The 70,505-nt window shown below is 33.6% G+C and overlaps 3 protein-coding genes across 5 annotated transcripts; all 3 read left to right on the top strand.

Annotated features, from left to right (window-relative positions):
- The first annotated feature begins 12,043 nt into the window (after positions 1 to 12,043).
- Positions 12,044 to 35,285, top strand: LOC110104905 (protein RER1B-like). Its single transcript, XM_020834187.2, has 3 exons — positions 12,044 to 12,562; positions 29,489 to 29,669; positions 34,942 to 35,285. The coding sequence occupies exons 1-3, from the start codon at positions 12,213 to 12,215 to the stop codon at positions 34,990 to 34,992; spliced, it is 582 nt and encodes a 193-aa protein (XP_020689846.1). The 5' UTR covers positions 12,044 to 12,212; the 3' UTR covers positions 34,993 to 35,285.
- A 1,550-nt stretch (positions 35,286 to 36,835) lies between these two features.
- LOC110104911 (anaphase-promoting complex subunit 10) lies at positions 36,836 to 48,873 on the top strand. Of its 3 annotated transcripts, XR_003703298.1 has the most exons (7): positions 36,838 to 37,251; positions 37,340 to 37,400; positions 37,486 to 37,578; positions 37,873 to 37,943; positions 41,874 to 41,978; positions 42,126 to 42,345; positions 48,482 to 48,873. XR_003703298.1 is itself a non-coding variant. In XM_020834198.2 (6 exons), the coding sequence occupies exons 1-6, from the start codon at positions 37,073 to 37,075 to the stop codon at positions 42,193 to 42,195; spliced, it is 579 nt and encodes a 192-aa protein (XP_020689857.1). In that variant the 5' UTR covers positions 36,838 to 37,072; the 3' UTR covers positions 42,196 to 42,438. The 3 variants fall into 3 exon arrangements, 2 of the variants coding, with proteins under 2 accessions (XP_020689859.1, XP_020689857.1); XM_020834198.2 differs by lacking the exon at positions 48,482 to 48,873 and having other exon boundaries at positions 42,126 to 42,438; XM_020834200.2 differs by lacking the exons at positions 41,874 to 41,978; positions 48,482 to 48,873 and having other exon boundaries at positions 36,836 to 37,251; positions 42,126 to 42,451.
- A 6,177-nt stretch (positions 48,874 to 55,050) lies between these two features.
- On the top strand, positions 55,051 to 56,909 carry LOC110104912 (protein RADIALIS-like 3). The gene is made up of 2 exons (XM_020834201.2): positions 55,051 to 55,375; positions 56,557 to 56,909. Exons 1-2 carry the CDS (start codon positions 55,116 to 55,118, stop codon positions 56,579 to 56,581), a joined length of 285 nt encoding a protein of 94 aa, XP_020689860.1. The 5' UTR covers positions 55,051 to 55,115; the 3' UTR covers positions 56,582 to 56,909.
- The last annotated feature ends 13,596 nt before the right edge of the window (positions 56,910 to 70,505 follow it).

Genomic DNA, 70,505 nt, shown 5'->3' with positions numbered 1-70,505 from the left:
ATGCTTTTAGTCAATCGAGCAGCTCGATAAGACCAAATCCAAAGATAGACCAAGATCTCTGAATTCGTGATATCATCAAACATTCAAGATGATGACAATAATGGTCCATGATCAAAGGGATCAATATCGACCATCCATCATCCAATCACTCCTGTTGATCTTTGCTCCTAAGTTTTATGGTTGTATGCTAGTCATATGTAGCATTGCTGATTCCTTTTATGCCTATATAAAGGCTATAGATTGTTAGTAGGAAATCATGGTTTGAAGAATAAGATTTCCATCGTTTGGCTGCCACGCCTCTTCCTTCCTCTCTCGCTCCTGCCTCGCTTTCTCACTTAAAGAAGAGGAAGTGCTCCTTCACTCTCTCTGCAAGAAGTTGGATCTATGATACCATTAGATTCAAGTGACGGCCACTGGAGCGAGTCCATGCGTCGGAGGCGTCCGAAAGGCTGAGGCAGCAGCTCTGCGCGCTGGAGTTTTATGCCGGACTCGCGACAGGAGAGACACAAATAGCTACAAGAACAGCTACAACCATCAATAACCTGGAAGAAGGATCACAAATCTGCACCTTGGTCCTAGTTTTATCAAAACAATGAAATCAACAGTTCTTAACAACAACCAAGAAACATACAGTCCGGGTAAACCAGGGGACGTAGCCACAAAACTCCGAGAGGCCCAGCAGGTATCACTGCAACCGCAAATCAGGTCAGCTAAGGATCCAGATCTTAGCGCACAAGCAGCTTCAACAGGCAAACGCTCTGCTTTCATAGACGAAGCCAATCAAGAGGAGAAACAAGAAGGGTAACCTTCTTCAACGTAGAAATCTCAAGATTTCACTCCTCAAATTCTTCTCTCTTCCACAAGAAGCCCAGAACCAGCGTTAACAAAGACCTATGTCTCTCTCGCTCTCGGACACCCAATAGTTCTTCTCCGGTCTCACAAACTCACGCCCTGCACTGCCGCGTCCGTTTCCAAAGCCTGCGTGTCTTCGCCAGTACATCCATCCGCGGCACTGATCCAAAGAATTCAGGTTCACTCCACCATCGGTATCTCCAGGACTCCCTAGAAAGCCACAGCTCCCCGTCATAAGAATCTGAATCATATGTAATCTTTCGCCTCACTGACTATTGCTGCACTTTATCCAGTTCCGCAATCAGCAAACGCTTGTGCTGCTTGAATTCAGCCTAAGTACTAACGAGCCTTCCCGTCAGGCTCCATCCGCCTTACGGCTGCAGATCCTAATCTGAGTAGAACTCACTCAAAAAAGCAAGCCTGTGGTCGCTTGAACAAAGCTACCAAAGTGAGGCATCAAGCACTTCACCAGCTCTCATGAAGCTGACGGAGCTACATGAGGATTGGAAGTCCTAAATTTTGTGGGTGGAGATCGTTTGTTTTAATAACTGTTAATTATACATTCGATCAAAAAATAATACTGAGCGCCAAGTTTTCTAATCCTCGTACTTTATTTAACAAACGCCATAAAAAAATTTCCCTTTGGACCCCCATTCCATCCCACAAAATTTGGTCAGAATCTCTTCATTAGTTTTATTATACTGCAAAGGACAAAATCCACGTCCAAGCTGTGTGAACACAATTTCTTGCACTTGTTATAGCTTTCGGTCTGTGCATGGCAGGCGAGACTTGGTTGCTGCTCACAAGCAACTGCTTGAATGTGGCAGATGCTATCATTTGTGTATTTGGTAATAATATGGCAATTAAGAATCTGGTTCAATAATTTTTTATTAGGAGATTTAGGATCCGTCTTAATAGATTACTATATAGCTTTAACAAAAGTTGGTTGTAATTCAAACTACCGTGAAGGAAATTAGTTTAAGTCAAATCAGTTGTGAGAAAGGAGTTTTTTTCGTACAAAATTTATCTGAAAACAGCTGTCCAAAAGCGAAAACTCTATGTATTTAAGTGATTGTGTTGTATAACTTGAAAATAATTTATATTTAATTAAACATTTTATATAAAAATAAAATATTTAAATATATTATTAGTTGAACCGGCCGGTTCTTAAAAAACGGTCCGGTTCAACCGCCGGTTCAAACCGGTTTTTTCCGGTTCGTTGCTAGCCCGGTTCTTAGGGAGGACCGAACCGGCCATAAGACCGGTTCACGGTTGAACCGGTCGAACCGGCCGGTCCGGTCCGGTTTTCAAAACAATGAACTTGATATGCTTTTAGTCAAATCGAGCAGCTCGATAAGACAAATCCAACGAGCTCAAGATCTCTGAATTCTGATATCATCAAGACATTCAAATGATCAATAAACGGTCCATGATCAAAGGGTTCAATATCGACCATCCATTCAAATCACCCACATCTTGACATTGATCATGCCCATATTTACAAGTCATGTTACTATGAAAAACTATAAACAACCCTCATTCTTCTCATGGAAGGGAGGAGAACCGCCGACCACCGCCGGAGTTCTTCCCGATCACCTCTGGACTTCCGCTTATTTGTCGGCCACAGCAGGACTTCCGATCATTCATCAACCACCGCAGGAGTTCTTCCCGACCTCCACCAGACTTTTGCCTATTCGTCGACCGCCATACTTTTGTCTGTTCGTCGACCACAGTCGGACTTCCACTCGTTCGTCAACCACCACCGAACTTTCGCCCTTTTGTCAACCACCACCAGGGTTATTCCCAATCGCCGTTGGACTTTCACCCATTCGTCAACCACCTACGGTCCTTCTGACATTCGTCACTCACCAACTACGACTCACCGACTACGGTCCTCTAGACCTCCGTTGCCCACCAACTTTGATTTTTTCAATCACCATCGCCAAATATGGTCCTTCTTACCACAATCGCCCAACTACGATCCTCTTTGATTTTTGTTATCTATCGACTACAATCCTTCATACCTACATCGCTCGCTAACTACTATCCTTCCGACCTCTGTCCCCAGACTACGGTCCTTCAAACCTATGTTGCCATCTTTCTGATCATTGTTGTCTGTCAACTACGGTCCTTCTGACTTTTGTCGTTAGACTACAATCTTCTAACCTCCGTTGCTAGACAACAGCCTTTCTGACCACTGTTGCTCGTCGATTACGGTGCTTCTGACTTTGTTGCTAGACTACGGTCCTTGCAACCTCCATCGCTAAATAGCGATCTTTCTTACCATTGTCTCCCACGGACTACGGTCCTTCCAACTACCATCATTCAATTATAGTCCTTCCGACTTGCATCACTTGCCGACTATGGTCCTGCCAACCAAACGAATATGTCAATACAGATTCTTTTAATTCCCATCAGGTAATGCACTCTATATGATGTATATTTGCTACATCAAGCTAATGCCTTCCCCCAATGAACGGCCTCATTTGTAATCGACTACAAACAACAGTGGATTCATTCAAACTTGGCCAAACCCTGTAGTTTTTCCTTCTATTCAGGGGTTTCCACGAAAAAACTATAGCGTCTCTTATGAACGCTACATCTCACTTATATAGCTATTCGTGTGTTGGATCTTCGTACAAAATTAGGATGTTAAACTTTATATTTCTCTACCGCTGCGAATATTTCAAGAATCAACAATTATGATTCTCATGTTTTATTCCCATGAGAACCTCCACAATTTCGGCCACTGAGATGACATTAAGCATCTTGCCTTAATTAATGATGCTCGCTAAACTCAAAGCCACCCCTAATCCTGCCCCACATATATTGCCAATTCTTTTAAGCTACAAGTTCGAAGTCTTTAATAATATGTATAATTACATTCGATCATAAAAATAATACTGAGCCAAGTTTTCTAATCCTTGTACTTTATTATTATTATTATTATTATTAGGAACTGTCCGCTGCCGCTCCCAACTTTGTCGAGTGCGCTTGGCGGTCCGTAAACTCCGGCCGACCTAATGGGCCACCCATGCCACAAACTCATAGCCGGCGCTTTGGAGCCCCCACTTAAGGGCCGACTGTCGCTCGAGGGAATCGAACTCGGGATGGGGAGTTCCCAACCGAGCACGCCCATCAACCGAGCTCAACATCGGTGGGTCTGGGTCTCGTACTTTATTTAACAAACCCATAAAAAAAATCCTTTGGGCCCCCAATCTCCACCCACAAAATTAGGTCAGAATCTCTTCATTAGTTTTATTATACTGCAAAGGACAGAAAATTCCAGCCAAGCTGTGTATCACATTTCTTGTACTTGTAATAGCTTTCGGTCTGTGGATGGCGACGGCAGAACTTGGTTGATGTTCAAAAGCAACTGCTTTGATGTGGCAGAAGCTACATTTGTGTTGTTTTGGTATATAATATGGCAATTAAGAATCTGTTTCAATAATTTTTTATTAGGAGATTTAGGATCCGTTTAAAGATTACTATATAGATTTTACAAAAGTTGTTGGAAAACTACCTTGAAGAAATTAGTTTATTGAAATCTGTTGTAGAAAGGAGTTTTTTCGTACAAAATTTATTGAAAACAGTCGTCAAATAAAATTTATGATTGTTATCTGAAAATCAAAGCAATAAAAAAGTTGTCCCAAATAGAGTTTTTTGTTGTACAGAAATTTTAACTTTTGTAGTAGAAAGCTGTTTTAAGAAGTAGTAAAAAAGTCATCCCAAGGCTTCGTCTGGAACAGTTTTTTATTGCTTATTGAACCAGCTTTTTAGTTAAAAAATTTTAATTTTTGTACTAAAAAGTTGCTTTAAGAAGCAGTAAAAAGACCGTCCTAAATGAAGTCTTAATTTAGATAGGAAAGTAGGGTGAATAAAAAGAAGGAAGAGGTGAAGATTGAGGAAGTTGACATGGTGGAGGATGTCGTTACAAGAGAGGAGGAAGGACGCAAACGTAGATAATAGCTTGCAAAATAGTTGTTAGTTAGATTGAGAAGATAATGACAGGGAGGCAATTGAAAGAAGCAACACTAATCTTTTCATCGCAGGCCCATTCAAATCTGGAACTTCGTCCCGTCCAAATGTCTGCGAATGATCTGAAGATATTAAGTATCCCTTCTGCGAGCTCTCCGCCATGAGAGTTTCACGCATGTCATGCAGGAATATAGATTTTAGTTTCATTTGGAATTATTTTTTTATTAATTTTTAAAATAGTTTTTTAATAATTTTATTTAATTTTTTAAAACTAATTTAAGAAGCAGTAAGAAACTGTCTTAAATGGGCTTAACTTGGGATCTAAAAAGCTGTTTTAAGAAGCAATAAAAAAGCTGTCCCAAATGAAGTCGAAGTCTTTTGTTTCAACAGCTTTTTAAAACATCTTTTTATATAAATATTTATATTAAAAAATAAATTTAAAAAATAATAAGAAAGTTACTTCAAATAAAATAGATTTTTTAGGGGGGAGGAAACGTCAGAGGAGGTAACTTTTATTAAGTCCGGTGTAAGGACGTAGAGGAAGGTCCGGTCGGAGGCAAAATCCTGCGAAAAAACTCGGTATTTGCTCGGTATTGCTAGGTATCATTTGATAATAATGAGGAATACCGCTCTATGAAGACCAATACGAGTTATACCGAGCAATACCGAGTTGTACTGAGTTTTTTTGACCTTCATTAGAAGTCTAAATCTATTAATTTTATTTATTAATTTTCATATTAATAAATAATTAAACTTTAGTTATATATAATTAATAATTTATTTGATTTTATATAATAAGTTATACATATATGATTATTATTGTGCATAAGTGGCTAATAATTTTTAATTAAAATCTTGATAATTCATCTAATATTATTTATATTTATGGAATATTAGAAGATTCATGGGGACAATAAAGAACAAGTGTTTAACATCTTAGTTTTGAACGAATACTCAACATACGATAGATAAAAGAGATGATAATCGACACTAGAATTTGTTACTTAAAATGAAAAACACGGGGCCTAACGCAATTAAAATTATTATATAGTGTATGCCATAAATTATAAATGACACCCTTCTTTATAATTGGAGGAGTTGATAAAATATAAAAAGAAAATTCAAAATTAAAGTCTGAAGAGCAATGTAAATATGTAATATGAGAGTTGTCTTCAAGAAATTATTTATTGTTTGATTTGGTATTATCCTTTAAGGTGGTGAGACGATAGAGGTATAGACCAAAAAGTCCAGCATGAATCTTGGTGCTAACATGTTAGAATTTGTATTTACGACATGTATCAGCCTTATGGCGTGCGTCAGCGCTATTGTCAAAGGTAGATGAAGACGTCAATAGATATTGGGAGTAATAATAGTGAACAGACTGAAACAGGGGGTGTCAGTGTTAGGGGATCTTAATCAAATAATCGTGGTCAGAGAATTAGAGTAGATAATAATGCTTAGAGGATAATAATTGGGTAACAACAATTAGAAGATCATTAAGTTGGGCTTCTAGCTTAATAAAATTATGACATGACAAATAAACAAGTACTAATTATAAAATAAAATTGAGATTGATTAGTAATCCTATAAGATTATTAATATTAAATTATAACTTGGGCTTCAAGCTTAACATTAAAATCTTATGATGACATAATAACTTAATAATTATGAAATAAATATGTTCAGTGATTCGAATTTTCATTCATGATTTTAAGTTTAGTTAAATCAATTATAATGATTTGAATTAATTATATTAGTAAATTATTAAAACAAAGTTGATTATCAATAAAAAACTAAAATTGACAATTTATTATTCATCATATTCATGTATTATTATGTTCTATTTAATATGACAATTATTTTCTATAAAATAAAATTTGATACAACTCCCAAATTCATAAAATTTTAAAATTAAATCATTAACATATGAACTCCAAATTTAAAATGCTTCAACCCGATCTGATATAACCCGATATCACATATGTCATACTATATCCGATTGTGGCAAGACTGACCTCAATATCTGGTTAAAAAAATTATTAAAACAAAGCTTTCAATTTATATACTACACATAGCTACTATTGAATGCAATATAAAGCGGAAGACTAATAAATCTTAAATATGATTTTTCTACATATGTTATAAAAAAATACATATACAATTTGAGGTTTATTGACAATAGCATTTGATAACATAGAAAATAACAAAAATAAAAAATGACTGTTAAAAAATAAAACTAACTAAGCATACCTACAACATATATCAAAGTTTGCTATCAAAACTACTTACCTCGCTCCTTACTCCTTCCTTGGCCTGAAAATAAAAGTAAAAGTAGGAATGAGCTGATATGCTATCACATGCTAAAATAAAAATCAATAACTAAAACTAAAAGAACTAAAAATACTATGCTATAAGAATAAATTTAAGTATTGTACAAAAAGTTAAAATTGAAATATATATTGATATTGAATGCATTTAACTAACTAATGAATTGTACTTAAACTAAAATATAAATAAATGTCTTATACAAATTTTCATAATAAGCAATAGACTCCAACATCATAACAAATCTCATATCAGAATCCCACCTTGATTGTCCATTGGCTTTGACATAACATCACAAGTCATATCAAAATTTCACCTCGGCAGCCCCATCGACTCTAGTATAGCACTATAGCACAATCCCACCTTTGTTGCTCACTAGCACAGACATAATAGAATTTTACTTTGATCGCCTACTAATGCGGGCATACAGAACCCCACCTTGAGCGCCCAATGGTGCTGGCTTACAAAATCTCACAATAGCCGCCCACTGGCACCGGCATAACATCACATCACATTTCCTTTACATTTTTAGATGCATTTTATTAATTAAAGAATAATTAGTCAAAAATTAGAATTTGCCAAAATACATCAACGGTGGGCAACAAAAATACAATTGTGCAAAATTTTATAATTTCAAAATATAATCAAATTATCAGAGATTGTGTAAAAGCATTATTGTAAAGCTTTAATTGAATTAAAATATTATTTTTAGATATTAAAATAAATTTTTAAATATGAAAAAATAACTGATTTTTCATAATCACCCAGCGAAAAATTCCCAAAATAAACTCAAAATGCTCATAATTTCAACATCTATAACATATAAAATAAATTACGTTGTAAAAATTTCCTAAAATAAAGTTATCATCATTTTTCGATAATATAAATACAAAATTTGATATTTTTTTTAAATATTAAATTATTGAAAATCGAAATAGGCAAAGCAAACCTCAATCCCTAACTTTTCTTCTTCTCTCTTCTTTCTTCTCTCATTTTTTCAAATCCTTTCTCTGTTAAACGGATTAGGAAGAAAACAAATTGAATTTAATCTACTATGTAAGTGACCTAAGATATTTATGATAAAATAATAAATGGATATATTGATTATTATCCCAATTGCTCATTTGTTTAGCGAAAATTTCATATAATTCTTTTATATCTTTAAATTCGAAGATCCTCCAAAAATTATTAAAAAATATTCAAAAGTTATCTGAGCAGATCTAGATTTATCAGGTGAAATTGTTTGCAAAACAGACATCTAATGATCTCAAAAAGCCTATTTGTGCTAATATATGTTAATTTCTTAAGCAATTGTATCAACGCCAAAACTTATGAAAAAATTAGTAAAACTAAAACACAAGTATATATATGTTATTATGAAGATGGTATGTGATTTAGATTTATAATGACTTATGAAATAGTTTTTAACTGTTACAACTAAAAATATCTTTTTATTTTTAATTTTTTAAATTTTTGTGACATAACACTTATAGTTGAATCAAGTGGCTCGTTGAGACAAATCTAACGAGCTCAATATCACTCGATTTTGATAGTATTAAAACATTTAAATAATGTAAAAATGCTTCATAGTCAAAGGAATTGATATGTATTATATGATGCAGTGTTTTGGATTCTAAATTACCAAAATGCTTGTCCCTAAAGCTTATAAATAGAATCTCATTTTTCAGATGAGAGGAGGAAGAAAAGAGAGAATTAGAGAGCTATCTTGTATTCTCAAGCTATTGCCGCCGAAAACCACCACCATCTATTTCTACCGATAACCACCATCATTGTCGATGATCTCTATCAGTAATCATCACCATCTCCATAATTATATGATAAGATTTAATCTTATTATTGGGTATAGTTGTATGACTATGGACACTTGCTTTCTATAATCCCTATTGAAGAAATTAAGCATTATTTTTTGCAATTAATTGTATATCTATAGACACTTAATTTTTGTTAAGTCCCATAGGAGAACAGAAACATCATATTCTCAATCAGTCCTCATCTTTTTCAATCATGAGAGATGAATGATTATTGTATCTTCTGATATATAGTTAAATTTTCATACGGGACATACTCCATAGTTTTTTTTTTCTTTTCCAAGTTTTTCACGTAAAAAAAAGTATAATATTACTATTTTTATCACGTAAAACACACATTCTAGAGATCAGGACTGTGGCCGGACGGTTGACAGAAGCAATTCCTCCCTTCTCACCGTGCTCAAATCCCTTAAACGTCCAAAACACACACACACACACTTTCTATCGGCTCAAAATTTATAACATGTAACAAAATTATTTTTATTTTTCTTGTTGGTTTATGTTTAACATTGGCTCTAACTTATTTCTCAAATCTTTGATTGAATCATATGTCCATTTTCTCAGCACTGGTTGGTTGGAAGTGAAGTGGATTTAACATATTCCTTTTGTAGTGGTTTTCAAAATATAAGAGGTTGGTTGGACGAAAAAGGAAAGAATCCTAAAATATTATAGTTTAATATTAGGTTTTTTCCTCAAAAAAATTTAAATTTATTTGAGAACTAGTTTGAAATAATTAAAGAGACCCAATGAAGACGAATTTAAACTCTTTTAGGTGCACACTGGCTTTTCCTTAAAGTGTGGATAGCTTTTAAGATCTTATGGGATTATAATATTATGAAGCATATATTCTTTTGTCAGGCTCTTCACATTTATTTTTGTTAGCTGGAATGTATTGGTTATTTTGTTCAGTTGGAAAGGTATTTTTTGTGATATTTCTTTGTTATGGAGCTATTGTGAACCTTTTGCTCGGCTAAATGTGGCACAATTTATTCAACATATTACTTATCATTAGCAATAATGTTACATCTTGTAATATTTGTGGCTGTAGAGATTAATATAATTTAGCGTCCTACGAAGATCAGGCACACAAACAGATAAACAGTTGGGATGTAGCGTTCATAAGAGCCACCAAGATTTTTACTTGAAAGCTTCTGAATAGAATGGAAAACTACGAGGCCTTGCCCAGTTAAAATGAATCTACTAGTGTTTTGTAGTCGATTACAAATGAGGACCTTACTAGGGAGGAAGACCTTAGCTCGTTGTAGAAAATATAAATCATATAGAGTGCATTACATGGTGAGAGTTGGACGAATCATCATTGACATGTTTGTTTGGTCGACAAGATCATAGTTGACGAGCGATGAAGATTAGAAGGACCGTAATCAAGTTACAGAGGTTGGAAAGAACATAGTCAGATGTTGAAGGTCGGAGAGACCGTAGTCTAAAGACGGTAGTCGGAGAGACCATAACTGAAGGGTGATGGAGGTCAAAAGGACTGTAGTTGGTGACGGTGGTCAAAAGAACTGTAGTCGGGTGACGGTTGTCGAAAGAACGCAATCGGTTTGCGATGGAGGTAAAAAAGGACCGTTGTTTAACAATGAAGGTTGGAAGGACTGTAGTCGAGCGATGGTGGTCGGAAGGATCATAGTCGGAGGGCTACGAAAGGTGACAGTGATCGAAAGAAACGTAGTCAAAGGGCTACGAAGGTCGAGCCACTCAATTCAACTATAAGCACATCACATTTGAAAATCATTTGGTCATCCAATTTATGATTTGAATCTTTTCAAATGTGCCTTGAGTCTTCAATTTGGATCCAGTTCGACTATAAGTTTGTTGAATCGGAGTTCGGATGGTCCCAGATTTAATTTTATAAGTTTCCGACTTATTTTTACCTAAGATTAATGCCCAATCATAATTAATTTTTGATTATATATCTACTATAATTTTTATTTTCAGATAAGAATTTGATGGAAAATTACTGGGGTATATGTTTTGCCTCTTTGGAATGGGGCAATGATCAATCAGATAAAATGAGGTTGCAATCAAGTGGAATTTTTGACTCATTCGAGTTGATTGATCGAATTGCATGGTATTTTTGTCACCTTGAACATGGCAATCACATTCATTAGATGAAAATATTATTTTAGTGAATGGTTATGAGTAGGTGTGTAAAAGAATTGAGTTAAGCCGAGTAGTGAGATTATTGAGCTCGAGCTCGAAACGAGCTTAGAAAATGAGCTCAAACTCAAATTGCCCTTTAACTCAACTGTTTCTGCGTACGAACTCACTCGGTCCCCTAACTAAAATGTACGGAAGCTCGAGCTCGAAACGAGCTTAGAAAATGAACTCAAACTCAAATTGCCCTTTAACTCAGCTCGAGAGCTCAACTTGAGTCCGTGAGAGTCCCCTTGAGAAGCACAAAGGGCAACCCGACGAAATCATTGCAGGAGAAGCACAAAGAAGCTTGAGTCGAGGGTCATCAACTCGTTGGAGAAGAAGCCTAAAAAGGAAAAAAAAATTGAATTTTTTTAGTGATATGGAATGCTTTTTTTATTTTTTTGGGGAGAGAAGGCAACAGTGATTAATGATATTAAATGCACCTTAATAACTTTTTTGGTGAAAACTATGCATTTTTAGTTTTTTTAAATACAAATAATCCAATAAAAGAAATAAATTTACTTTTAATTATATAAATTAATAAATAAGATTATTTTGTATCACTAAATATTTTCTTAATCAGACAAGCTCGTGAGTTGAGTCTTATCAAACTCGAACACTAGAGCTTGATACTGGATAAACTTTACTCGTAAGTTTGTTAGCAAGTAAAATTCAAGTTGATTAGACTCACTTAAACCCCTGATCTCCATTTTTTTAAATATTTTTGTTCAGTTTTTATTTTACGTTTTTATATTACTTTTACCCTATCTTTAATATATATTATTATCTTTATAATCACTGATTATTAGTAAAAATATTGGGCTGCAATTCCCTCAATTAAAAAAACAAAGCTGTTTATGCGTACGAACTCACTCAGTCCCCTAACTAAAATGTACGGAATTCGAACCCTGGTGCTCCTTTGGCTTGGTCTGAATCTGAAGCAGACAAAAGCCATTGTTTCTCACTCCAATTCTTTCGTGCATCTCAGGATCGGATACGACTGTCGGAACACCCGAGATATAGGTCTTCCATTGTATTGTTTTCATTAGATCCAGAGCTTCAGCTGTGATTATGGAGGGAGCATCGGGCGATGCTTCCGGTGCTTACATTGCCCTTGCTAGATGGAAGAATGATTTCTCTCGGGCTTTCCAGTACTATCTCGATCGTTCCACTCCGCATCGAGTTGAAAGATGGCTGGGGACTCTCGCTGTTGCTTTGATCTATTTATTGCGGGTTTATTTGATTCAGGGATTCTACATCGTCACCTACGGGCTCGGGATCTATTTGCTGAATCTTCTGATCGGGTTCCTGTCTCCGATTGCAGATCCCGAGGTTGAGGGCTTGGATGGAGCATCTCTTCCCACCAGGGGTTCAGATGAGTTCAAGCCCTTCATTAGACGTCTTCCAGAGTTTAAGTTCTGGTATCTTTATTCCTTTAGCCATCTTTAAGTGCTGTATGCTCCACGGACGTTTATTTTGCATTAACCAATGCTGTAGGTTGACAATCTTTCTATCTGCTACATAATAGGGCAGATTCTTGCATGCTTATTTTTATCTTCTGATATTCTTAAATGACTTGATAGAGTGGGGTGGATGGAAAAAGGATTGATGTGGGCGTACATCCCTAGGTTTAAAAACCTGGAAAATCTAAATATCACCGATTCCTAAAATTTATATTTGTACTGATCTATATAGTGAAATCATCATCTCCATCAAGTGAGTTTATTGCTTTGAACGTTCACAAAGAGAAATGGCAACAAACCTATGCATCTGAAGCCTGGGCTCAAACCGCTTAAAATCTTATTTTATTTTTTTTGTATTTAAATAGCATGTTTTCCCATTCATCTTTTATTGGAATGTTCACTATTTCATATCATTTATGTTGGATCTTCTTGCATTGATGTATATTCTTCAGTACCTCTGTATTTGTACAAGTGCTATATATTTCTCAAGAAGTTTGATTTTGGGAGAGAGACAGTGAATTGTGATCATCTTTTGGAATACCCAATATTTCCATCAATATAATAAGTAGAGTTGTTTGATTATTTATAAATATTGGCATGAATATTCAGGTTGGGGTCAAAATATGTTCGATCCTTGGTTAGCCTCCGTTGATCAATGGGGAGACAAGGAGGTTTTGGCTTGCATCTTGGATTTTTATGGGTTTGGGGGTCTAAATACATAATGTCAGATCCATGGTTAACTTCAATCTGTCAGTATGGAGACAAGGAGGTGATGAACCTTACCCCTTAGTCCCCCTAGACTTGGGCTAAGTGATGGAGACAAATCTTAAATCTTTATAGTTTCAACGCTTTCTTCTCCACCAACTCACCACGCTCATGATGTTTTGACAAGTTTACCTCCACGAACATCATGCACTTTATGGTTAGGACACCTTCACTCCCACCATGTGCTTCATGGTTGTGACACCTCTACTTCCATCAACTCTTCAAGTTGGCACCTCCACCTTTCACCAACTCTCCAAGTTCTTATGGTTTGAACTCTCCATGCTTATGGCTATCACACCAGACCTTTCTCTAACTCTCAATGCTTATAGAGCTGTATAAGTGAAGGACATGTTTCCAATAACGGGTTTGAGGGAGAAGAAATGAAGAGAGAAGGGTATTCTAGAAGTTTAGGGTTTGAAGGAGAAAGAATGTGATGGAAGAAGGAGAATATAGTGAATCATCAAAAGAAAAATTTGGAAAATCGTATAAAAATTGGAAGAATTCAATTTCACTATTTCTTCCACCAAAATGAGGTTCAATTGATTGATTTTGGAAGAGAGGAGAGAAATGAAGATGATAGAGAAAGTATCAGAGTTTTCAAGAAAATTTCAAAAAATTAAAAAATTTGGGAGAAGTAGACTCACCCTTCATCCAATCAAAATGAGCTTTAATTGGCTACCTTTTGGCTGGTGATTACATATTTTTGAATGTTATATATTTTGTTCATTGAAATTCCTATGTCATTTTGAGCCAAGTTCATTATAATCGTGCTTGGCCAATCTATATCATTAATACATGTTTTATGTAAAATTTCTCTCTCTTATCAGTAGATTTGATGGGCCATGATGTTTGTGTCAAATTAGTCAATATTGTCTGGGGGAAAATTCCATGTGTAAATCTTGCTATTTGAACCAGCATAACATATGCTGACATAATTTGTGCGAAATGTTTAAATTGTTGGACCATTGGATATGCTTTAATTTGTGTGATACAATGTTTTTCTTTTTAGAAAGATTGCCAATTTGAAATTATAAGAGTATTCATATTGAGATAAGAAAATATTGCAAAAAAAAAATAATTTCAGTTGGATAAGGATTTATGAAGATTTTGTGAAAGAGAAGAGTATTTGTTATGTGGAAACATTGGGAGTTGATCGAAGATGGCTATAAATTAGGTTCTTCTACTAGTAAGACTTGATGATTAGTTTTTTTGATGGTATGAATATAAGAAAGAATAAAGATGTCATAGTTGAATCCTATTACCTGATTCCTTTGGCTAGTCTCCTTTTTATTGTTGTAGCTTGCCCATTTTCAAGTAACGCATATGCACTAGAAGAAATAAGGTTGAAAGTCCGCTGATTTTGTTAGCAGTTGGGAATAAATGCAAAGATGATAATATTTTGAGAATGATAATCTCAAGATGTGACCATGAAAAGCTTTTGCACTCCATAATTAATAGGAGTTTTTAAAATTTCATTCTACAACAACAACAACGTCAAGCCTTTATCCCACATGTGGTGACGACTATATTAATCCGTTTTCTCTAATGTGTCATATTATGAGTCAAATTCTCATATCATTTCTAATATTTTCTAACCAAGTCCTTTTAGGCATACCTCCACCTTTCTTAACATAAGCTAAATATGTTACATCTACTCTCCTAACTGGGCCATCGGAAAGCCGACGTTTTATGTGACCAAACCATCTAAGATGAGTCTCTTTAATCTTATTTGCCATTGGAGCTACTGAGCTACTCCAACCTGTTCACGTACATGCTCGTTTCGTATTATGTCTCCAAGACGCATCCATCTGGCATCCTCATCTCTGCAACGTTTAACTTAATTTTATGCTTCTCTTTTAATGGCCAACATTCTACGCCATAAATCATTGTATGTCTCACTATCATTTTATAGAATTTTCCCTTAAGTTTGAGGGGAACTTTTTTATCACACAACAAGTTGATGCATTCCTCCACTTCAACCATCCAACTTGAATTTTACTACTAACATCTCCATTTATTTCACCATCAATATAAAAAATAGACCCGAGATATCTAAAATTTGTACTCTTATTTTTATGACTTGATTGCCCAAAGTTACAATCCCCCCACCAGATCTATTACTACTAAAATTATACTCCATGTATTCGGTTTTAAATCCACTCAAACGAAAACCTTTAGACTCTAAGGTTGACCACCATAATTCAAGTTTACCTTCAACTCCCTCTCTAGTCTCATTATCCTTAAATTATTTTTGTCTTGATTTCTAGTCATATGATTTGTATATTTGAGTATGATGACACATACAAGCTAGCTATGTGCTTGATGATAAAGATGATGAAAGTTGAGCTTTGAATGGTATTGTATGTAGTGGTAAAGTACTTTAGAATGTTGTCTCTCCTAAAGAGACATTGAGATCATGGGAAGACATGCTTTCATTTGATGATTTTAGGCAATTCTTTGAAGCATGAGGAATCAACTCCATCTACTTGTTAGAAGTTTGTGAACTCATGATGATGCTAAATTTTCTGTCTTACATTCTTTATTGGCATCCCAAACTCATTTAGTTGAGTGTGTATTCAACCAGTGTTTGCTGGCATGGTTGCTATGAAAAAGTTTTGGTTAGAAACGCCTTTTTAGAATTAGCTTGAATTCACATCTATTGATGTTAGTCAGACAATGCTATTTTAATTAAACATGTTTCCATAGTGGAGGGTAGACGAATATGTGGAGAAAATTTTTGACTGCAAATTTTGATTCCTGATAATGAACTTTATAAGTGGAGAAGAATGATGATGATGAATGTGGTAAAATGATTTTAATGCTCACAAAGAAAGCTATATGGAAGGTTGCGATGTAGATGAGTGGTGAGGTTCTTTATGTAACTTTATTTTTGATACTTTAGGTCATGAATGTCTTTCTTAGGGTACTCTCATGTCATCGTTCTTGATAATAAATCTTGATTAAAAACTTATTGTTATTGTCGACTTAAAAATATTTATTTAATTATCCATATTTTTTCTTGACTTTATTTTAGCAAATAATAAGATAGATGGAATTTTCCCTCTTATGTTACTAGAGTAAATATCATCACTCCTCTGCTTTGCTTGTATCCTTAACAATGAAATATATCATGTTAAAATTTGATAGGCGAAATTAGCTGAAGAAATTGAAACTGAGTATAAAGCTTTAAATTAATTCTCTGAACTTGATGCTATTCCAATGTAACTAAGGAGGTACCTATTTTGGGGCTTCATGAACCCATTTCAAGTCACTGAGATAATTTATGGCCTGATGAACTATTCTAAATGCAACTAATCAATTCAATAAGCTTTATGCTAAATTATCATTCCTAAGCGAGGGTTGACTTTCTCATTATGGGTTGATGAACCCATTTTATTGTTAATCATTTGTTGGTCCCATAATTTTTTTTTTATAATCAAGTTTAATTTTATTAAGCATTATGACTAGCGATGTAAATGAGTTGAGTCAAATTCTTTCTTAATTGAGTCAAACCCCATTGAATTTATACTTAGCTTGAACTTGAGTTCATCTTGAGCTCATTTGTAGAGCTCGAGTGGAAAATGTGGCTTGAGCTCGATTTGAATGCTTAAGCTCGATAAAAAACTCAAGCTTGACTCATTTTTGTTGCTCAATTTCTTATTTTGAATATGAACAATAAATAATTAATTTGGCTAACATAAATGCTGATGCGTTGATTGATATTAATTGAGTCGACTAGGCAATTCAGGCTAAGGTCAAGCTCATATAATATATGAACTTGAATTTACGCTCGAATTCGAACTCGTAACTCGTTATGCTCGACTTGGGGGCTTGTTAGTGAGTTGATTTTGAGTTGGCATGGTTCACTTACACACCTAATTGTGACATATGACAGATTTATGATTTGATAATTAAGTCAAACTCTATGGAGCATTATCTCACATTTTATGTTTTTTTAGACACTTTGTGAACGGAGCATTAATTACGCTCTTAGGTATCTAAATTTTCTATTATAGTCGTACTACTTACACTATGTTCATGTAAGGCGAGCCACTTGTAGTTATAGCATAGCAGCAACAACAACAATATCAAGCCTTTATCCTACTATGTGGGGTCGACTACATGAATTCTTTTTCTCAATTGTGTCCTATTAAGAGTCAAATTATCATTTAAATCTAATAAAGAAAGGTCGTTCATAATATTTTCTAACCAAGTCTTTTTAGGTCTACCTCTACCTTTCTTAACATAAGCCAAATATTAATACGTCTACTCTCCTAACTAGGCCATCAGAAGGCTGTTGTCTTATGTGACCAAACCATCTAAGGCGACTCTCTAATCTTTTCTCCCATTGGAGCTACTCCAACATTTTCATGTATATGCTCATTCGTATTTCGTCTCTAGGATTAAATCCACTCATCCACCAGAGCATCCTTATCTTGCATTACTTAAACTAAATATTATGCTTCTTTTCTAATGGACAAAATTCTATGTCATAAAGCATTGCAGGTCTCACCATTATAGAATTTTCCCTTGAGTTTGAGAGGCACTTTTTTTGTCACAAAACAAGCCCGATGCATTCTACCACTTCAACTATTCAACTTGAATTCTACTACTAATATCCCCATATATTTCACCATCAGTCTAAACAATAGACTCAATATATCTAAAACATATGATTTAGTTCCTTCCATGTTCGATATGAGGGTATGATGCTGACTGTAAAATAACTAAAAACAGAGGTACATATGGCCTAGGAATTTCCAAAGATGTTGATTCAAAATAGGTGATATTGTGGAGGCTGGATATTTGGAATATATAGTGTCTGTGAAAATCAGTATAAAATTCAATAATGGTATTTAGGGAAGTTCATTACTACAGGATATATCGTGCAACTTAGAATAGTTAAAATCTATCAAGATTGTAGCATTGTAGCAAAGATTTTAATGTATTCGAGTAAATTGTGATGTGGCTTGTTTTGTGGCCACATGTTTGATTTGTCAAAAGATAAATACAAATTAAAAGTAGAATAAATGTCTATGACTCCAAGAAAAAAATTAAGAATTGTAAGCACATACATATAGTAATTAAATCTCATGTTGTTTTACAAGTTAGAGCACATGGATTAATTTACTCCTCTTATCAGTTGTCCACTAGAGAGCTTAGCTCAAGTGTATCTAAATGACGTTGTTAGTACTACTTTTGATCATGAATAAAAATTGCAAGATTCATGTACAAGTGTTGGTATTATCCACTAGTGGGACTAGATTGGACTTTGTTTCTACCTTTTGTCATAGTTGATGCATCAATAGAGGGAGCTAGTTTAACCTTGAAAGATCTAAGATTTTGTATTTGATTTTAAGCAGAGGGATGGGCATCTTTAGTTGAATTACATACAAAGAAAATTACCTTGCTAGCATAAAAAACAATACCCTATGAAATCTTTATGGGGAAAACTTTCAGTATCCAAATATAATGACAGCTCTTGATGATTGAAATTGCTAGTTGCTTGGTTATTGAGAAAAGTTTAGGAAATTGGTTATTTATTTTTGAAAATACTCCCTATAGAAGGAATGTATAGATTTAGGTTATGAGTAGAGGAAGTCCTAAAGTAAATTGGATAGAAAAGTATAGTTTTTTCTTCCACTTGAGCTTATTGAAATCTATAATTAGCTAAAAAATAGTAGGCATTAAGTAAATGCAGTAATTCACATATGGAAAGTTTTTCTACAAACTAAGAGATAAAATAAGGGATATGAAGATTAAAAATAGTAATGAGTAGTTGAGTACAAGTACTCTCATTTATTTCAATCTTGGTGTAGGGAGTTGCTTGTTTTGGTGTATTAGGGGTGTGAAATAAAAGAAATGGATGAATTTTAAATTTTTTAGGTGTTTGCTGTGAATTAAAATACATTTGAAGTATTTTTGTGAGGAATTTGGATACCCAAAAGGTTCTTTTTCGATGAATCCCAAAGTCACCTAAAATGGCAAATTTTTAATATGATGTCATTTCGACCCCCCAACGACCTATCTGGTGAGACATTGTTCTAGTCAACAACATCAACCCCTATCCCTATCCCATGAAGTGTTGTCCTCATTCGTCGATTATCCTACAATCTCATCTCATGAGTTGTTTCCCTCACTTATTTGAATGGTCCTACGTCCCCATGCCATGAGGTGATGCACCCTAGGCATGACCTTGCTCCCTTGCACCCTGGCCTTGACATTGCTCCTGTGCACCCTGGCCATGTCCTTGCTCTTAGGTGTGACTATCCTACTTAATTGATTTTGATAAAAATATTTTGGAATGAGTCTTAGTAGGAAATATGTCTCTCCAGATTATCCCCCTTAGTTACACTCCAGGTTGACTGTAGGGGAGTCAAAATGGGATGTGACTATTAACAATTTGTTTGGGGTGGCTGTAGATTTTTGTAAAGTATCTGTAGAGCTGTTGTGGGAAAAATAATTTTTTTTTGAAAGTTGCTGCAGGTATTATAAATACCTCGCTTTGAAAAAGTTGGATTGTAGTCTTTGTGTAAATTCTACACTCTAACAGATCTGGTTGTTTCTTGTCGCATAACTTTTTGAAAAGCAACAAGAACATAGTGGCCAAACATAAATGTGTGCCGATCTAAAAAGAAAACATTGAAAAATATGCCCAAATAGGGCCTAAGTGTGTCAAATAATATTAGGGCAATTTTCTAGTCCCATTTATCTTATCCTTGTGCATGAAAATGCAATCCTCATCATCAGTGAAGGGGCAATCAAGTTTGTTGTGGCATTTTTTTTCTCTAAGATCTCATTAGCCTTGATGTTATTCCCTATTTCATCCATAGCTTTCATGTTCATTCTTGAGCTCTCCATCTCCATCATCTCTATCTTGCCATCTCCTTTATCATCGCACATGCATCAAGGAAAAGTTCTTTTAAGATAGTAGGCTTACTATATGGTTTGTGATCTTAGCTCATGAAGGTAGCATGCTTAGCATCAAAAAGGATATGTATCGATGATGAATAAAAAGAGCTTCTTATCAAGGGAAGGTGGCAGTTAATGCAACAATTTTTAAAGGAGATTAGGAGAATTAGAAGTCTTGCGGTGAGGATCATTGCTTCCATCTTAGGGGTCTCGATGATGAACAAGAGGAGTTTATTGGCAAGGGAAGGTGGGAGGTTATGCAATAAACATCAAAGAGGGATCTAGATTTAGAGGCCTTATAGTAACGATCAAAGGATGGTCGTTACATTTCTCATTCACTTCCCCCTCCCCCCTTTTGCTTTCACAAGGTTGTTCTTGAAGATTTTACTTTTAAGTTGTTTGGTTTTCAAAATATCAAATGTCTATAAGCAGTAAGTGTGTGGGCTCCGAAAATTCGCCCCCTTTTCTTTTTATTCGGCGAGGGAGCTTTAACTGAATAAGTTCCGGGGTAAATTTTGGGAAGGCAGATGGGTTTGTAGATAAGACACTACCCAAAGATTTCACCCTCATTTTGCGAGGACTTTATGATCTGAGTTCTGGTTTCCTATAGGCGCAAGCCCCTATAGTTAATTACCCCTCCCGATCACGAGAGAGAACTTTCGATTAAGGCTAGTCGTCAATCAGATACGTGTTATCTGGCATATAATAACAGCATGGATTTGGATGTTGGAAAATTGAAGGTTTTTTATATTTGAAATAGAAATTTCACCATCTAGCACTTAAAGCGGATGGTGGGGGAATGGATGATAGACCCGATCAAGATCCCATGGTTCCGTCGTCCCGGGCCATCGTGGTCCCTGGTCTACTTAGTCAGAGGAGGTAGTCGACCCAACCTGATAGAAGGATTCTTGTCGGCAGCCATGTGTTGCTTCGTCCAAGGGGACCTTGTAGACCTGGGGTGAATGTTTGTCTAAGGGGACAAATTTGAATCCACATTAACTAACAGAGGGCTTTGTGCCCTATCGATCATATCCTATTGATTCATATCTCAAAGATTTGATGCCAATAAGAAACGTATTGACTCTGGCTATAACCGATATTTCGTGGTGCCATTTGGCGGCAAAACCACTCGGTTCAGAGGGGCATGGGTCGTAATCGTTTATCCTGCGGTGCCATTTGGCGGCAAAATCGCTGGTTAGAGGACACGTACCACGTCTTTATTGACAGGAGATTGTTTGAGAATGAATCCTAGTGATATTTTCGACTAGGCATTTTGCTCTTTGTGACATGAAGTAAATTTTGATTTATTCATCTCGACAAACTGTTGTGGAGGGTGGATGGATTTTGCTTTGAGTGATTGATAGTGTTGTTTCAATTTTAAATATTTTGGGGTTTTGGGATTTGTTGAGTTTTGGACTTTGTGGAGTTTTGAGTGGACTTGTGGGAGGCATTTTAAAAATATTTGTAAACCCATCCGGTTGAGATCTGCATTCAACACGACCATCATTGGAGTGTTTTTGGGGTCATTTGAAAATATTGGCATTGAAAGCTTGAACCTTGTCGACCATATCAACTTACCGATAGGGATCGGGTTTCGTAGGCTTTATGCCTTTGTCAGTGAATTCTCTTGATTATAGGCCTTGAAGGCTTGATATGAATGTATTAAAATAAATACACCGGTCCCCACAATCGTGTATTTATTTGAAGGTTCGAACCTTGTCGACTCCTATTGATCCGTATAGAAGGATTGAGTTCGAACTTGAATTTACTTGTCGACCCGCGCAACATCCCTAGACGTCACGTGTGTACCAATAACATGCTTGTCGGGTCCCATGCGGGTGTTTGGGGGCATTTTATAATTATTGACTGAACCTTATCGACTCCTATTTACTTGCTTAGGAGGATCAGGTTCATATTTATTGACCCGTGCATCATCCCTAGACGCCACGTGTGTATCAATAACATGCTTGCCGGGGACCATGCGGGTTTCATGATTGCCTTGACCCCTTTTAGTGTACCTATGTGTATATAAACTACTGTGCACGTGCGGAGGTACTTTGAAAGTATTTGTAGACGCCTTCTGTCCGCTTGCATAGAAGTTGCGGATCCGGTGGCATGACGTAACAGCTTTTGAATTGACTTATTCGCTGCTTTATACAGGCAGACTGTCGTGCACTATTTGTTTTCTGTAGGTAGATCGTAGTGCATTAACTAATCTCCTGCCTTTATTTATAGGTGTTTGCATTTGCTGCAATTCTCTTGCATTTTGCTTGTGATCTTTGATCTTCTCTAGTGAGTGATATGTTGCACATTCATGGTTATCCTTATCAATTCTATTGCTTGTAAGCTTGGGTATACTTGTTTGCATCTCGATGTTGACTGTAGGGCGTCACTGTATTCGTCACTGACCTTCTCACGACACTAGTTCGTGGGTAGCTCATTATATGCATCACGAACATGTTGACTAACATATTCATCACAGGCATCATGTCCCCTTTTTGCTAAGTGGATTGTCATACTTCTCCAATAAGTGGATCGTCATACTTATCGTAGATATATCATTCTTGTTCTTTTAATCATAAGCGAGTTGTAGGTGTACCGTCGTTTACATCATATGTGCATTACAAGTCTTCTACACATGTTTGTAGGCAAGTCTTGTGATGTCATTTATCAGCATTTATAAGCTTCTTGTAGAATATCGTTATACTCATTGCATTTACATATGTTGCATTTGTGTGTTTACTTGCAAATAGCATGTAGTGCGTAAGATGGGTTTCCTACAATCATGTAGACATTTGCTTTTTGCTGCTTATCATATGCTCTCACTTGTGGGGAGCCAATATACTTGATTGATGTTGGACAATTGTTGGAGGCTATCATATTTACCATGTGTTATCTCTCATACTCGCAGATATTCAATGAATTTACTTGTGAGATGATATTGTATTTGCAAGTTCTTCATCATCTCTAACAATGGCTCTATTCATTAGGAGCTTGTTTCATTAACACAATTAGGCTCCTTTACATAAACTTGTGGACCTACTGATGTGGGCACTAGAAATTGTCATGTTATTCATGTGCCCTTACAAGTTCTTTATGGTGTCAATGAAACATATTGTCATACTGCAAATCCTCTTGCTCATGAGTTTTATGTCCGCTCATTCTCATTGGTTTTCAGTATGCGCAGGGAACTGATGAATTCACTTGTATATCACTTATACATGAAGACCCCCTACAACGAGTTCTCTGTTTTGGATGACTTGGATTCATTACTTAATGTTTATATTTTGGATTGCATTTGAATTTTATTTCTTGCTGCTTGCTCATCCAGATTCAAATTCGCAAGTCTCATTGAACTCAAGTTCTCTGTGGTCCAAGATTGATTCAAGTCCTTTGTAGTTCAATTCCGATTCAAGTTCCAAAATGAATTCAATCTTGAATTCCAAGGTCTAGCACATGTTTGAGTAGAAATACAGTTCAAGCCCAAGATGAGCTTCTTCCATTCATTCGAGTCCACTATTGTTCGGATTATGTTCAGTTGAGTTCAAATGTTCAAGTTCAAGCTCAAGTAGGTTGAGTCCTTGTTGAAGTTCACATTCAAGTTCACTTTTATTTTTTCAGGTAGCAAATCCAAGTCCCTTTCACTTGGTTCAAACCAAGTTCATAAGTCTCAAGTGATCTCATTCAATTCAAGTTCATTTTAAAGTTCTAGTTAAGATTGTATAATTTGAGTTCACTAACGTCATTTTGGTCCAATCAAGTTCAAGTCCGAAGCCATTGTTGTTCTTTGAGCTCAATCAAGTCCAGGTACAGTCTCGTTTTCACCCAATATTTTGGCATCCTCCCGACGTCTCCCCCGTTTAGGGGAAAATTACGAGAAACTGGGCCTTCCCACCACGCGCAATAATGACGTGTATGGTAGGTGTCCTCGGACGAGGACACTGCGGTTGTGATCTTTCCTCCCACCACGCGTAATAAAGGCGTGTATGGGGTCTTTGACGGTACCTGTTTTAAAAGACAGTTTGCTTTCCCCCTGCTCGGAGGTACTTATGAATGACCCGCTTTGTCGTAGGGTTGCACCGGGGTCCCATCCCACCACGTGCAATAAAGACGTGTATAGGCAGTTTTCTGGTGCACCACGAACTCCGAAATGGGGCTTTAGATGATTACCCACCTCGTCGTAGGCGTCGCACTGGGGTCCCATCCCACCACGCGCAATAAATGCGTGTATGGGCGGTTTTCCAGTGTGCTGCCAACTTCGAGAGCGAGAATCTGAGTTTAGGAAAATTCGTACCTTCGCGGGGTTGTCGGTGTTAGCATGTGGATCGAGGAAAGGGAGAGGCACACTTTTTTCTTTGTTTAAATTAATTAAAAATAATTAATTATAATTAAATTCAATCATAACTAATTATAACTAATATTATTTAATTATGATTAAAAATATTTAAAAAATATTTAATCTAACTAATTATATGCAATTACTAATAATTATTAATTAATTAATAAAAATAAATAATCATTCATAATTAAAATAAATTAATTATAAATGATTATGAATATTATTAATTAATGATAATTAAAGTAATTGAATATAATTGATTAATTATATTTAAATATAATTAATTAATATTAGAATAATTATTTATAATTAAATTAAGTTAATTATAACTAATATTATTTTTAATTAATTTAAAATTATTATAATTAAATAATAATAATAATTTTAATAATAATAATAAATAAACAAAATCCCCCCTTCCCCCTTCTCTGGTTTACGGGATTTGGGCGAATGGGCGTGAAAGGGAGAGAGTTACCTTCATAGCTAGTGAGCTCCTGTGTTGCTTGCGATCAAAATGGTGTAACTTCCGATCTAAAGGAAGGGAAAGCTGTCGGAGGAGGTAAAGGTTTGGGCGCCTCTCTCTCTCTCTCTCTTTGTGTACGTGGACCAACCGAAGCTGGAGAGGGTTCCCGGCTAGGGTGTGGATGTTTTGGTTTGAGGAGATGGAAAGGTTGGTTGGATTCGGCAAGGTAGGTTGGCTGTAGGCTTTGGTGGAAGGATCAAGTGGAGGTCGGCTTCGGCTTAGAGGAAGAGGCGAGTTCGGTCGCTCAATGGGTGGAGGAGTTTCAGCTGGAATGCGAGTGTGGGAGAGCTGGGAGGAAGGGAGTTCAAGATTTTTACGTATGTGGAAGCAGTGAGAGAAGTCTCCATTCCTTCGCTATTTAACGACCTCTGCGGACGCTCGATCGAGGCGAGAGATCGTGCAGAATGACGTTTCGGCGCCGAATAACAGAGTCGGGTACTATAGCAGTTGGCGCGTTCAGCTGATTTTGCATAAGATTTCGGATTAGGTATGTTAAAATGCTTCTTTATTTTTGTTTTAACTCAATGAGGTCAACAAAGTGTTTTAACTTTTAAGGCTTCTTTTTTCCATCTTTATTTATAGAAGGTAAACTAATGACAATTGAGAGCTTTTAGCATATTTATTGGTAATATGGGGCATTCAAATTTTATGCCTCCTCTTATATATATATATATATATATATATTGTGTTTTTGAAGTTTTCCATGAAGGCGTGTAATTGATAAAGTAACAACGGATGGCAGGATAATAGTCAAGTATTTATCACACATATTTATGTTATTTAGATTTTTCAAGCATTAATGCTTATCTGTGCTTCATAAGGTTCAGGGCGTGACAATTTTGGTGCATGTGCTTGGAGGTACATTATTAGTGGATGGAATTGCTGGAGATGGCCATGCAATGACTTTTTTATTTCAAGTGAGGTAGATATGTTCTTAGTTAAGACGTGCTCCTCATTTAGGAAGGAGCGGAAGGAAATTTGTTTTATGTTGATGATCATTTCTTTTGTAGAAATTGAGGTACATTATTAGTGGATGGAATTGCTGGAGATGGCCATGCAATGACTTTTTTTATTTCAAGTGAGGTAGATTTGTTCTTAGTTAAGATGTGCTCCTAATTTAGGAAGGAGCGGAAGGAAATTTGTTTTATGTTGATGATCATTTCTTTTGTAGAAAATTGAATTACTTTTATTACATTCAATGACATGCAAATATTTTGTTGATCCTTCATGATGTTGGTGGTGCCAACTTATTGAGCGCTAAAAAAATGCAAGCAATTTCCTTGTGGCTCATCAATGCCTTAGCACAAACCAGACCAGAAAATACTTATGGCTATGGCCTTCTAAGCATCCTATAATTAATTTTTTTTTTACAAAATTTTCTCCCCCGTTGGGATACATGTCGGACATAGCGGGGACACATATCGGACACGTGATTAGTGTGTTAGATTAAAAAATAAATTTAATTATAACGGGCACACGTGTCCTGATATTTAATAATTAGATTTATATAAATTATAAAATCTTTAATGTATATCTGGTATTCACCCGTATAGAGACCTAATTTTCATTTTCACGGCTTGCACTCGTGTTCCTTTACGGCGCGACCGGCGAGTGAGAAAAGCTCTCTATACATCGCCTTTGTCATGTCTACGCGCAACCGAGGGCAAACCAAGCACATTTTCTTCGTCATCCCCGTTCCTTTGTATTCGACCAACCTCCATTCGTTATTTCTGCCGCAGGCGAGCCAATTGAGCACGATTTCAAGCCTAGTAAGTTCGTTTGAAGCAATTTTCTCTTCTCTTCATTTCTCAATGATTCAGTGGATTTGTGAACCACTTTTTGATATCAATCCCTGTAGTTTGTATTATTGCCTCTGGCGATCTTTCTATTACCATTATTAGCTGCTTTCAACCCTTGTTATTTGAATCAGGTGGTCTAGCTTCCTTGTTATCATGCTTTGATTGTTTTCTTTCCAATGTTATCAGGCTCTAATTACTAGTGCTAATTTTTCTATAATTTTTCTGTTTTTTCTTTTGCTGTGATCAATGTATAAGAAATTTCAAGGGGTTTTGTAACTATAAATATGGGGTTTAGGCATCTCCAAAATACATGAGTCATGAATAAATTTCAAGGGGATTTGTAATTACAAATATGGGGTTTAGGCATCTACAAAATGCATGAGTTGATCCTTGAATAAAAATTTAGCTGGTGGCTCTTTTCCTTCTAAGGATTCAATTTCTTGGTTAAATGAGAGATTTGAAGGTTATGGAGATGTTATCTTCTTGTATAAGAGGAAGATTTGTTTATTTAGGAGATGGACATCAAATTTTTGTTTGATTTTATTTCCTTTGTGCTTTTGATTTCATTTTACATGATGAATAGTTGAAGATTAAGCGCTTGTAACTTGAAATTTTGTATGATTTCCTGCATTTCATATTTAGTATTCATTGAAAACTTCGGTCCTTAAGATGTCTTACTTCACTTAAATAGATTTACTATATGTTGTACATTCATAACATTTTTTTTTTGTATTTGAAATCCTAGACTTAAGTGTTAAGCATTATATTACATAAAGGCATGAAGCAATAGTTTCAAATTAGGGAAGTTTTTGTTTGGTGTATTTTAAATGTCTTACATAGAACTTGCAAAGTTCTTTGGATATTTAGAGGATTTTAGTGATAAAAAATCTTTGGTTGATAGATGGAGGATGGATTCAAAGATGTGGTGGTTGATTCATAGAGCTATAGCACCGTTCTTCAAACAATAGCAATAAAACTTCTTGGTTAAGTTTCATCCTCCTCTTATTGTGAGAGAAATTGAAGCACATATTTATTTATTCAATCGATGAAGAGGAATAAAATTACTTTACAACGGGTTAATTATGTGCATACAAATCTTCATCTTCCATCAAGGAAGATCCCACTTTATATGACAGGTGATAATAAGATATGGGATTTTGCTGGAGATGGATTCGAGTCCACTGATGATATGAGAATATTGGAGATTGCAAATCTTTCTTTCCTATCATTCCCTCTATTTACTAGTTAAAACTTGATGTTGTACTAAATGATTTTTTGCTTATATTTTTATAGTTGTACTATGCATTTTGTACTAAACATTTTATATTATAAGCTAAACAAGTTATTATGACATTAATATATTATTGTTTGTTATTTTTAATATGATGTTACCTTAATTTCTATACACTATATTAAAAAATTATTAAGCCATGTCCACGCCGCACCCTTGTCCTATATTTAAAAAAATCTGTAGTGTCCTTTTCGTGTCGTGTCCGTGCCACCATGTCCGTGCATCATAGTTTACCACTAAGCTGCATTTAAAATGTGTGCATTAAACCTTCCTTTCCTAGGCATGGATTTGGACGTAGTGTGTTGTTGCATCAGACACATAATTCAAGTGTTTTTGGACCGTAACCATGTGTACTGGAGTACAATGTTAGATACAAAACTGTGTTGGCTGTATAGATTATTGAAGTTATAGGATGCACTAAATGCATATCAGGCCAGTGCATGGCGACAGTTGGCAATCGTTAATTAGCATGATGCATAGTATCCCTGACACCATTAATCTGTTTACCTTATGCTAGTTTGATCCAGCAGTTAATGTGATGGTTTGTAATCAATAGTGAGCGGTCCATGACTCCATGTGATGATTTGTAATCAATAGTGAGCAATGACGTAGCATTTTCTTAGGGAGGAATTTATTTAGTAATTTGTCACAGCTTATAGTGTCTGCATTTTTTTTTCAGGAAATGTTTAGTTTTATGTATTTTCTTATGTTGAAAATTCCTGATTAAGAGGAACTGGTTTTGTATGATAAAGTTATTAGCATTCATAGAAAAAAAGTGATGCAATGTAGCTCAACTAATTAGACCATAACAAAGCCTAATTAAATGAATTTTCTGGCCTTTTTAGATTCATATTTATGCTTGGTGGAATTTCCTATAAAATTTATTTGTTTTAATTTATTAGGCTAATATATCTTCTTTTGTATAATATTCTGTTTGAATTTATTATAATATTTGATAGAATTCAATTTAATTTTAAACAAGATTATATTTGAGTTCAAATTATTTGGCCTTATCTTTGTTTTATTTTTATAAATAGGAATTGATGACTTTTCATTATAAACCATTGATGATTTATTGAATAAAATTTGTTTTTGACTTATTTAGGATGCTTTTCCTTTTGAAGCATTGTAAGCATATTATGTAGCTATACCTGTCCGATTCTGCATGTTTTTACAAAAATATTTTCGTTCAAATGCTTTATCAGTAGTGGCGAGTGTGTTTGCTTAATTATTATTGTATTGGCTGTGTTTTCAGGTACTCCATAACAAAAGCTATTTGCATCGCGTTTGTGATGTCCTTCTTCTCCTTCTTTGATGTTCCTGTTTTTTGGCCCATACTTCTTTTTTACTGGATTGTTCTTTTCTTCTTGACAATGAAGCGGCAGATTATGCACATGATCAAATACAAGTATATCCCATTCAATACAGGGAAGCAGGTGAGTGTTGTACATTATTTGTTGTAATATTTTTTTTGTCTCAACTCAGACATTCCATTAGACTTCTTACGGGTACACCAAGAGGGGGACGGGAGGGGATGTTTCAAAATTCTTCCTAACTCAAAATTGTTATAAAACCACTAATACCATTTTAATTTTTCAATCCTAATGTAATGCATGTTCTTTTTCTAATTTCTTATACAATATTAGAACTTATATAACACTTGATATATGTATATTCTTATAACATTTAGTATATATATTTAGTATACATATACATATTTTTCTATTTCATTTATTTATTTATTTCATATACATTTCATATTATATACATTTCATAACATTTGACATTTATTTCTTTTCCATTTCAATCAGTACGAGAGCACCATCTAAATGTACCACTAAAGGTACACAATTTTCATTTTCATTTAACGTGCACGAGTATGTTGTTTCCCCAGCCAGTACCGTACATGGGTAAACTCTTGTAATTTGCATGCATATCCTTTTTACTTTTTCATTTATACTTTTATTCATAATTTATTAGTTATATTATATCTTTCATCATTCTTTACTTATATATATATATATATATATATCTTTCACATATTCATATACTTTCATACTCTTATGATAATCAATGTATATTTCTTTAGTCATAACAAATTATATATCAAATTTATACCGTCATTTATGCATTTAAATTTACATCGCCTTACTCATAATAGTCTCAAAAAATAAGTAAAACAATTTTATTAAATATTACTTTCAGAATTAAAATGAAAATACAATAATGAAATTGCTATACACAACTGCAATTATCTATTTTCATACTTTATGTTTCAATTCTCTTCAAATCATCGACCCTTGAAATATACTTCCAATATTTGTCTCAATTCAAATATTTAATTCCCGTTCTCACTAAATATTTTCTTTCTTCTTTTTCTTCTTTGCAATAAAGCTTTCCTTTCTTCTCTATCTATTGAATCAATGTTTACAATAATTGAACTCGTCGTATAACAATAATATTTCCTCCAATTAGAGAAATGAAAATGTAATAACATATATAAATAAGTCAATCACTTAATCCTTCCTATTTCGACAAGGGTAGAAGAAATTTTAAATTCCAAACTTGTTTTCTTTCCTTTCTTCTTTACTGCAACTTTCCAAATTTGAAAATAATTTCCTACACAAGGATTTATATAAATCAACGGTGAATATCTAAAATTCGAGAATTAATTTACTCTTACTTTAAAGAAAATTAAATTAGAATACATTAGTGACGTTCTTCCAATTTCCTCCCCTTTCCTCTCTAAAATTTCTTCTTCTTCCTCTTAAAAGGTTCTTCCACTTCACTCAAATTAAACATTTATTCCTTCTTAAGTTTACATCACGGATAAGTTTTATCAAAATATGCATCAAATTGACCACTTACCTTTCCTCTCCTTCTTCTCTATACGATTTCCTCTCGCACAGAACCTCAAACTTGCATTTTCTTTTACTGGATTGCGTAGAAGGAAGTTATTTCTCATTAGGAGTTGCTACCTTTTATCCTCATACGTGAAAATCCAGTCGATGCCGCGATAAGAGCCCCCCAGGAGAGTTTCCGCATGCCTGCGGCTTGCTCGCGGTCCGTGACCTGCTTGATCCCGTCTCCCATTTTAGTGACTAGCCGGTTCAGTTGAACTATCTAGGTCCAGTTCTCACAATCTCCCCTCATAAAAATTTCGTCATCAAAATTTAAAAGCAAGAATAATTGAACATACCTTAATTGAATAAATGAGGATATTGTGCTTTCATTTCAGCTTCTTTCTCACAAGTGACATCTCTTTTTGTTTCATGTTTCTATAAAATCTTCACAAAAGGTATTTCTCGATTTCTTAGTTGTTTCACTTTATATTATAGGATTCTTTCAGATTTTTCAATATATCTCAGACAACAATTTAACTACTTTTGATTGGATTCTTTTTGATTCATATGATATATATTTTCTAAGCATTGATATGTGAAACACATTGTGGATCTCTTTTATATGCCCCGACAGATCTAATCTTTAAGCCATATTTCCAATTCTCTCAATAATTTCAAAAGGACCGATCGTGGGCTCAATTTTTCTATCTTTCCAGATCGCTACAAACTTTTCATTGGATTGACTTTAATAAAAAATAAATTCACCTACTTCAAACTCAACTGACCTATGCTTTGCATTATAATATTTTTGTTGCCTGTCCTGTACTGCCTTTAATCTATCTCTGATCAATTTGATTTTGTTAGTAACATCATCTACCAATTCAGTACCAATTATTTTTCTTTCACCTATTTATGCCCAACACATTGGTGTTTTGCACTTTCTTCCATAAAAAGCTTCATATGACGCCATTCCAATGCTAGATTGAAAACTGTTATTGTATGCAAATTCAATTAATGGTATACCCAATTTCTATTAAAATCCCTGAATACCTTTTTAATGGCTTAAAATACTAGCTAGCGCCAAGACTATTTATGGCCAAATTGATCTGGCTGCAACATTCACTGTTTTACCCATGCCATAGAGAAAATAGCTAGTGCGTTGAAAAATCATTGCAAAATATTTTTATAATATATGAAATTGTATGTGAATATCCCAATGAATCCAATGTAATCTAAATTAAGCTCAAATTCACTAAGTATAATATATTTACTTCATTAAACCAAAATTTTTATAATTATCATGCTTTTTTTGTGTAGAAACATAGATAAGTTGTAAGCTATCATAAAAAAATCAGTACGACGACAAAAAAAACAAAAAACCTTTATCCCAATATGTGGGGTCAGCTACATGAATCTTTTTTCTCCATTGTGTCATGTTAAGGGTCAAATTCTCTGCTAAATCTAATAAAGAAAGGTCATTTTTAATATTTTCTAACCAAGTCTTTTTAGGTCTACCTCGATCTTTCTTAATATAAGTCAAATCTAATACGTCTACTTTCCTAACCTGGTCATTGGAAGGCTGTCGTTTTATGTGATCAAACCATCTAAGGTGACTCTCTCTAATCTTATCTTCTAGTGAAGCTACTCCAACCTTTTCACGTATATGCTCATTTCATATATTGTCTTTTAGAGTAAAGCCACTTATCCACCCGAGCATCCTCATCTCTGCAACACTTAACTTAATATTATGCTTCTCTTTTAATATTGACATTCTGCACCATAAAACATTGCAGGTCTCTCTACCATCTTATAAAATTTTCCTTTAAGTTTGAGAGAGACTTTTCTATCGCATAACAAGCCCGATGCATTCCTCCACTTCAACCATCCAACTTGAATTCTACTAATAATATCCTCATCTATTTCACCATCACTCTGAACAATAGACCCAAGATATTTAAAATTTGTGATCTTATTAATGAATTGATCGCCAAAGTCACAATCGCCACACTAAGATCTATTATTACTAAAATACACTCAATATATTCAATTTAGATATACTCAAACGAAAGCTTTTAGACTCTAAGATTGGCCTTCATAATTCAAGTTTACCTTCAACTCCATCTCTAATCTTATCAAAAAGAAGAATATTATCAGCAAAAGCATATACCTTGGTATATAGCCTCTTGCAAATATCTAGTGAGAACATCCATGACTAGAGCAAAAAGATATGGGCTTAAAGCTAATCATTGATGTAATTCAACTGAAATAGGAAAGTACTTGTCAAACCACCATGTGTTTGAACACAAGTAACAGCTCATGCATATATATCCTTAATGACTTGAATATTAAGCATTATTAACCCCTTTCGTATGTAGAACTCTCCATAGCACTTATGTTGAAACTATATCATATGCTTTCTCCAAGTCAATAACAATCATATGTAGATCCTCCTTATTCTCTTCATACTTCTCCATCAAACCTCTCAATATATAGCTTCCATAGGAGACCTACTTGGCATGAATCCAAATTGATTTTGAGAAACATTAGCGTCACGCCGCAACCTATGCTACATAACTCTCTCCCATAGTTTTAAAGTATGACACATTAATTTAATTCTTTTATAATTCACAAAATCTTATGCATCACCTTTTTTCTTAACAATAGCAATCAACACACTCATTTTCCACTCATCTAACATCTTTTTAGTCTTCAAAATAATCATAAAAAATTCAGTAAAAAATAAAAATTATAAATATATTTAAAAATTCATAAGATATAAATTGGTTATTCTTAATTAATATAATTAAGAAGGATAATATGTAACTAACAAATAATGATATAATTATAAAACTTAAGCTCATATAAACATTATAATGATAATATTTCTCACATATGACATAATTTTATACCATTCAATCATTAATTGTTATAATTTATGCAAATAATACATACGATTAAGATTAAATTAAATATATAGAAGGTAAATTCAAATAAATTCTTAAAAATCATAGATAGAGCTAGAATAATGTACCAACATAATTATATCAATTTAGTAAAAATCAATTTTTTAGTTTTTTGTTTATTATCTTTAAAATTAAGCTAATTGATATATGCATATGGGATTTTTGATCTTCACTTTGCATTTTAGTTTTCATAAATTCACTTCTTGAGTCGATCTCAAAGTAATCGAAGTCATAGTGGATACCATCATCATCACTATGATTCTAGTAAATGATTAACCTTAACATAAAATAATTAGTCAACCCTTAGATGACTCCATATATTTATATCATGGCGTCAACAATAGGCACATAAGGTGGAACCTCGATGCAGTGGAGGCGAATAATATGTAAACTTTCCTTTGAATGCACTGTTTTGTCCTTTATCCGCTGTGCAGCAGTATTATTAAATTGAAAAAGTGTTGTTTGTTCCTCTGAACCGTTTATACGTACTGTCTTTTTAATGAAATTATCAGATGCACAAACTAATCCTTGCTTCCATTTCTGAAAGAGAAAATACATAAACTATGGTGTTCCTATTGCCCTTCATCTAAGCATCCTGGCACCTGATCTTTAAGTGTCTAAGGCTTCGTTTGGGACGGCTTTCTTTCTGCTTCTTAAAGCAACTTCTTAGTGTAAAAATGTACTAGGAAGTTGCTTTAAGAAACAATAAGAAAGCCATCCCAAATGAAGCCTAAATATCTCTTACCTCGCATCCTCATGGCATGCAACTGATCTTTTTATTCTTGACACCAAGATGGGCTAATCAATTAAAAAGAAAGTGTATTGAGCAGCAGATAGATAATTTGATTTTTCTTGAGTTTCTCAAATCACTCTGATCAGCTACGTTGTTTTCTATTGAACAGAAGTATACTGGGAAGAAGGCTTCTGCAATAAGCAGCTTAGCACGGGATTAATCCAGCTCTAGCTTTCAAACAGAAAGGCAGGCATGTGCTACCCGTTTCTAAATTCTGTAAATTCAATGCACTCATCTTAACAAATTCTTTATCCTTTGTAGATAAAGTAAATCTTTATATAATGGTGATGTAGTTTGATTAGCAAGATTCTGTGTTTCTTCCCTCAATGAACGGGGCTACTTGCTACAGATTACAATGTTATTCTTAATCTTGCATGACATACATGTGAACTGCTATTCTTGCAAACTCGTTGCATTCAGAAGTTACGTCTCTCTCTGTGGAGCTATTATTCTGTGCAGACCGTCCGGTTACGCGCTCGGTATCGAGCGGTACGGAGCGCGGGTACCGAGCTCGGTACCGAGTGTGGTACATTTTTTGGGTGATGCGGCACATTTTTATTGGTCTCCAGATGCCGTCTGGACTCCGCACAGAATAATAAATCCTCTGGGTGCCATGGATCAAACTGAATGCGATCTGATAAGCTAGAGCTTGTGTTCTTATTGTGAAGTAAATGAGCTTGTACAATTTAGTTAAAATTGAGGTAATTATCAAGCAGAATATGGTTAAACATGCACAGTAAGCTTTTTTGATTGTCTTACATGTGGAGAAGCTGCTGCAGCATGACTTGGTTTTGCAAATAGGACTTTGTTGATCAAATGCCGACAAAAGATGGCTCTAAAACGCCACAGGACTGCATGCCTGTGCATTGGCTTTGAGACTATTAGGTTGATTCTAGTGGTAGGTTCAGATATATTGGGGCTCTCACTTGAAAATTGTTATACTAAAATAAATACAAATTTAAATTGTAAGCCATTGAGGCTACATCAGCTAATTTTGTGATTGCTATTGTGATGAATTTTAAATTTAGTAGCTGTCCTAATGAAAAGATGGTTGAAGTTATGGACCATATGAATATTTATATATGAATCAACCGTTTTGTATTTTAATGAAATACCTTAAAAATTTATCGAATTAATCTCTTATTTGAATTAAAATAATTATATTTGGGTAAAAGATTTTAAATCTAATAATTTAAATACCCAGTTTAGCGCAGTTATATATATATATTAAAAAAATTAAATGTAAGATTTATTTTATAATTTTTATCAGGATGTTTTGGCGGATGAGTGGTTTTATCCTTAGAGATAGGATACGAAATGAGCATATATGTGAAAATATTAGAGTAGTTTCGGTGGAAGATAAGATTAGAGAGAGCCACCTTAGATGATTTGGTCACATAAAATGGTACGATGATACAGTTAGGAAAATAGAAATATTAGATTTGACTTATGTTAAGAAAGATAGAGATAGACTTAAAAAGATTTGATTAAAAAATATTAATGATATTTTTTTATTAGATTTAAAGAGAATTTGACTTTTAATATGATATAATGGAGAAAAAAGATTCAAAGAGTTGACCCCACGTAGTGAGATAAATGATTGATGTTTTTGTTGTATTTATTTTATAATTTTTATGATATTAATTAGGGGAAATTTAACTTTTAAATCTTTTTTATTTAGATATTAACATACACGTTGCTTTTTTCTTAAAAAGTTTTCACACATTGAAATTTATAATAAAATCTCTAACTTATTTTTTTTTTTATTTTTTGATACATACATGAGTTCAGTAATTTAAAGAGTGTTTTGTATATTTATTTTATGAATATATGAATATATAAAAATAGAAGGGTTAGTAGGAACCTATTAATTAATAGTAGTTGTTATATATTATATTTAATGTGAATTTATTTTGGGGATTGCATTATTTTGAAGTTTGAACACAAATACGGGTTCTGTAGATGGTATGTATGTAATATTATTAAGTGTTAAATATGTGATTATAGTAGTATAAGGTGGTGTGTATGTAAATCTCCCTTAAGTGGCCCTACGATCCGCCGAGCTTGTTATCGCCGGCGCCACGATCTTCGTACTTCTTCGCTCAGGCGAAGTATGATTATTCTCCGCCGTCGCGGCCGTTGCGTACGTCTCGAACAGGAATAGCCAGTTGTGATCTACTTCCATGCGGGGTTTGTTAGTAACATAAAAGAAGCGCGGAGAAGGCGAAAAGTTGAGAGTTATGGCTACGGAATCAGACGGCGAAGAAGATACTACCGGAAAGCTGAGCGGGAGCCAGAACTTGGCAGTTGATGATGATTCGAGGGAGATGGCAAAGAAAGCGGCTTGGTCTGTCAGCTCCTGCAAGCCTGGTAACGGTGTTCCCTCTCTCCGCGATGACAACCTCGAGACCTATTGGCAGTTAACTTACACTTCCTTCTCAATTCTCTCTCTCTTCCATTTCTCCTTGAAGGCTTTGTTACTGATTGATCCCAGTCTATTGATGCAGATCAGATGGAGCGCAGCCCCATTTGGTGAATATTCAGTTTCAGAAGAAGGTCAAGCTGCATGTAATGTTCTGCCTTAGGTTTTTCTTTCTAGCTTGCTCTAGGAATTTTGATTTACGGATGATTTTTTTTCTTTTCTTTTTCCCAGTTATTGGTACTCTATGTTGATTACAAGCTTGATGAGAGCTATACCCCAAGCAAAATCTCTATACGGGCAGGTGATGGCTTTCACAATATGAAAGTAGGGTTTTCCTCCTTCAAAATACCTAAGTTTGTGCTTTTATATAATTAGCGTAGTTTTTAATGGAGCAATGCTTCCCACAGGCCTTTAAAGTCGAACACATTTTCAACATGTATCCCATTTGATAAATTAGACATAATAGGAGTGCAACGTATGAGCAGATAGTGAGCAAATATAAAAATTTTTAATTACATATTTATAAAAAATGAATGTTGAAAATGTGTTGATGTGGTGAGTGCAATTAACATCTCTTTTTGATAAGAATCCTTTCTTTTTGTATATCTGTCGTGCCAGGAGATTAAAACCGTAGAGCTTGTGAAGCCTGTTGGTTGGGTTCATATATCCCTATCAGGAACAGATCCCCGGTTAGTTCAATCAGCTTCAGCCTCAATAATCACTATTTAGATTTTTTTTTAAAACTTATTAAAATTTGTTTGCATGCATAACTTGATTTATGTATTTCTTCTACGGTGGAGAGCGTACAAAGGTGGTTGCTTTCCAAACAAACATCAATGATATTTGTATTTGTTCTTTTTGATCAATGAAATTGTTTTTATACAATTGATTTAAGCTTCTACTGGGTGAGGTTACCCTTTAAAAACTGGAATTGCTTTATGATGTCATGCTCTAGTTTATTCTGATTATTGCATGTTTCAACTTATTTTCAAATGATGAGTGAACATAAAAGGGGGAAAAACATGTATTTTGGGTTAAGAAAGTATTTCATCTAAGGCAAGGTTACAACTTTGTTATTATATTTTATTTTTGTTTTACCCCCTTTTTATCAGTTATTATAAAGCACTTTGTCCCTTTGCATGCCTGTAACGAAAGCTAAAATTTTTCTAAAGAGGATAGTAAGCAAAGTTAAAGGTACAAATCTTGATGATTTAAAGAGTTAACTAAGTATTAAGGAAGAAGAAGATTTAAAAAGTATCCATTGTGAGTAAAAATATTTTGAGACTTTAATCAAGTTAGATATATTAAGATTATTAATAATAAGATCTTTGTTTAAGGTGCATACATTAAAAAAAGTGTAACTACTAAGAAGCTATAATATGCGAGTTTTGAGTAAGATTTTTTTTTTTAATAAGGGCATAATGAACACAATCATGAAGTATAATATACATTTATCTATAAAGTGAGGGTGAGTTTGATTTTAATAAATGCTTAAAGGTTAAGCTTTATATCTTAATGAAGTATCTATTGAGATTTGAAGATTTATGGGAGGTGTTAGAGTAGTTTGGTTAAGAAATTTCTTTCTTGAAAACCTATTGAACAAGATGATGCAAAATGATTAAAATAGCAGACAAACTTGGTTCGACCCGTTTGTTAAATGAGTCAACCCGGACTTAGATTTTTCGGGTCGGGTTATCTGGTCGGGTTATCTGGTCGGGTCAATAATTGTCACCCCTACTTATCACAAGGAATATGTAAATAGTAAGTCATATAGGTTATGAATCTAAACAATAAAAGTCATGGTCAAAATAGAGTTGCAAGTTTCACTCTAGAAAATAGAGATATAAGAAGCACATCAATATGGAAGAACTAAACCATCATAGAAAACAAAATTGCCCTAGAAGATTAAAAAAATGTTACAATATGTTTTTTTAACTGCATCAGTTTTGATCATATATGTAATTCTTAATAATTAGAAATTTCTATAAGGGATTTTTGTTTTGATTGCTAAATTATCAACAACAACAACAAAAATATCAAGCCTTCATCCCATAACGAGGGGTTGACTACATGGATCATTCATCTCCATTGTGTTCTATTAAGAGTCAAATTTTCATTTAAATCTAATAAAAATGTCGTTTTTTAAATTTTCTAACTAAGTCTTTTAGGTCCATCTCTACCTTTCTTAACATAGGCCAACTCTAATACATTTACTCTTTTAACTGGGTCATTGGAAGGCAGACATTGTATGTGATGAAACCATCTAAGGCGACTCTCTCTTATCTTATATGTCGTTGGAGCTACTCCAGCCTTCTCACATATATACTCATTTCACATTCTATCTCTAAGAGTGAAGCCACTCATCCACCCGAGCATCCTCATCTCTGCAACACTTAACTTAATTTCATGCTTGTCTTTTAATGACCAACATTATGCGCCATCAAGCATTGAACGATGCATTCATCCACTTTAACCATCCAACTTGAATTTTTATAATAATATCCCCATCTATTTCACAATCACTTTGAACAATAGACCCGAGATATCTAAAACATGTTCTCTTATTAATGACTTGATTATCCAAAGTCACAGTCCCCTCACTAGATCTATTATTACTAAAGTTACACTCCATATATTTAGTTTTAGATCTATCAAATAAAAACCTTTAGATTCTAAAGTTAACCGCCATAGTTCAAGTTTATCTTTAACTTCCTCTCTAGTCTTATCAACAAGAAGAATATCATCAGCAAAAAGCATACACCATGGTACATCCTCTTGCAAATGTCTAGTAAGAACATCCATGACTAGAGCAAAAAGATATGGGTTTAAAACCGATCCTTGATGTAATCCAACCGAAATAGGAAAATACTTGGTAAAACCACATTTTGTTTGAACACAAGTAACAACTCTTGCATACATATCCTTATTGACTTGAATATAAGCATTATTAACCCCTTTCTTTTCTAGAACTATCTAAGCACTTCTCTTGTAATTTTATCATATGCTTTTTCTAAATCAATAAATATCATATGTAGATTCTACTTATTCTCTCTATACTTCTCCATCAAACATCTCAATAAATGTATAGCTTTCATAGTAGACCTATCCAACATGAATCCAAATTGATTTTGAGAAATATTAGTATCACATTGTAGCCTATTCTCAAAAACTCTCTCTCATAGTTTTAAAGTATGACACATTATTTTAATTCATCTATAATTTGTACACTATTGTGCATCATCTTTATTCTTAAAAAAAAAAGAATCGACACATTCATTCTCCACTCATCTGACATTTTTTTAGTCCTCAAAATAACATTGAAAAATTTCGTAAGCTAAGAAATTCATTCATCTCTTAAGCATTTCCACTCCTATATTGGAATATCATTAGGTCAGGTCCAATAATTTTTCAACACTTGATTACTAAATTATTATTTACTCAAATTTTGTATATTTTTGATCTTCATTTAGAGTGAAAAATTCTAGATTAAATTAGAAATTAGTGATTGTAATTTTGACCGGATGTGTACAATTTTATTCATCTATTAGAAAGCTCTAGACCATTCATCAGATTTGATATTAGAGCTTAGATTGTATTATAGTGTCAACTAGAAGCATAATATAATAGGGTTAATTAATGAAATGACAAAAGTTGCAATTTATGTGAGATCAGTTAAACTAAGATGCTAGACAACTATAACGTAGGTATTATACAGTTCAAAATTATATTTCTTTATTCAGTTGGAGGTATAATGTTGGCGAATGTTCAAACTCAATCTATAACTCTGAAGATTGCTTTAGAAGTTGCAATATATTTCATTCCTATAGAGTTGAATTTGCTAAAATAAAAATGAATTGATCATGCTTAATATTACTGATGAATTATTGCTATTATACCTACATTGGTTGATAAGAAACATAAATTTAAGAATAATATTTGCTATTTAGTGATATGGGGGCCAATTGCATGTCAAAACAACGTCATATTTTGATGTTTAGCTGATTTTGAAACATTGATGCTGTGACGGCATCGGACGTCTATGTTGAGATGACATCGAGCGTTGTGAAACTCTAGCATTCTGCTAAAGAGAAATGAAAATGGGAATTTTTAGGGACGAGGGTATTGAATGCCGACAATTGATTTGAGGCTGTGGAGATGAAATAACAAATATAATTTTTATTTTTTTAATAAATGAAAATTTGACGTCTAAGAAATTATATTCAAAAAAAGTTTGTTCATAAAATATATAAGACATGAGTGTTGGACTTATGTGTTCAATTTATTTTTATATTTTTTAATTGGACACATCTTCGGGCTTCGGCATATCCAACATGTGTCGGAGGTGTGTTGGACGTATGTTGTGTTCGATACGTGTTGAATACTGCATATCTCTTTGAGAAGAAGTGTCGTTACATCATAGATTTTTGTGAAGTGAAAGTAAAAAACACTTGCAATTCAACTATTTTTCTTGAACTTATAAGTGGCATGTATTGTTATTCTGAAACCCCCTATTCTGGCTAGCCATCAGAATGTTTGTTAGCTTTATTGAATCCTTGGAATTTGGGTTGTTATTTTGATAGGAGTACTCATCAATTGTGCTCTTATTTTTATCTTCTCAGTGATACGTTTATCCACACCTTCATGCTCCAAATTGCCGTTCTATCCAATCACTTGAATGGGAGAGATACCCACATACGACAGATCAAAATATATGGTCCTCGACCGTACGTCTGTATTCTTTATGAATTTCATCTATCATAATTCTGCTTGTTTCTCTATATATTTCCCTTAAAACTATTCCTATGAATTTCATCCATCATAATTCTGCTTGTTTCTCTATATATTTCCCTTAAAACTATTCTATGTTTCAGGAATCCTGTTCCTAATCAGCCATTTCATTTTACTTCGAAGGAGTTCATTACTTATTCAACCATCAGGTGAGGAGCATTCATAAGCAGTTGCACTCCTAAAGTGAAAACAAGATTGTTGGTTCACAAAGACATCAGTTTGTGGTAATGCAATCTGTAGAATCTACTGTCTCCCTAAATGCAAAAGGCTGGTCTTGTGAAACTTCCTTTTAAAGATGAATGGGTATTAAACTTATTTTTTCATTCTTCAGCATTCTATATTTCTGATTATGGCTACTTGTGTATTCAATGGACAGCAGATGTACTATTTTTTTAATTTTTTCAATTTTTTCAATTTTAAATGAAAGAATGCTTTCATGCGCTCTTTCTTTATCATACTGTTCCAATGGTTCTTGACAATAATAGAGTAGGTGCGTGCTAGTTGTATAATTAAGGAAATTACGCAAAGCAGCTTTTGACTGCTCTGTTCAATCCTTGGAGCCATTTTAAAATATCAATAGGAATTTGGGTGAGTAGATTGTGCACGTGATGTGTAGTAGCCAACATATGCAAGAATTCAGTTGTTCTTTATCACAATAAATTGTTGAAGTATACACTGAGTTTGAATCATCCTCGTCTGCCTCTTAAGCAGTGGAAGAATTAGAACTTTTACAAATCGGATAATTTAAGGAGGGCAAATCTTTCATATTATACATAGTTACAGGAGTGTTGTGGGCCATCCTTCATCCGTCCTTACTTTCTCTCTCTAGTTAATGTAAAAAAGATTTTCATGTCAGTAATTAGTAAATTTGTTCAAGTATTGGCGTTTAGTGTGTTAATTGAGGGCATTGATTCTTTAGCTGCTGCTCTACTTTTGCTGGGACCACTGATGCAGAACATCCATGAACTCAAGCACATGACTTAGGTAGCCATGGAGGAATCCGTAAGAAGCAAGAAGGAAGCTCAAATAAATTTTCAAAGTGCTTGGACAAGATCCCAATATAGGCTCCCAAGCCCAAGCTATTATCATGATGGATGTTGAACTTTTGGTCCATATTTTAAAATTTGAAAATTTAAATTTTTTTTTAAATGATGTAAGCTTGTGTGAGTTGTAAAGAAGTTTCTTGAGGGGGAGTCGAAGTGTTGGCCATGCCTTGGTGTCATGGATTTTGTCATAAACATTTAATATTGTCATTTTTTGTCATTGCCTGCTTCCTCCTCCACAAGATTATTCCTCCAAAATCGGAATTTTGAATGGGTTTTATTAGGCTATAAATAGTAGCGTGAATGATTAAAAATTTATTTTTTGGATGCTTTCAAAATTTAGAGATCTTTGTACTTGGTGGCCCCCTCACCTCTTGAAGATTCTGGAGGAAGTTTTAATACTCATCCTCCTCTCTCAAAATATCTTCACTCACTACTAAGCAAACATTTTCATTCCTAATAACACTCTCGCCCTTCCTCTAAGCCCCAACCATGCATACAAGTTCCTTGGAAGCCTCTCGATTGCTGATGGGCATAACTTATGTTGCTTCCCATAGTATGTACTATGTACAAATTTGCTCTCCACTAATAAATTACATACGTACTCACTCAATAACTCTTCCTTACATTCCATCACATCCCTTGCAACATAAAACAACCACTAAACAATCTCTACATTTCCACCTTAGCCTCCACTATCATTACACGAAATTAGTCCCCATCGTGTGCACTCAGATTAGTCATCCTTGGCCAATCTCTTCACCCATCATGGCCCCCTGAAAATAAGCCCGCATACTCGATATCATCCCCATCTTTTAAAGAGCTAATTCAAATTAGCCCTAGCTCAAATCAAATTAGTTTTGGATCTCCCACCACCACAAAACCTCCAAAGGTTTCACCATTCCAACTAAAACTCCAGATCAACTCTCCACCACCTCAACTAATTCCCAATAGTATTAAAGAGAAAAAAGAAGAAGAAGAGAATTTTTAACTTACTCTCGAATCCATACAAACTTGATGAGCTCCATTGCATGCAAGGCCCTTGAACTCTAGCTTTCGCATCCAACACTCATCTTAAGTCCAAAGCTTGAGCTACCACTCTACCATCATTTCAATATTATTTGAGAGTTCAAGAAGCCCTCCACATTAGTGGGTCATCATCCTTGGTATCCACACTCCACCATTTTGTTATTAGAGCTAGGCTAGGAGCTAGGAGGAAGGCAACTATCAGTTTGAAGATACACAATTGTTTGGTAGAATTGCTTATACCAAGGGGTAACACTCTTATCTAGAAAGTTGATTTTATATCTCTAATTTGATGATTTAAATTTTGTTTGGGATTAGAAACATCTGAGATGTTATATGCAAGTCATTAATGATAATGTGAAGTTCCAATTAGATTAACTCTACATAAATTGCCTAGCCAGCTATGCTTTTGTGAGCCAACCTTTACAGTTTAGACTTATTATTTGAGTGAAACCTTTAGTAAGGGAGTGATCCACCTTCAAATTGCCCGCCATTGAATTTTCAATGTTTTTAGAAATATAAATTTTATTTGATGGCTGCATATTTTAATTTGTTGCATGTGATACAATTTAAATTGCTCAAGACTATCTTGTTTCCTAAACGAAAGCAGAAAATGCTCAAGTTTAAAAATAAAAAACATCATTTTACATGCATAGCATTTCATTAACAAAATTTATGTTCTTTTTTAGATTATAGATAAAAAAAATATGTAATTGTTAGGGTTGTAGGAGATTTTGTCAAAAATACTTAAATTGTCTAAAGAGAGCTTGAGATGGAAGTGACATCACCTGGAAATTCCTTTTAGTTGAGTATTGCTTAATTCATTTTGTATTTCTTTTATTTTCAACAAACTTTAGCCCAAAAGTCTCAATATTATTTTCAAAATCTTGTATATAAATCTAGATTGTAGGCATGCCTCCTAGAATAGCATCTATCGAGTACTTAGAATATGCGACCAAGTTAGTGGGAGGCCTAATTGTTAGAATATAATAAATCAAAACATGTTAGCCCAAATCACCTCCTTCAACTAGAGACGAGCCTACTAGGAGATCCCAAACAAATAAATGGTGCTAAGGATGATCACCATAGGTAAAATGAAGACTATAATGACCTATCTGGGAGAACTAAGATAGAGGCCCTCACATATGATGGAGTTCATGACCTTGATAAGGTCTTAGATTAGCTAGTGCAAATGGATGATTATTTTTATTGGAATCAATGGATGAGTACTAAAGTGTCACATTTGCTAGGATGAAACTAGTAGGCCATGCTAAAATATATTGGACAAACCTAATGGCTAAGTTAGAAAGGAGAGGTTGGGCCAACTTGACTTTGGTTGAAATGAAAGAAATGCTTAAGAACAAGTATTGCCCAAGATACCATGATAAAAAATTGCATGAAAAATTCCTCACCATTAAGTAAGGAAACCTTCTTGTCACATAATACTTGGAACAATTTTGAGTATTTGGTAGTAGAAACCACTGTGAAGATAGTGATTGACAATTGATCTATAAATTTGTGATTGATCTTAGACTAAGCATTTGGAATGAGGTAAAATTATTTGACAATGAGCATTGGAGGATGCATTCCACTATGCTCTCATTGTCGAAAAGCACAAAGAAAAAAACGGACCATCTCCATATCTATGGGTTAAGTCTCAACAAACACCAAACCAGTTCAACCTTTAGATCTACTATTAGACTAAACTAGTCCACTAGGACTTTTCCTAAAGGTAGTTTCAAAGTACACTAAGGATATCATCTACTACAACTGCAATTAAAAAAAAGTCACATGCAAAATTCATGTAGGGCTAAGATCCTATTCTTAGAAGAGGAAGACTATCATGATTATGATGAGGTTGAAACAAAACACCTGATTTATGAAGAAATCACCCTAATTGGTGATGAGGATGACATTTTAGGAGAAGCCTATTTAGGGGTCTTGAGTTTTTTAGCTATAATTAAGAACACTATTGAAGACTAGAGAAGAACAAACATCTTTAGCATGTATATAGTGTACAGTGAAAAGAGATGTAGTTTGATAATTGATAGAGGCAATGTTATGAATTTAATATCCACACTCATCTTGACTAAAGCCAATCTTAAGATAGAGTCTCCTTCAAAACCTTTTCATATAAGTGGGGTTAACCACATCTTTACCAATCACTATAAGATGTTTGGTGCCCATCAAAATGGATAGTTATGAGGATAGGATTTGGTGTGATTTCTATCCCATTGATATATAATGTGCATACTTTCAGGGACGTTTAGAATTTTCGATATAAGTGTCACATATTATGGTTATGAAAATATCTAGATTTTCAACTACAAAAATAAAAGCATAAAATGATATCTTGTCTAGCCTATAGAAAAGATCACAACCTTTGCACCACATGAACCCATCTTTGACCTTTAGCCCAAGTCAATTCCACAAAAAAATTATAATCCAACCACTCATGATAAAACCTCCTACTATTGGAGAATTAGATTTCATATCTGAGACGAGTAACAATGATTGTTCCCCCTTTATAGCCATCCTTGAGATTGATTTAGAAAAAAAAGAAAAGAAGGATTTAACCATTTAAGGGGAGAGTTTTCGGATCGGGTTTTCATGTATAACTTCTTTTCACATATATAATGTGAAAGATGTCATCCACGAACAAAATGAGATTCATATACATGTTTTGATCACACTTATTTGAATTTAGTGTAGTTCTTGATAATTTACTAGACAAAATTCCTACGTTTACAATTCAACATGCTATAAGTTTTGTCCTATAATTTAGCTTCTAAATCTCCTAGATTATAAGTTGAATCCTACATAGAATGTTGAACTCAAAGGATATGTAGTTGAATCATTAAAAAGAATCTCTGTCCAAAAAAGCCTAAACTTTTGTGCTGCACCTGCTCTTTTGACTTTAGAAAAAGATGGACCTCAGAGGATGTGTATAGATGGTTGGGTTATTCATAAAATAATCATTAAGTATAGTGTACCTATGCCTTGGTTATATGATATGTTTGACTTGGCTTCCGAGGCTAATTGCTTTTCAAAATTGACCGCAAAAGTAGGTATCGTCAGATACGTGCAAGACTTGGGGATGAATGGAAGAAAACCTTAAGACCTTTGTCGGATTATTTGAATGGTTAGCTATGCAATAACTCATATTTTGACCCAGTTAAATAAATTTTTTGAAGAGTCATTGCAAGTGTAAATTACAAAACATCTTCGCCATAAAGTAGATATTATAGTATTTTAATTACACTACAATTTTCCTAATTCATTTGTCTCATTTTATGAAGACAATATATAACAACTCTTTTTAACATAACACCTTATTCATAGTCTACGTTAATTTATTGGATCTTGGACACTAGTTTCATGCACAAAAACTATACAATAAAATCATAGTTATTACATCGCAGATACAATTCTTTCTACTTCCATCAACTTATCTTCCATACTTGTTAGCTCTTGATTAGTATATTGATTATAGAACCACAATTTCCATCTTCAATTCCCAATCATACATGTTAACTATGCTAAAATGCTCTGAATCAGAAAGCCTCGTCTGATAAGGTGAAACTTTTTTCTTTACTAAATCAAAATCAAATCTGCTTTCTTCTTTCTTTAATCTTCAACGAGACAATACAAAAGTTGTACTGAAAAGTAGATACTGCTCCATTATAAATTTTGGAAAATATCTTCTGGTTTGGAAATAGCATCATATTCTTCTAATCTCCATATCTTATCTCCTTGCCAAGCACAAGAGCTTAGTCCAAAAAAAAATGACAACGCTTTCAAAAAGCTGTCTTATCATCTCTTATCATCTAAGATTATGCAAGGAATATTTGTTTCCAATGACTGGTGCTCATAAGCTTATTGCTGTCACCCACTTCTCTGTAATCAAGCTTGATGCAACCATGAATCCAATATCAACTAAATAGATTTCCTTAGGAGCATACCATCCAAAATATTTCTTCTATGAAGAATAACACATTCCTGATAATCTGGAAAAATTATTACGCGCGGGTCCGGATTCGTCCAGAGAACAATAAAAATACGTCTCGTCGCGCCAAAAAATGTACCGCGCTTGGTACCCAGCGCTCGGTGCGCGGAACCGGATGGGAGAACTGTCTGGTGTCCGCACAGAATAATCTCTCGATAATCTGCGGTGACTATACACCATACGTCTCTTGATTTGATTCCAGAGATCATACTTTCCTGTCTTCCTTTATGCTTCGTCAAACAATGATTGTAATATATGCACTTTGTTCCAAGATTCTCTGAAAAGATAATATGATTTTCATAGTTGTGATTAAGCCTAACACCTTATAAACCGTGCTGAGAGATTTGGAGCTGTGTACATCAAGTGGATTTGCAGGAGATTCTGATGAGATGGATAGTAGAGACAGCACTCCAACTTGTGAGGAAGGACCGCGAGGCGGAGAAGGACATGAATACATATGGAGATTGAAAGGAAGGAATCTATGGTCATAGATTGAGGAGATAATGATTCTACATATCAATAGGAATCTTTGTCTAAAGGACCACTAGCTTGTAACAGAGTATCTGGTGCAGTTTCTTGTGCCATTTCCCTGTCTAAGAAGCAAGTTGGTATGTGAAGGCCAATTCATTCCATGGATCCTAAACCACCACGTAACGAGTTAAGTACTTTAGTTTATTGAATCTGTATGTCTCGCGAAGATTCCCTGTAAGAGCCCAAACTATTAACTATCGAGATATTGTTCGCTTTGATCTAAGAGCCTCATAGTTTTGTTCTGTTGGTGTAAATTTCTAGCAGATCACCCATCCCATAATTGCTCTGGGATAAACACGCTTAGCTGCGAAGTTTCTTACGGAAATTCCAGCCATTATACCAAAAGATGCCTTGATGTTTAAGAGTTAGCTTTCTTTTGCTTGAGAGGTTTCACATTCTGTGTAAAGACCAACTGAAATTAATTTTTTTTCTTAATGGATTGACCATTGGATTTGTAGGCTAAAGTTATAGAGGTCATTCTGTAATCCTCTTACAACGTTTTCAAGAAATAGGGTTTTTAATTAAGCTAGCAAAGTTCCTTGAAGGCCAATAACATATTACAAAGTTGCATTCTATAAGAGTTGTAAAACTAAACTAAATATTATTGTGCTAATATATTAGTATGCACAACAACAATAATAATACCATCAAATTTTTATCCTGCAATGGGGGTTGGTTACAAGACTTTTTTTTTTCTTCTGTGTCATATTAAGAGTCAAATTTTCATTTAAATTTTATAAAAAAAAGATCATTTCTAATATTGTCCAACCAAATTCTTTTAGGCCTATCTAATATATCTACTCTTTTAATCGGCTCATTGGAAGACTAATGTCTTATCTGTCATTACACCTAGTCCAATCTTTTCATTTTTATACTCGTTACACATTCTGTCTATAAAAGTAAATCCACTAATTCATCTTGAGTATCCTCATTTCTGCAATACTGAGATTTCTTTTCGGACAGTTTTTTAATTGCTTCTTAAAATAACTTTTAAGTACAGTTTTAAATTTTAGCATTAAAAAATTGCTTTAAGAAGCAGTAAAAAATCCGTCCCCAATAACATATTACAAAGTTGCATTCTATAAGAGTTGTAAAACTAAACTAAACATTATTGTGCTAATACATTAGTATGCACAACAACAATAATAATACCATAAAATTTTTATCCTGCAATGGGGGTTGGCTACAAGAGTTTGTTTTTTTCCTTCTGTGTAGTAAAATTTTCATTTAAATATTATAAAAAAAAAATCATTTCTAATATTGTCCAACCAAATTCTTTTAGGCCTATCTAATATATCTACTCTTTTAATCGGCTCATTGGAAGACTAATGTCTTATCTGTCATTACACCTACTCCAATCTTTTCATTTTTATACTCGTTTAACATTCTGTCTATAAAAGTAAATCCACTAATTCACCTTGAGTATCCTCATTTCTGCAATACATAGATTTCGTTTGGGCAGTTTTCTTATTGCTTCTTAAAATAACTTTTAAATACAATTTTAAATTTTTGCATTAAAAATTTGCTTTAAGAAACAGTAAAAATTTCGTCCCAAATAAAACCTTAATTTTAATTAGAGAGTTGACACTCATCAACAAAAAAAATGTCAGCTAACTCATAATCTTGATAAAATTAAGCTGAATCAATTTGATGAGGTCCAGGGTCACTACATCTATGGTCCTCGAGAAGGTTCCTCAGCTCCAAGTTGCTAAGCTTTTGATTTTCTGAATCTCAACTTTTTGGGTTCTTGCTAGCCGATATTTCTGCGTTCTAAGATTCCAAAGCGCAATACTGAGGCGATAATTTTATAATTATAAATCACAGGAGTTGACTGATTCTCGCAATGATGGAATTGTTTAAGGATGAGATGTCATGATTTGTTGTCTTATGGTAGGCCTCACAATCCTTCGCTTTTCTTTATTTATTCAATTATTGTTTGCTTTTCAAGGGGCTATCTTACACAGTTGCTATTACATTTTGAGTAGTTGAATTTATAGAATTTTTTTTATGCGTATGAATGAAAATGTAGGTTTATATATGAAAAAGGTGAGATTGGGTCTGTGGCCGAGTGGTCGACAGAAGAAATTTCTCCACTTTGATCACTGGGCTCGAATCCCGTAACAGCCCCTCCCCCCTCACATTTTGAGTAGTTGAATTTCTAGGTTGACGACACTCTTTTCCCTAACTCATAATATGTTAATCGTAATGAATTAAATTAAATGAATAAATCATTAGACCAATATATTTGATAAATTTTGATCAAGATAGATCTTTTAAGTTATTGAATTTATTTTAAGATAACTAAAATACATAAAGAATTAATTAAACGTAGGTCAAGATTCATTTTTCTTCTTTTGACATCTTGTGCACCAATCATGGCAGCTACTTGATAGGTCCAACTATTGGGGGCTCAGAAAATTCGTGCCCCGGCCTCCCTTTGACCCAATTTCTTTTTTCTATGATGTGTGATGTAGGACGAGGAGAGTTTTAACGAAGTAAGCTCCTAGGCAAATTTTCAGAAGGCCGATTGAGTTTAGAATAAGATATTACCGAGAGATTTCACCCTCCTTTTGCGAGAACTTATGCTTTGAGTTCATGTTTCATATATATAGGCGCAATCCCTTATAATTAATTACCCTCCAGATAATGAGAGAGAACTTTCGATTAAGGCTAGTCGTCAAATAGATACATAGTACCTGATGTATAGTAGCATTATGCTTAGGTATTTAAAATTTAAATTTAAATCTGGAAATTTATCACCTTGAATGTAAAGCTGATGATGAATGGAGTGATGATAGACCCGATCAAGATCCCATGGTTCCATCATCTCGAGTCATCTTGGTCCTTAGTATACTTAGTCAGAGGAGGTAAACATATTAGCATGATGATTCAACACTTGCATGTAGTGCATGATATATTTATAAGTCAACATAACGCGTTGCTGCTGCGTAGTATATTTTTATACATTGGATAGTTTGCTTACATGATGTGTTCCATATTTTTCAATGTGTATGTGCAAGATGTGAATGCATCAGTGCACATTTTAATGCATGGGGGTGCTCTTGCAATATTTGAATATAACCAACTGTGTAGGCGATGATCATTTGAAAAATGCATAATTTTTTTATTTATGAGCTTGTAAATGCCTTCTACCTGTTTGTACGAATATTATGAATCTAGTGGCATTATTTAGCAACGCACTGTGTTTTATTTGTAGTGCATTGGCAGTGCAATTTAGCTCATTTCGTCTTCTGCATGTCATCATCATCTTCAAGATTCAATGCGCATGAGTGTATTTTGGTCGGCAGTGTTGTACAACCCATTAAAAGCCTTCCACCAGTGCATCGTATATTTTTACTACAAATCTCCTGCTTCTGCTTACAGGTGAATCGTAGTGTTTATGACTTTTTTGAATTTGTCCGTTGGTATTGTGTCGTTAGCAGATGTTCAAAATTTGCTTGTTGTTGCATGAAGGTGGACTACATTCAACATATATTTTCTTATAGGAGAGTCGTCGAGTTGTGGCACAAGTCAACCATTGCTTATTGCAGGCAAGCCGTTGTGTACTACGAGCTTTATTGAATATGTTTATGAGTCATCAATGGATATCCAAAGATCACCATCTTAGCTTGTATGGAATTCATCACATTTACAACACATCCACTGTCATTGCTTGTAGAGAGGACCGTTGTATGCATTACGACCCTTATACTGTCACATTCAGGCAAGTTACTGGGTATGTAGCTCTTCTAATGCTGTTTATAGGCGTTTGCATTTACTACACATTTTCTGCATTTGTTCGTAGATAACATGTTGTGTACATGACGAGCCTTCTATGGTAGTTTGTATGTGCTCGTATTTATCATGGGCTCGTTGCTATTACACACAAGATATCAATGTATTTGCTGAAAGTTTGATTATTGTCGACATATGAACACCCTAACATTTATTGCAAGCACTATGTGTATGTCTATAGGGAATACCACCATTTGCATGAAAGTTTAGTGTGTTCATTTTTATGTCATCGTGGAACACCGGTTGAGTTGCATTCTTCACTGATTCACAAGTGATTGTTGCTTGTTAGTTCTTGCATGGAGCATTGTTGTTTACAGGCGTGTAATGTATTCCTCTTGCAAGTTAACTTTCATTGCATATTAATCTTCAGTGTTCATAGGAATTGGTGTGTTTGCTCGCATGTTGATTAGCATTAACTATAGGAGTGCCACTACTTTCGTTGCACATCGACTATTTAATCCTTGTTTATAGGTAAATAATAATTACATGCAGTCCATCGTCTTCATCTATAGTTAAACAGCTTTATTCAATTTAAATTTGCTTTGGTCCTTCATTTGTAAGCCATTATACTCATAATGAATTCTCTATTATTGTTCAGTCCCCTACTTGTATTAAATGCTAATCGTTGCCATTTTTGTTTTGAAACTTATTTCTTGCATTTCACTTTAGACATTTTAGTTTGCATTTTTTTTGTTGAACATTAGGTCCAATTCCCTATTGTTGCATGCTTGATTCCCTGTGATTTGTTCACATTTTGGTCCTCCGTCATTTGTTTAAGTCATGTCCTTTATTAATAGGAATTTCGACAGCCTCCCGACGTCTCCCCTATTCAGGATAAATTTGGAGAGCTGAGCCTTCCCACCACACTATAAATGAATTTGCTATTAAATTCATTCAAAATAATAAAAAAAAAATTTCCCCTCTAAATTAATATAACACCTATGTGCTTAGGTAGATATAAAAAGAAATCACTCTTATATCACTATAGGCTTTTTCATTTGTTTCAATTTTAGAAACTTGAGCTATAGGACTCATACTATATAATATTAGAGTTACTAGTTATTATATAGGACTCATACCATATCAATATTATCATATGATTAGTAATTATGATACAAATCTATAGCATTTATTAGAATAATATTTTCCTGTTATTTATGATATTCTCCTTTATTAATTTCATAAAAAAGAAAATCTCATAAAAAGTAAAAACTTATCACCATCATCTATTGCCTATAAATATAATATTGCTATGGTAGCATCCTCACAATAATAATTGTAATATTTAAATCACACTATTAGCTTGCAATCATAATTTTCAATGATGTTTAATCATATTAATATAGTTAAAAATGCAATTATTTTATTTTAACAACATTTTGTTTTTTAATCACTCTTCATTAAAAAGCTTTTCTAAAAATATCAAAAGCCTGACCAAAATATTACTTCTATATAAACTTTAAAACTTAAAATTCTAATTTTTATTAGGGTGGTCATCGAAAAATTAGCATATTTCAAAATTTTTATGTAATTAATATATACTGCCTATTATATTTAAATATATTAATTATTATGATTTATGGATTTACGTTACTACTAATGTAAATGATGTCATAAGCTCCTTGGAGAGAGGTATATTTGTAAACATATCACAAATTAATACAAACAATTAACCTTAATTAAATAATAAATATAGTTATAAATACCAATTAATTATAATAATTATCTATCATTTCAGGATAGCTAATTTATAAACCTATTTTTTTTTTTAATTTAAAGAAATAAATAGTCAATATTTATAACCATGGTAATTAATATAATATAATTAAAATAATTAATTAATGTCGATAATAATTTGGAATAAGTAAAATTTATAATTTTTAAAATTTAAAAATGTAATGAAAGGCTATAATAATTTTTTAAAAATAAAATGAAAAGTATAAATTTACTATGGAAGACAATTTAAGCAGCTTTTGTAATAGTAATATAAATGTATAATTGCTGGAGTAGGTATTAAAAATTATTTATTAATGATACATTTGCATGACATTTTTAATGAATTATATTATTAATTTCTAGAGTAGGTATTAATTAAGAAATAATAAAAATAAATATATTAATTAATCCTAATTGAATATAAAAATAAATATAATTAAATGCACTAATTGATTCTTACTTAAATGCAATAAATAAAATAAAAAACTTCATACATTTTGATTAATAAATGAAGTTAATAAATAAGTTTATTAAATGTATAAATAAATAGAAATATTTAGATTCATCTTTGATAAATTAAATTGAAGATTATATATGATTATATTTGGGAGGAATCTCAAACTATACTTATATAGTAGTATAGATTATATGCTCATTTTCTCTTTTGTATATGAAAAAATCGTGAAAAATAATCACTGTATTCCTGTCAATTAAGACGAAGAAGATGATTCCCATCACTCAGCTCCAAAATATCTTGTGGCCTAAAATGAGAATGGGCTCATACCTTCTTCTCTCACTTCCCCTCTTTAATCAACTCCTAGCAATAGCATTATTCGCCAACTGGCACCACCCACTTCCCCACTGCCCCTCCACCTCCTATATATAGTAACCCCTCCGTCCCTCATAACATCCCAAACCAGAACAACCAAGCTCCCTATTCTTCGATCCATACATCAATGGCTTCTTCCACCGCCTCTCGCAACTCAAGCTCCGGCTGGTCGAAGAGCCAGAACAAGCTCTTCGAGCGAGCCCTCGCCGTGTACGACAAAGACACGCCTGATCGATGGCAAAACGTCGCTCGCTTTGTCGGCGGCGGAAAGTCCGTCGACGATGTACGGCTCCACTATGAACGCCTCCTCGAAGATGTGCGCAGAATCGAGTCCGGCCACGTCCCATACCCCAACTACCGTTCCACTGGAGGCAATGAAGAGCAAAGGTACGTAAGAAGTAACCGTTAACACTATTTTTACCGTTAAATTCAAATAATTACACACACCATATATAAAAATTTCAAACTCAAAACTTTTTCTTAATTGAAACACCTAAATTAATATAATTATTTGAAAATAATATAAAATGAATACTTGCTTTTGAAAGTATCAAATAGCAAAAAATTATTAAAATATACCTATTTTTTAGAAATATGTATCAAATAACAAAAGTTTCAGAAAATATAGCTAATTATGATTCATGGCTGCTGTGTTTAATTGCTTTAAACTATCAATACATCATTGCTACTTCTTAAAGTAGTTTTTTTAGTAAAAAAATTTAATTTTTATACTAAAAAAGCAGAAAAAAGCCGTTCCACTGATGATATCATTAGCTTGATGTGGTGTTAAACTATTCATGAGTGACATTTCTAATGACTTCCAAGCTTTTGGGCAGTCAAATTCTTATGATGAGCTACGATAATAACCTTTTTAAAAAATATAAAAGTGGGAAGGGGTCGCATTCACTGGATATGGAGTCTTCTTCTTCCGGTGATGTTGCATCTGTCTTGTTTAAAAAAGTGTGTTTTCCTTATAATAATAGCAGTATTAGTTCCTTCTTTTATGTACAGCCAAAATCTCTTTTAAGTTTTATTGTCTTGTTCTATTAAGAATCTGTTTGGAGCCCCTTTTTTTACTAAGAGCCTGTTCGTGACAGTTTTTGTTATTTTATTTTTCTGTTATCACACATCTATGTGATGTTTTTTTTTAATTGTTTTTTTTAATATTTATGATGGGGAGTTATATTTTTATAATCAAATCGTTGGAGTATGGTAATTATAAAAATACTGTGTTTAAAAAAAAAAAAAAAAAAAAACTCAAAAAATTTGAGAAAGCTCTAAAGCTTCGTACGTAGTGTTGACGAGGAGAGATAAATTAATTTTTTAATTACTATTAAAGCATTAGAATCAAATATAATTAAATAGCTATTAAATATTTAAAAAATCAGCTACTTCTGCCACTAATAATCTCTCTCGGATATGGTGCTAATGAGCTTATTTATATAGAGTAGTCATATTTCTACCTTGATAATATATATATATTTATAAACTTTTTCCATTTGAAATGAAAATTCTGACAGCGGAATAATTCTGACTGTTTACATGAAAAAAAAAATTTTGTCTTGCAGTCACAGGTTCCTGAACTACAACTGATGAAGCTGGAAGTAAACAAGGGCCATTGCAGGCTAAGTGTGAAGACTATATATATAATATAGTTAGATTCAAGCAGAAGTACTAAGATTAGCTGCTGGCCATGGCTTATGTTAGTAATTAAACTGAAGGTTGTAGACATGTTTGTATTAAGGCTAGCTATTGTATCTACTTGTATTTGCATTTTGTATTCATCAAAAACCTGCATGCTTGTCGTATATGTGTCATTGAAGACTAAGCATTTCATTATGAGAATTGCTAGTATTCTCTACGTGTACTGTAGCTTGTATTATTTGCTTAAGGTGATTATATTTGTCACATATTTATTAAAGCATTATGTTATATATATATATATATATTGCTATCAATTCTAGCGTATCTTTGTGAAAATGACACATGATTCTTCTTTTGCTCAATAATATTGATTAAGAAACCTTCATATATAAAGAAGAATAATGCTCTTTTTATCATGAGAGCTTCATCACCACTTTGTTTTTTGTGGTCTATATCAGACTGTCATTTCGAGTGAAATCTTCGTTTCTAATTCACAAGGACTATATATATAGTCATCTATAAAGTTTTTTGGGTCAACTAAAAAGAAAATTTCGCAAATCATAAATATAAGGTGGCAATAACATAAGTTTTTTTCCTGATTAGTTAGGATAATATGGATAAGTTCATTTTGCTCATGCAATCAGTTGGCGAGACCAGTTGCAATTTATTAATAAATTGACTTCCTCGGCTTACGTACCCTAATTTCATCTCAAACTTCGTTTGAGACGGCTTTCTTACTACTTTTTAAAGTGGCTTTATAGTATAAAAATTTTAATTTTTAAACTAGACATGCAGCTGTTTTAAGAAGCAATAAAAAGGGCCGTTCCAAACGAAACCTCACTCTCGCCATCAATTTTTTCTCTCCCCTGTGATCCTTCTTCTGCTTATCATTACTCAATTGGGATCACTTCCTCCACCGCACCGGCGCACTTGCTTGCAACCAAGTAGCTCTTTGTTTGCTTGGAAGTGGTCATTTCTCTCGTTCTCCTATTTTCATCCTCAAATTTCAAGATAAGATATTTTGAATATTTTTTCAAAGATTTCTACTATCTATCATGAAAAAAAAAAAATAAAGTTTACTTTCAATTATAAGATATTCAAGTTCCCAGCAGGTTAATCTCAAGGGATTACATCATAAATATCAGGTCAATTATAAGTTAATTAATATCAGGTCAATCCACTTGCAATAATGACTTCATTATAAAGAAATGATATTGAAAGAGGACTTATAAGATCATAGTAAAGGGCTTTATCTTTAAACTGAAATATATGATGGAAACTTATATAATATCAGTAGAATATCATCATCTACCAAAGCCTAATGTAATATATGGGATCGGCACAATATTTATACAGTTTAGAATCAAGGAAGCTTAGATCAACTGATCTTTTGGTCTTATAATATTATCTAAAAGGGCATGATAGCTAAACCCACAATTTTGTTTTAATATTATAATTTCATCTCTTATCAAACTGCAAGAGTATATTAGCTCTTGAAATTTTGTAAAGATCACTAAGCCACTAACGTATGATTTTTTTTATTTTTTTTTTACTCAGAACAAAATTGGCAGGCCAATTTGATTCGATTTTGGGACCAATCATTTCTGAAAATATGCCTTGCTCTTGTTTTTTTTTTTTTTTTTACTTAGAACAAAAATAATGTTTCTGATGAAATAATCTGTTATGACTTCATTTTTTTGGCTAGATTGAACTGTACGCAATGATGCTCTTTTGCAACAAGTGATTGAAATGTGGACATATAAGAATCACTACAGGATAAATGTAAATTGCGGACAGAATTTTCAGCTGAAAATTTTTCACAAGAAATTTCCTTTAGCACATGCATAATAGAATCTCACATCGGTCATCCATCGTGACCGACATAACAGTCTCACCTTGGTCGCCCACTGGTGTTGACATAACAGAATCTCACCTCGCCTGCTGACACCGGCATAATATCATCTCATATAATGTTATATATATAACATTTTTTTAGCATTTCACGAATTAAAGAATAATTAGACTAAATTTAAAAATTGCCAAAATGTCCTAATACTACATAAAAAAAACACTACTTAACAAAAATTCATAACTTTAGAACATAACTAAATTAACAAAATTGTGTAAAATATCATTACAAAGCTTTAATTGAATTAAACATTATTTTTATATGTTAAAATAAAATTCTGAATGAGAAAAAACACTGTTTTTTTTAAATAACATGATAAAAATTTTTCAAAATATACTCAAATGTTTCATAATGTCAAATATATAAAAAATTACGTGGTGAAAACTTTACCAAAACAAAGTTATTCTCATTTTTAGGTGGTGGAAATATAAATTTTATAGAAAAAATATAAAAAACATCAAATTATTAAAAATTGAAATAAGCAAAACTTAATCTACCTCGACCTGAGCAAATTTTTTAAGTGGGCGGAAGAACAAAAAAGTCTCTATGGCCATCAAACCTTAGCGCTTTTTTCATCTCTCTCCTCTATTTTTTCTCATTTTCCCAATAATCTTCTCTGGTAACAAAATGGGTTTGGGAAATGAGGTTTTAATAAATTCTATAATCAGGTTTAGATATTATAATAAACTAATTAGAGGGAAAAAATATAATTAAGCCAATTTTCTTATTTTTAACAAAAAATTCTTATAAATATTTTTATATAGTTAAATTCAGAGATCCAAAAATTATAAAAAAAAAATGTAAAGTTTGCTAAGCATATCTAGAATGATCGGGTGAAATTAGTTTGCAAAATGGATACTCGATAGTCCTAGAAAGCCCACATGTACCAACATATACAAATATCTTAAGGAATTGTGTCAAAAAACTCTGTAAAATTTGTGAAACTAAAATACAATAATATCAATGGTATAATGAAAAAGGTTTATGTTTAGATTTATAATGACTCATGAAATAATTTTTGACCATTATAGGTAAAAATGTTTTTTTTTTTTAAATTTGAATTATAATAGTGGGTTGATTCTACAAACACGCAGCGGGTCAGCAGGGAGCAGGCTTAGTTTTGCTGGGCTGTAGACGGTTTTGACTAGGCGTGTGAGGGCATCGTACTGTCACAACCCGACCTAATATGACCCGATACCACATTGGTCATATTATGTTTGATTGTGACAAGACTGTCCCCAAGATCTGATTAGAGAAGTACTAAAACAAACATTCCAATTTATATACTACATAAAGCCACTTAATTTTGAATGCAATATACTACACTGAATCTCAACGTGATTTTCTATATATCATCTAATTAGACCATAAAAATATATCTACATCAGCGCTTGGAAACAAAGAACATAAAAAAAGTAAAAGTCAATCTTACAAAAAATAAAAATAACCAAACATACCTATAATACAAATCGGAGCCTGCTATCTAAAATACTCAACTAGCTCTTTATCCTTTTCTGAGCCTGAAAACAAAAGCAAAAAGCAGAGATGATCTAACATGGCTCAATAGACTATCACAACCTAAAATAAAAATAAATAACTAAAATCAAAAGAATTAAGAACACTATAATGACTCACATACTAAAATTTAATAAAATTTAATAAATATTAAAATGAACTTAATTATAAGCAAAAACTTCATAACAAAATTACACCTCGGTCGCCTATTGACACCGACATAACAGAATCTTACATCAATCGTCCACTGTTACCGGCATAACAGAATCTCATCTTAGTCGCTCACTGGCGCTGGCATAACAGAATCCCACCTCACATCACAACATAATTTTCAATGCATTTCATTAATTAAAGCATGTTTGGACTGAATTCAAAAATTATGAAAATGTCGTATCGGTAAACAACATAAATACTACTGAGAAAAAAAATCATAATTTAGAAATATAATTGATGCGTCATCACAAAATTATCTTGATCAGGCACGAATCTCGAGGCAAAAAGCTAGTCTGAAACTTCAAAAATTAAATTCAGGAGCACATGAACTCCAATTTCAACGAGCTTATAGTCAAACTGAGCGTCTCGGAAATATGAACCCAACGACACCAAATTCAACCCAATTCGAGCCCAAATGGGTCCGAATCAAGGACCCGAAGCGCTGTTGGAAGGTTCAAACCGCAATTTGAGTTACCTAACGGTCTCCGATTTTGACGAGTTTATACTCGAATCGAACGGCTTGACGAGACGAATCCAACGAGCTCAAGATTGCCGAATTACGACATCATTAAGGCCTCCAAATGTCCAACGAACGGTATACGATCGAAGGGTTCAATATCGGCCGTCCGTTCAAACCACTCCCTATTCGCCCCTGATCTCACATCTATTTACGAGCCATGCCACTCCAGAAAAATTATAAATAGAGCCCTCATTCTTCACAAAGAGGACTCAAGTGAAGAGAGAGAAGAAGAAGAGAAGAAGGAAGAGAAGGAAGAAGCTCCTCCTCGACCACCGCCGGAGCTCTTCCCGCCGCCTGAAGACGCCGGAACTCTGCCGGATTTTCGGAAAACGCCGGGAATTTGCAAAACTTTGTAACTTTGTGAGAAGTTGATTGTAAACTGATCGTTTTGATTTGTAAGACGGATCAACCTTTGTACTTCAAACAAATACGAGTGGAACTTTACAACTGGGCGAGGCCCCGTGGTTTTTTCCCTCTTTCGGGTTTTCCACGTAAAAACCTTGGTGTTCATTTCTCTTTTCTATTTGTGTGCTGAATACTTGTACAACGCTCGGACGCGAATTTACAAACTCTACCGCCGCGTATATTCTAGCACGCAACAATAACCAAATTACTAAGGTTTGTGTGAAACATCATTCTAAAGTTTTAATTGAATTGAAATACTATTTTTTAGTTGTTAAAATAAATTTTTGAGTAAACCAAAATCACTTGCAAAAATTTTTTATAATATACTCAAAATTTTCATAATCTTACTATTTGTAACATATAAAAAGTTAAATGGTAAAGGATTTAGTGATTTACCAAAACAAAGCTTTTCTCGTTTTTCGGTTACGGAAATACAAATTTAATTGAAAAAAAATATAAAAAATACTAATTATTACAAATTAAATAGGCAAAATGTAGCCTACTTGGAGATAAAAAAAAATTTCCAGCGAGGGACGAAAACTGCTCTACAACCATCAAACACTATCTTCTCTTTCCTTCGCTCTCTCTATCTTCACAAATCCTATTTCATGTCTCTGTTAATGGAACAGGGAGAAAGGCTTGAGATAAATAATTTATGTGCTTTTAGATTTTTATTTTTATTTTATAATATAATAATATTATTATAATTATATTTAGTATAAAATTCATAGAAATTTTTTTAACAATTTCAAAAATTATAAAAAATATTTATAAAATAGCTCATTTTATTTTAAAAAATATGATGAAATTGATCTGCAAAATAGAAACTTTACAATCTCAAAACCATCACTTGAATCAATTACACGTGTTCATTTCTTAAAGCATTTCATCAGTGCCTAAAATTTATGAAAAAAAAAGTAAAACACAACCAAAGAGAAGATGGTTTGTGATTTGAGCTTATAATGACCCATGAATAAATTCTTGATTGTTGTAGGTAATTTTTTTTTTTAAATATCTGAGCTATAGCACAACGGGTTGGTAGGAAGTGGGTTTGGATTTGAAAATGAAGAGACTTATTCTAAAAAAGAAAAAAAAAATTTAATTTTTCGATGGCACTTTTTGCCAAAAAAATTACCGATAGTAATTTCCGCTGGAAAGCTGCTGGAAAAATTTGTGGCAGATTTTTTTGAGTGCTAAATGTTTTCCGACGCATGATTTATTGGCGTAAATTTTTTCATCGGAAGTACTAATTAATGATGTGTTTTTGTCATTTTTCAGCGGAAATGGCCACTAATAATGCCATTTTTCCTCTAGTGAATCAAATTCCTTGACATAAATGTTTATAGTTTAAGCTTAGACTAATAGTCTATATTCCATTAATTTTACTATCCACCTAATTTAATGAGTTTTCATTCTTAATATTGCATGTTTGATTTTTTAGTTTGTTTTGAAATATTGGCCTTCAATAACTTTTGTTTTCTTACTTTGTTTAAGATAGAAGGTATGCATAGAGATTGTGCGTAGATGCATCATTGTTTAGACAATGGCTATCATTTATCAAATGATTTTATTATCATGAAGTGAAAATACATCTTTAAACAAGATCAAATGCTTATGTACTTATGTCATCTATGAGACAACAAGATTTTTCATACTTGTGAAGCTATTATAGTTAATCAACATTAAAAATGATTCTCAATGAAGTAATCGAGCATAGCCACTCTTGCGACAAGCTCCAAAAAAGATATGGGTGGTTGACACAAATTTTTCATTCAAGGTGCTCTGATATTTGGCAATAACTCTTTAAGGATCTAAAGATTATTTGTGTTGGATAAAGTTGTTGAACATATGAGTTAGTATGCTATAAAGAAAACTCGCAGTGGAGTGCTAACATATCCTTCAAACAAAGAAGCTTCGAAATACTTTGATTGTACTTATCATGAATTTGTTTCGGAGCTATGAAATATTTGAATTGAAATTTATAAAGATGGATTCAATCCTTTCTGACAATTTAGTATTTCATATAGATGCTGGGTGGTGCTTGTGCTTGTATATAACTTATCAACATGATATATTGTGTATGAAACAATCATTTATGTTTTTAACTTTGATCGTTCTACACTACTGGAAAATCACTTATTTCCGACGGCCTTTTCCGACGGAAATTGAAACTTTTCCGGCGATTTTGTAGTTTTCCGGCGGTTAAGTTACCGCCGGGTTAGTTGGATTTGGAAACAAATCCCATGGATTTAATAGGGGGGCCGGCGCTTCCAAGGTTAGGATGGGAGAATTGTGGAGGGTTATTTGGGTTACCATTTTGGGGATTTTGAGATTTGGCAAGTTTTTAATTAGAATCTCTTTAATTTGCATTCAAATAGGATTTAATTTGGAACTTGTCCTAAAATAGATTTCTTAATTAGGGAAGATTTCAATTCAATTCAGCCAATTTTTGATTCTTGAATTTTAACCTCTCCTAAATTTAGAATGATTGCAATTGGAAAGTATCAAGGAGTGGATTTGTGGAGGAAGATGGGGAGTTGGGGAGGAAAAAAAAAGATTGAGGCCGGCGGCTTTGGTGGGCTTGGGAGGGAAAATTCGATGATCTGATGATTTGATGTTGGGTTGTTGGAAAAGGGTGGAGAAGGAGTTGAGGTTACCCGTTGGCCGAGTGAAAACTGGCTACGGTGGCGGGTTAGGGACACACGGTGGGATGGGATTCAAAGTCGGCGGCTACAAAGAGGGAAAAGGAGGCGGAAAAAAAATTGATAGAGAAAGGTAGACACGGAACGATGACCGTCTCCAAGGTTGTGCGGGTGAATCCGATTTCCTCTCTAGAGAGTCCATCTTCCAAAACACTCTCAAGATCTCACAAAGGAATCTAGCATGGGAATTTTTATCAATCATTTCATTTCATTAAGCTTTTCAAAGAGAAATAGGGCTATAAATAGCTTCGTAACATAAGATAAAAAATAGGAAGCAACAATCGCCCTCAGGCTTACATACGACCTCTCTTTAGTAGAGGTAAAAACGAAGAAAAACAATTAACATAATAATAAAAGGACAAATAATATAATAAAAAAATTACATGACATAACTCAATAACATCGACCGATCATGCGTATAGATCGACGGCTATGCTCCGATTACGAGTTCAGGTTCTGATGTCTCATCACTGATACTCCATAGATAATTTTGTAGAACAAAATGTACGATTGTTGCATTTCATTTCAGTGGCCCTAACTACCACTACTGAACTCAAATCCAATCATTTAAAGTATGCTCAAATAAACTGCACGTCACCATGCCATGCTGAGCAATTTCATGTAATAAGGAAATTTAACTTAAGCCACCTCCTACTACTTGTCAACTTAAGAAGGCAAACCATTGTGGAAAACTTGTTCGTTACCATAGTAGGATTGGATGAAGGATGGTGCAATTCTAAGACCATTTTATTGTATAAGTTAATTTCTCCATATTTAGTTTGACCCTCAAAAGAGGCATAGTTAGCTTTTCAACTTCATTTAGAAAAACTAACCTTTTGCATAGCTAGTGACTTTAGGCCGTAACACAAATTGTTGTTGGTGGTCAACTCATTTCACAGTTTTGTTCTGGCATTCCTAATTTTGACTATTAATCTCTGATAGTTCAAAAATTTTTGGTTGATCTCTCTCGAACATCTTTCACATAGTTTAATGTCATCGAGTGATTATCTGACAAGTCATCTCGGGTAGGTCAAGAAATCCAGGTGGATTTTTCTCAATCTATGAATAATTTTATGGATTGAACATTATATGTTCTATAGGATTGTTTGGTTACTTTCTAGCAAGTAAAATAGGCAACATTTGATACATTTGAGCATCACTGTTGTTTATATATATGTTAACGTCATTAAGTAATTTCCTGGACTTTTTGATTTTCCCCATCAATCTTCTCACACGCCTCTAATGAATCAGATACATTTTCATTAGCCATCGATGTGCTGAAGCCTATATTATAATATTATTCGTTCGATCTCCCCTCCTATTTCAAGGAATGATTTGAGTTTTCAACCACCAATCATCTCTGTGACTTCTAACATTCCTGTTTGAGGCCATCACGTGATGCTCTCTGACATTTCTCATTTGATCTTCACCTACAAAGCAGCAACATTTGATCCTCATCATTTTTTGATGACAACTCAGACACCTAGAGGCTTCTACTTCCACCATATAAGATATATTTCATTATTCACATCTACTATATTGTATTATGAAGAAGGGAGTCCATTATAAATTTAACTCACCACTGTGGAAATTTTTTTTTTTTTTTTTTTTTTTTTTCATTAGACTAAATTAATATATTTCTGTTCAAACTAGAGATGATAAATTCTTCTACCATCAATCATTTTTTTAGCATGCAATAATGCATAATAAAATAATAGTTAATTGTATCTAAAGGAGCAGTTTGGCATGGTTTTTGAGGATGTATATATACCTATCCTACACTGAAGGCATATTTAGAGATTATCTAACCTAGAAGAGCAAGTCATTTGCTTCTAATTTCTTTTTGTGGTTTATGTCAGACCATTAGGAATGTTCTGTATTTTTTTTTCTTTTTTTATCTAGTTGAAGCAATAACGAAATGCAAAGTAATTTTAAGAGGACTTCTTTATTTATAAATCACCAAAATCCCCCATGTCCAAACGGCTCACAATTTATGCCTGTTCATGACAAAACCCATTCACTGATTTTATTGCGTCCATCAAATAATTCATACAGTTTAAAATAGATGCATTTTGAACTTGTTGTTTCTAAAATGAAAGCATCCAACCAAATACCACTGAGGAAAAAGTTTGAAGCGTGAAGGCAAAGAAATGTCTGGTATGTGTAATGTTTTTAGTATCATATACTGTTTCTTTACTGATTAGTCAATTAGAACTTCAAATATGTTAGTAGTTTTGTGCTTACTTTCTTTTAGTAAAGTCTTCGTTTTTAGTTTGATACATACTTGTCAACGTTAGGTTTTCTGTTTTACCTCTTTTACCGATGAGATTTGTATCTATTTCATGTAAATGCTTGAACATTCGTATGTTGAGTATCGTTCAGACCATTCTGTAACGGCTCAATTTATTAGTTCTTTTAAATTAGTAGTTCCTAACTTTTTATTAACATGTGTTAGTATTTCCAGGAAGAAACATCCCATCTGCTTCAAAGGCAGCTTATGCCATTTAGGTTTCATTTGGGACGGATTTTTTATTGTTTCTTTAAAGCAGCTTTTTAGTAGTAAAATTTAAAAAATGTACTATAAGTTGTTTTAAGAAGCAGGATGAAAGCGCGTACCAACGAAGCCTTTAGTTTTCGGTTGGATTAATTTTTTTTACTGTTTTTTAAAACTAACTTTTTAGTTACAAATTCGTTAAAACTAAAAAATTTTTATGCAGGAAGTTGTTTTAAAAAGTTAGCAAAAAGTTGTCCTAAACAAGTCTTACTAGAATAAAACATGCAAGTCTTTGTCCTACTATGTGGGTCGCCCTACATGAATCCTTTCTCATTGTGTCCTGTTAAAAGTCCAAATTCTCGTTAAATCTAATTAAAGAGGTTCATTTTAATATTTCGAACCAAGGTCTTTTTAGATCTACCTTTATCTTTGCTCAACATAAGTGAAATATAATACCTCTACTTTCCTGAGACCGGTTTTTATGGAGACGCTGTGTATTATGTTGCTAACCATCTAAGTAACGTTTCTCTCTAATCTTTATCTTCCACTGGAGGCACTCTAACCTTTGCGTATATGTTTATGTTGTATCTATCTCTAAGGTAAAGCCACTCATCCACACTGAGCATTCTCAATAGTCAACTCACACACTTAACTTAGTAGTATGCTTTCTCTTTTAAAGGCAACATTCGGGATACCATAAGTATTCACTTTCTCACCACATCTTATAGAAATTTTCCCTTAGTTTGAGGAGGGCTTTTTCTGATCACCACACAAGCCGATGCATTCATCCAACTTCAACATCCAACTTAAATTTCCACTGATATATGGAGTGTAATTTTAATAGTAATAAACTAGTGTAATGTGCATAAATATTATGCAAGTTTGTTCCACAATTGTTTTTATAATGTTGAAAAAAAAAATTTAGGATAAGTAGTCGTTTGTGACCTTCTAGTTCTTACCTAGTTGAAAGTTAAAATTGTTGAAGAATTATTAATGTTATATTATTTTACCAATGTTTTCATTAAGAATATGATCCTCCAGATATCTTTTTATAAAGCTATGTCCAAACTTCTTGTAAACTGGACAGTGGAATTAGAGGTGTAAACAGTTGGAATGAAGCTCGAGTTGCGATTACTCAAGCTGACTCACCAATTTAATGGCAACTTAACTCTAGCTGTTACAAGTCAAGCTCATTGTTAAGCTTGAACTTTAACTAGTTAATTGATAGTGGGTGAGTTCGACATGGAAGCTTTACAGTATGGCAAATTGTCTCGAAATGTGATACAGCTCATTGGATAGGGTATTGATGATGATATCGTGATGCGATTTATAGAGAGGTATTGAGGACTATGAGATGTGTGTGTGTGTGTATATATAGTATATATACTATATTATATATATATATATATATATATATATAATACAACAACAACAACAACACACAACATCAAAGCCTTTATCCCACTACGTGGCATGGGGGTCGGCTATATGAATTCCTTTTTCGCCTTGTGTCCTATTAAAAGTAAATTTATCGTTTTAAATCTAATAAAGAAATGGCCTATATTTTCTAACCAAGTTCGGTTTGTTTAGGCTACCCCTACCTTTCTTAACATAAGTCAAATCAAAGTATTATATATATATAATTTTAATACTTGGATGTATATGAATTGGATGGGAGAGGAAAAAAGTCTTGGTCATTGAGAAGTTTAATTTTAAAATTATATGTAATATTTTTTGATTTTAAAATTTAAAAATAAAAAAAATAAAAGTTGCATCAAAAAATAAATCTAAGATGCTATTTAATTATAAATTTAAACTAGTTCATTAAATAAAACTTTTTAATAAATTTATTTATATATATATTATATATGTATAATTTATTAATTTCTATAATTAAAAAATGTCAAGTTGGCTTTGTAGAGCTGGAATACTGATGGAGTTGTGGCACGTTAGCTGATGGAGAAATGCCCTTAGAATATTTTTAAGAAGGGCAGGAGATCCTATTCTAGGCATGTTCATGTTATAAGATCCAGCCATATTCGCACTAGAGATTCCATCAGTTGGTTTTATTTTTTAAAAATTTCATTGATTTATCAAAAAATTAAAAATTAAATATTTTATCTTGGATTAAAGCTTCAATTTGTAATATCATGCTTTGTTGCTGAAATAAAAATATTGTTTTTGTTATAGAGATGAAACTGCTATTAAGTATTTTTAATCTATGGCTTAACTTCGCTTGCGATGTTTTTTTTTATTTGCTACTAAGAGATTGTTCCACTACCTAATTTATAATCATTTATGTGCTGGACCTGACTTTCATAAAGGTTAAGGATTCAAACTTTTCATTCAAGCGTGCTTAAATGGTTTTCTTCCACTTTTTTTTTTTTTTTTTTAAAATCACTATCATATTAGGCCCTCCAGCTTTGTGCTATGTTTATATTAAAGTTTTCCATGCTACCCTCCAAGAACCCCTCTGTACAAGTAACTGCAGGACATATCAAGCCTTTTGATGGGGGTTAAATAGAGAATATATTTAACTTAAATTAGTTCTATGGATGACAATATTCATATCCTCATGTAGAAGTATCATACAATCACATTTACATAATTTAATTGTTCCTAAGCATATTCTAACCAAAAAACTCCTATTGCATTTCTTATAAGGTTAGCTTTTATCTTTTGTATCATGAAATAAATCCATTTGCCATGCCACCTTGCATAATATCATTGTTGGCAGTAGCTTAATTATGCTATGGTTATGATAATATTGTGCTTATGGTGACAGGTTGGTTTCGATCGGATCGTTCTTGTAGCAGATGAGAGTATCGTCGATCCCAGAGTGTAAGGTACGTTGGTCGGATTGAGTGGTTCTTGGCGAGGGTTATTGCGCTTTGCGCGGTAAGTACCGGAGTTCTGTGCCGTAGGAGCGTCCGTTGTATCGGATGTCGCCGAGATATCCTTTTTGATTTTCTTGTGAGATATTAATCTCTTCGCTGCAAAGGAGGAAAATAAAGTATACAGATCGATGGGTTGTTAGTGCGTTATCAGCTGTCTTAAGGAGTTTGTTATGTAGAAGGTATCCGTTCAGAATACTAGAGGATTAATTCCTCGGTGTCGAGTTGTGATCCTGAGACGGCGATAATGTCCAAAGATTCTTGATCTCATAAGACCACTTGAGGATGGATAATAACTTCATTACAAGATTATATGCTATGCAACAAATTGATTGCAATTTCTTTTCTTTAGCAATTAAGTATTCTAAATATGTTCTTTTTAATTTTTTTGATATTTGTTGTTGATTAAATCATGTATAAGTTAATCATAATACCTCTAATTGATGTTGTTTGGATATGATAAAGCAGATTTTTGGAGTACTTGGCCATTATTTGTTACTTCAAGGTTCACTTCAATGCGGTATAGAAGCACATAAATTATCAACAGTTTTGTCATTCTTTGTCATTTAGCCATCTATTATAGTTTTGTGTGGATTTGAATTGTCGTCGAATTAACGAGTTATATTGTACCTCGGACCTCAATTACATTGGTTGACTCCCATGGCTTTGGTTACGGGTGCTAATGGGATTGGTACCCACCGTACAACGCTTGTAGCGCTGTTGTAAGTTTGCTTGGAGACAAACAACATAGTTAATACTGCAAAAGCTCTACCTTGCGTGTGGCGTAATCAGGTAAACTGCAGACAGCGGAATTGAGTGCCTAAGTGCTCTCAACTTTGCATCACGACACTTCGGAACAGCTGGCAGTTTCCCCCTTTCTTGTTTTTTATTAAGGTTTGCATCTCTTGGTGGTTAAATATTTTTTTGTTTTTTTTTTTTTTGAAAGAAAGATACAAAAGGTGAAAGGCAATGGAGAAGTGAGAGAGAAAGAAATATTATGTGGATATTTCTGTAAATTTCGTTTGTGAATTTTTTAGTGTGGTGTACATTTGATTTTTTTTTCATTTTGAGTTTTTCCATTTAAATCCTGAATGTTCTTTATTTCACTGCAATTTTCTATTTCTCTATTTGGGTTTGCTGCATGATTTACTTCTGCATACATCTATGTGAATATTTGCTTACAAATGGTTCCAAGTGGCTAAACATTTAGTAGTTCTTGAC

The sequence above is a fragment of the Dendrobium catenatum genome, unplaced genomic scaffold (assembly GCF_001605985.2).
Source record: "Dendrobium catenatum unplaced genomic scaffold, ASM160598v2 fragScaff_scaffold_1680, whole genome shotgun sequence".
Lineage (NCBI taxonomy): Eukaryota > Viridiplantae > Streptophyta > Magnoliopsida > Asparagales > Orchidaceae > Dendrobium > Dendrobium catenatum.
The sequence above is the reverse complement of the archived record's forward strand: the minus strand, read 5'-3'. Positions and strand labels throughout refer to the sequence as shown.

Bases quoted from the DNA above. Each gene is read 5' to 3' on its own strand.
- LOC110104905 (XM_020834187.2), top strand. From the start codon at position 12,213: ATGGAGGGAGCATCGGGCGATGCTTCCGGTGCTTACATTGCCCTTGCT. The intron at 12,563-29,488 runs GTATCTTTATTC...CTGTGTTTTCAG, and splicing joins CTTCCAGAGTTTAAGTTCTG to GTACTCCATAACAAAAGCTA. The intron at 29,670-34,941 runs GTGAGTGTTGTA...TCTATTGAACAG, and splicing joins CATTCAATACAGGGAAGCAG to AAGTATACTGGGAAGAAGGC.
- LOC110104911 (XM_020834198.2), top strand. From the start codon at position 37,073: ATGGCTACGGAATCAGACGGCGAAGAAGATACTACCGGAAAGCTGAGC. The intron at 37,252-37,339 runs GTTAACTTACAC...CTATTGATGCAG, and splicing joins AACCTCGAGACCTATTGGCA to ATCAGATGGAGCGCAGCCCC. The intron at 37,579-37,872 runs GTAGGGTTTTCC...CTGTCGTGCCAG, and splicing joins ATGGCTTTCACAATATGAAA to GAGATTAAAACCGTAGAGCT.
- LOC110104912 (XM_020834201.2), top strand. From the start codon at position 55,116: ATGGCTTCTTCCACCGCCTCTCGCAACTCAAGCTCCGGCTGGTCGAAG. The intron at 55,376-56,556 runs GTACGTAAGAAG...TTTGTCTTGCAG, and splicing joins GGAGGCAATGAAGAGCAAAG to TCACAGGTTCCTGAACTACA.